The following is a 72,089-nucleotide window of genomic DNA, read 5'->3' as shown; positions in this document are numbered from 1 at the left end:
ATAAATATTTACATCAATGTGTCAAAGCATTTGCAATTTCTCCAAATAACGGGAAATTGCTTTAATGATGTGCACAAATGACGAGATGATGATGGCGATGTGGAGGCTGAACAAGTTGTTTTCGACAATTTCAATTCAGATCTGAGAAACGTACAAAACCAACTGAGAAAATCTGTAAACTCAACTTACAATTCAGAGCTGGTCCTTTAAGACTCTCCAGCACGCAGTTTGAATATTGGCCAATAAAAATCCTTCTTCCGCCTGCTTCATTTGCATGCGGTCTACTAGTAGTACTAGTAGGCGCAAAAACGTCTACTAGTACTACTAGTAGACACATTTTGACCTTACTAGTACTACTAGTAGGCGCTAAAATGTCTACTAGTAGTACTAGTAAGCGCTAAAATGTCTACTAGTACTACTAGTAAGAGCTAAAACATCTACTAGTACTACTAGTAGACATTTTGGCGCTTACTAGTAGTACTAGTAAGACCTAAAATGTCTACTAGTACTACTAGTAAGCATATTTTCATTCATTTTGCCTTTAAATATAGTGTAAAAATCTTTACTAGTACTACTAGTAGACATTTTAGGTCTTACTAGTACTACTAGTAAGCGCAAAAACGTCTACTAGTACTACTAGTAGGCGCTAAAGTGTCTACTAGTAGTACTAGTAAGAGAAAAATGTCTACTAGTAGTACTAGTAGACGTTTTTTGACCTTACTAGTACTACTAGTAGGCGCTAAAGTGTCTACTAGTAGTACTAGTAAGAGCCAAAATGGTCTACTAGTAGTACTAGTTGCACTAAATGCAAATCATGGAACCTTCCTATTGGCTGGCCAGTTTGAATTTCCTGCCGCCAAAATTTAACCCCTTAAAGCCTGATCAATTTTCTGTGTTGTTAACTGCCAGCTCTTTGCTTAATATATATGCAGAATAAAGTGTGAAAATGCATATTTTCATGAATGTTTTATCAAAAGAAATACTGGGAGAGGGAATATCCACTCTGTGATTCGAAATAAATGCCTTTTAAAGATGTAATTACTTAACAGCATTCTGAACAATGAGCAGGCCTTCAGCAGAAAAAGAAACTGTCACATTCACGTTTATCAAAGTTTATAAGACCAGATAAGACTTTATTAATCCCGTGGAGGAAATTTAGGTCGAAATAGCAGCACAAAGGAATATAAAAGAAGAGATGCAGTATTTACACACTATTTACACCATAAAATCAATAATAATTATTTACAACCATTTAAAACCAGAAAAATGTCTCAGATAAAATCAGGCACATATCTGTCAGTTTGGTGCTGTGGAGCCTGATGGCTGACGGCAGAAACGAGCCTCCAAAGCGCTTTGAGGCCTGGGGCTGCATGTGGCTGCATGTGGCTGCAGGAGCTCCTCAGCTCAGCATAGAGAGCATGAGAGGGTTGTCCCTCATGGTTTTCAGCTTCCCCCTGTTATGAAATAGCAACATGCTGATATGTATATGTTTATGCTTGAAGTTTCAACCAGCAGCCTACTCCTTCAACAAACCTGTTTTTAACGGCTCCTCATTGTGAGCATATAATGTTGTCCCAGACTCCTCTAGCTGTCTACAGAGACTAAAGGACTGACAGAAGCATGAGACAGATGTTATTTATTGTTATTTAAGTGCTTTAAGTGCTAAAACATGTAATTTACCTAAACACATGATGTTAAAAACACAAAAATTTATTATTTTCAGAAGTCAGTTCTCACACTACTACAGGTACGGTATTGGTGGCTGAGAGGCCTAAGTGGAGGAGAGTTTCTGGATTAATAAAATTGAAAATCAACAAAAGAAAGGAGCTGGCCTGGGATGTGCACGGCCCAGGCCAGTGGGTGATTTAAAGATCATTGTTGTACTGTATATTGACTGTATATTGTCTGATCTGTAGCAAAAGGGAGTTGCAAACAGGATTTTTGTTTACAGCAACAAATAAATGACTCACATTTAACTCACTGTAACTGCCCAAGATTAATTCAATTCAATCTAGCTTTATTGGCATGAATGTAAAACAACAATATTGCTAAATTTCCCCCCAAAAACTCATTTTTTACAGTTCATTAATCACTATAAAAAAATATATAAAATAAAGTAAATAAAACTGTAAAAGTGTGCGTGTGTGTTAAATATATTAAAATAAAAATAAATCAAAAAAACTGCAAACTTGTGAGAGTGTGTGTGTGTGTGCGCACTGTCTCATCCATCTTCATTAGACCTCTGTGAGTGTGTGTGTTTTAAAAATATTAACAATTAAAATGAATCAATTAAACAGTACATGTATGTGTGTGTATTGTGGTGTCCGAACAATAATGCTGCGATGATGTGTTGAGAAGAAATCCGCTTGACACTGTTCTTGATCATAAAAGTTTATTACATCAAGGAGTTCAGCATCAATTAGAAACTCTGCAGCAGCTTGGAGAGAGACCCAGCCCGATGGCCACTCTGTCTCTCTGTACATCAAACACAGCTTATATAGGACCTGTTTAGGTATCTGTTAGACACCATAGAAGGGTCAGAGTCCGCAAAATAAAGCTCCAACCCATAGAAGGGTACAGTACAAAACAAGGGGTCAGAGGTCAAATTCCATAGGAGGGTTCACTGAACCTCTTTCCACCTGCTACAGTGCTATTTTAAACTTTTATGCGTCAAATGCAAATATATTGTACACCACAGTATATTCACATCGACCATTTTGCACAGAATGGGGCCTGTGTGTCAACATGTGAGAGAGGGGAGACTGAAACTGCAGGATCCCTGACTGCAAGAGGATATTATTCATGTGTGAACTGATAGAGGCCTAAGAAGCCAACACAATGCCTAACAGTAATGTAACTGCCTAACATGGTACGCTCAGGACAATATAACGTTATTTCAGCAGTTTTTGCACCAACATTTCTTTTGTGGTTATTGTGAGTTTGCAGATTTGTTTTGTAATTACGAGACAATAGTTCTGAAAGGCCTGAATAATAATAATGTAGCCTAATTTAACTTTAAATCTAATTCAGTTTAATCAAACATAAAGTTTATATCACTGCAAGCTGCTAAAATATCTCTCTGAAGCTGTTAATGAATGCTGCAGAGTAGTTTTCCTCATTGCAATTCAGAGCTGGTCCTTTAAGGCTCTGCAGCACACAGTTTGAAAATTGACCAATCAAAGTCCTTGTCCCGCCTGCTTCATTTGCATGCAGTCTACTAGTAGTACTAGTACTACTAGTAGGCACTAAAAAGTCTACTAGTACTACTAGTAAGCGCAAAAATGTCTACTAGTACTACTAGTAGACGTTTTTCAACCTTACTAGTAGTACTAGTAGACTTTTTGGCGCCTACTAGTAGTACTAGTAAGCGCAAAAATGGCCACTAGTAGTACTAGTAGACGTTTTTTGACCTTACTAGTACTACTAGTAGGCGCTAAAAAGTCTACTAGTACTACTAGTAAGCGCAAAAAAGGCCACTAGTACTACTAGTAAGCACATTTTGACCTTACTAGTAGTACTAGTAGGCGCCAAAATGGCTTTTACTAGTAAGCCATTTTGCCTTACTAGTAAGCCAAAATTGCGCACTAGTACTACTAGTAGAGGTGTTTTTGACCGTACTAGTACTACTAGTAGGCGCCATAGCGCTTACTAGTAGTACTAGTACGCCATTTTGGCTTACTAGTAAGGCAAAATGGCTTACTAGTAAAAGCCATTTTGGCGCCTACTAGTACTACTAGTAAGGCAAAAATGTGCTTACTAGTAGTACTAGTGGCCTTTTTTGCGCTTACTAGTAGTACTAGTAGACATTTTAGCGCCTACTAGTACTACTAGTAAGGTCAAAATGTGCTTACTAGTAGTACTAGTGGCCTTTTTTGCGCTTACTAGTAGTACTAGTAGACTTTTTAGCGCCTACTAGTAGTACTAGTAAGGTCAAAAACGTCTACTAGTACTACTAGTGGCCATTTTTGCGCTTACTAGTACTACTAGTAGGCGCCAAAATGTCTACTAGTACTACTAGTAAGCGCAAAAAACGTCTACTAGTAGTACTAGTAGAAATTTTTGCGCTTACTAGTAGTACTAGTAGACTTTTTAGCGCCTACTAGTAGTACTAGTACTACTAGTAGACTGCATGCAAATGAAGCAGGCGGGACAAGGACTTTGATTGGTCAATATTCAAACTGTGTGCTGCAGAGCCTTAAAGGACCAGCTCTGAATTGCAATGAGGAAAACTACTCTGCAGCATTCATTAACAGCTTCAGAGAGATATTTTAGCAGCTTGCAGTGATATAAACTTTATGTTTGATTAACTGAATTAGATTTAAAGTTAAATTAGGCTACATTATTATTATTCAGGCCATTCAGAACTATTGTCTCGTAGTTACAAAACAAATCTGCAAACTCACAATAACCACAAATGAAATGTTGGTGCAAAAACTGCTGAATTAACGTTATATTGTCCCTGAGTGTACCATGTTAGGCAGTTACATTACTGTTAGGCATTGTGTTGGCTTCTTTGGCCTCTATCAGTTCACACATGAGTAATATCCTCTTGCAGTCAGAGATCCTGCAGTTTCAGTCTCCCCTCTCTCACGTGTTGACACACAGGCCCCATTCTGTGCAAAATGGTCGATGTGAATATACTGTGGTGTACAATATATGTGCATTTGACGCATAAAAGTTTAAAATAGCACTGTAGCAGGTGGAAAGAGGTTCAGTGAACCCTCCTATGGAATTTGACCTCTGACCCCTTGTTTTGTACTGTACCCTTCTATGGGTAGGAGCTCTATTTTGCGGACTCTGACCCTTCTATGGTGTCTAACAGATACCTAAACAGTCCTATATAAGCTGTGTACAGAGTGGCCATCGGGCTGGGTCACAGCTTGTAATTGATGCTGAACTCCTTGATGTAATAAACTTTTATGATCAACAGTGTCAAGGGGATTTCTTCTCAACACATCATCGCAGCATTATTGTTCAGACACCACAATACACACACATACATTTACTGTTTAATTGATTCATTTTAATTGTTAATATTTTTAGCACACAAACACTCACAGAGGTCTAATCTGATCTTTAAATCACCCTCTGGCCTGGGCAGTGCACATCCTAGGCCAGCTCCTTTCTTTTGTTGATTAGCAATTTCAATATTCCAAAAACTCTCCTCTGCTTAGGCCTCTTAGCCACCAATACCGTACCTGTAGTAGTGTGAGAACTGACTTCTCAATGTGCTGACTTCTGAGGGGAAAATAATAAAACATTTTGTGTTTTTAACATCATGTGTTTAGGTAAATTACATGTTTTAGCACTTAAAGCACCTAAATAACAATAAATAAAATCTGTCTCATGCTTCTGTCAGTCCTTTAGTCTCTGTAGACAGCTAGAGGAGTCTGGGACAACATTAGATGCTTCATATCATAATGAGGAGCCATTAAAAACAGTTGGTTGAAGGAGTAGGCTGCTGGTTGAAACTTCAAGCATAAACATTTACACATCAGCATGAGAGACTTTGCCCATGTTGCTATTTCATAATAGGTGGAAGCTGAAAACCATGAGGGACAACCCCTCTCATCCTGAGCTGAGGAGCTCCTGCAGCCACATGCAGCCACATGCAGCCCCAGGCCTCAAAGCGCTTTGGAGGCTCATTTGTGCTGTCAGCCATCAGGCTCCACACCACCAAACTGACAGATTAGTGCCTGTTTTTATCTGAGACATTTATCTGGTTTTAAATGGTTGTAAATAATTATTATTGATTTTATAGTGTAAATCGTGTGTTGATACTTGTATAAAACTGCATCTCTTCTTTTATATTCCTTTGTGCTGCTATTTCAACCTAAATTTCCTCCACGGGGATTAATAAAGTCTTATCTGGTCTTATAAACTTTGATAAACGTGAATGTGGCAGTTTATTTTTCTGCTGAAGGCCTGCTCATTGTTCAGAATGCTGTTAAGTAAATTCATATTTAAAAGGCTTTTATTTTGAATCACAGAGTGGATATTCCCTCTCCCAGTATTTCTTTTGATAAAACATTGATGTAAATATGCATTTTCACACTTTATTCTGCATATATATTAAGCAAAGAGCTGGCAGTTAACAACACTGAAAGTTGATCAGGCTTTAAAGGGTTAAATTTTGGCGGCAGAAAATTCAAACTGGCCAGCCAATAGGAAGGTTCCATGATTTGCATTTAGTGCTTACTAGTACTACTAGTAGACCATTTTAGGTCTTACTAGTACTACTAGTAGACACTTTAGCGCCTACTAGTACTACTAGTAAGGTCAAAATGTGTCTACTAGTAGTACTAGTAGACGTTTTGGCTCTTACTAGTACTACTAGTAGACATTTTTGCGCCTACTAGTAGTACTAGTAAGGTCAAAAAACGTCTACTAGTAGTACTAGTAAAGATTTTTACACTATATTTAAAGGCAAAATGAATGAAAATGTGCTTACTAGTATTACTAGTAGACATTTTAGGTCTTACTAGTACTACTAGTAAGCACCAAAATGTCTACTAGTACTACTAGTAAGGCAAAAGTGTGCTTACTAGTAGTACTAGTGACATTTTTTGCGCCTACTAGTAGTACTAGTAGGCATTTTGGCGCTTACTAGTAGTACTAGTAAGGCGAAAAAGTGCTTACTAGTAGTACTAGTGGCCATTTTTGCGCTTACTAGTAGTACTAGTGACCATTTTAGCGCTTACTAGTAGTACTAGTAAGGCAAAATGGCTTACTAGTAAGGCAAAATGGCTTACTAGTAAAGGCCAAAAACCGCGCACTAGTAGGATATCGAATAAATGCTCAAACGGCTTTCCATAGGCTCTTACTAGTACTACTAGTAGACATTTTTGCGCCTACTAGTAGTACTAGTAAGGTCAAAAAACGTCTACTAGTAGTACTAGTAAAGATTTTTACACTATATTTAAAGGCAAAATGAATGAAAATGTGCTTACTAGTATTACTAGTAGACATTTTAGGTCTTACTAGTACTACTAGTAAGCACCAAAATGTCTACTAGTACTACTAGTAAGGCAAAAGTGTGCTTACTAGTAGTACTAGTGACATTTTTTGCGCCTACTAGTAGTACTAGTAGGCATTTTGGCGCTTACTAGTAGTACTAGTAAGGCGAAAAAGTGCTTACTAGTAGTACTAGTGGCCATTTTTGCGCTTACTAGTAGTACTAGTGACCATTTTAGCGCTTACTAGTAGTACTAGTAAGGCAAAATGGCTTACTAGTAAGGCAAAATGGCTTACTAGTAAAGGCCAAAAACCGCGCACTAGTAGGATATCGAATAAATGCTCAAACGGCTTTCCATAGGCGCTTACTAGTACTACTAGTAGACATTTTAGCGCCTACTAGTACTACTAGTAAGGTCAAAATGTGTCTACTAGTAGTACTAGTAGACGTTTTGGCTCTTACTAGTAGTACTAGTAGACTTTTTAGCGCCTACTAGTACTACTAGTAAGGTCAAAAAACGTCTACTAGTACTACTAGTGGCCATTTTTGCGCTTACTAGTACTACTAGTAGACTTTTTAGCGCCTACTAGTACTACTAGTAAGGTCAAAAAAACGTCTACTAGTACTACTAGTGGCCATTTTTGCGCTTACTAGTACTACTAGTAGGCGCCAAAATGTCTACTAGTACTACTAGTAAGCGCAAAAAACGTCTACTAGTAGTACTAGTAGACATTTTGGCGCTTACTAGTAGTACTAGTAAGACCTAAAATGTCTACTAGTACTACTAGTAAGCACATTTTCATTCATTTTGCCTTTAAATATAGTGTAAAAATCTTTACTAGTACTACTAGTAGACATTTTTTGACCTTACTAGTACTACTAGTAAGCGCAAAAACGTCTACTAGTACTACTAGTAGGCGCTAAAGTGTCTACTAGTAGTACTAGTAAGAGCAAAAATGTCTACTAGTAGTACTAGTAGACACATTTTGACCTTACTAGTACTACTAGTAGGCGCTAAAGTGTCTACTAGTAGTACTAGTAAGAGCCAAAATGGTCTACTAGTAGTACTAGTTGCACTAAATGCAAATCATGGAACCTTCCTATTGGCTGGCCAGTTTGAATTTCCTGCCGCCAAAATTTAACCCTTTAAAGCCTGATCAACTTTCAGTGTTGTTAACTGCCAGCTCTTTGCTTAATATATATGCAGAATAAAGTGTGAAAATGCATATTTTCATCAATGTTTTATCAAAAGAAATACTGGGAGAGGAAGTATCCACTCTGTGATTCGAAATAAATGCCTTTTAAAGATGTAATTACTTAACAGCATTCTGAACAATGAGCAGGCCTTCAGCAGAAAAAGAAACTGTCACATTCACGTTTATCAAAGTTTATAAGACAACATAAGACTTTATTAATCCCCCGTGGAGGAAATTTAGGTCGAAATAGCAGCACAAAGGAATATAAAAGAAGAGATGCAGTATTTACACACTATTTACACCATAAAATCAATAATAATTATTTACAACCATTTAAAACCAGAAAAATGTCTCAGATAAAATCAGGCACATATCTGTCAGTTTGGTGCTGTGGAGCCTGATGGCTGACGGCAGAAACGAGCCTCCAAAGCGCTTTGAGGCCTGGGGCTGCATGTGGCTGCATGTGGCTGCAGGAGCTCCTCAGCTCAGCATAGAGAGCATGAGAGGGGTTGTCCCTCATGGTTTTCAGCTTCCCCCTGTTATGAAATAGCAACATGCTGATATGTATATGTTTATGCTTGAAGTTTCAACCAGCAGCCTACTCCTTCAACAAACCTGTTTTTAACGGCTCCTCATTGTGAGCATATAATGTTGTCCCAGACTCCTCTAGCTGTCTACAGAGACTAAAGGACTGACAGAAGCATGAGACAGATGTTATTTATTGTTATTTAAGTGCTTTAAGTGCTAAAACATGTAATTTACCTAAACACATGATGTTAAAAACACAAAAATTTATTATTTTCAGAAGTCAGTTCTCACACTACTACAGGTACGGTATTGGTGGCTGAGAGGCCTAAGTGGAGGAGAGTTTCTGGATTAATAAAATTGAAAATCAACAAAAGAAAGGAGCTGGCCTGGGATGTGCACGGCCCAGGCCAGTGGGTGATTTAAAGATCATTGTTGTACTGTATATTGTCTGATCTGTAGCAAAAGGGAGTTGCAAACAGGATTTATGTTTACAGCAAGAAAAAAATGACTCACATTTAACTCACTGTAACTGCCCAAGATTAATTCAATTCAATCTAGTTTTACAAGGCATGAATGTAAAACAAAAATATTGCCAAAGCTACCAATAAATTCCCCCCCAAAAAACTCACTTTATACAGTTCATTAATCACCATAGAAATATATAAAATAAAATAAACAAAACTGTAAAAGTGTCTATGTGTGTTAAATATATTAACAATAAAAATGAATCAATTAAACAGTAAATGTATGTGTGTGTATATTCACATCGACCATTTTGCACAGAATGGGGCCTGTGTGTCAACACGTGAGAGAGGGGAGACTGAAACTGCAGGATCTCTGACTGCAAGAGGATATTATTCATGTGTGAACTGATAGAGGCCTAAGAAGCCAACACAATGCCTAACAGTAATGTAACTGCCTAACATGGTACACTCAGGGACAATATAACGTTAATTCAGCAGTTTTTGCACCAACATTTCATTTGTGGTTATTGTGAGTTTGCAGATTTGTTTTGTAATTACGAGACAATAGTTCTGAATGGCCTGAATAATAATAATGTAGCCTAATTTAACTTTAAATCTAATTCAGTTTAATCAAACATAAAGTTTATATCACTGCAAGCTGCTAAAATATCTCTCTGAAGCTGTTAATGAATGCTGCAGAGTAGTTTTCCTCATTGCAGTTCAGAGCTGGTCCTTTAAGGCTCTGCAGCACACAGTTTGAAAATTGACCAATCAAAGACCTTGTCCCGCCTGCTTCATTTGCATGCAGTCTACTAGTAGTACTAGTAGTACTAGTACTACTAGTAGGCGCTAAAAAGTCTACTAGTACTACTAGTAAGCGCAAAAAATTCTACTAGTACTACTAGTAGACGTTTTTTGCGCTTACTAGTAGTACTAGTAGACATTTTGGCGCCTACTAGTAGTACTAGTAAGGTCAAAAATGGCCACTAGTAGTACTAGTAGACGTTTTTTGACCTTACTAGTAGTACTAGTAGGCGCTAAAAAGTCTACTAGTAGTACTAGTAAGCGCAAAAATGGCCACTAGTAGTACTAGTAGACGTTTTTTGACCTTACTAGTAGTACTAGTAGGCGCTAAAAAGTCTACTAGTACTACTAGTAAGCGCAAAAAAGGCCACTAGTACTACTAGTAAGCACATTTTTGCCTTACTAGTACTACTAGTAGGCGCTAAAATGTCCACTAGTAGTACTAGTAAGCGCAAAAATGTCCACTAGTACTACTAGTAAGCACATTTTTGCCTTACTAGTAGTACTAGTAGGCGCCAAAATGGCTTTTACTAGTAAGCCATTTTGCCTTACTAGTAAGCCAAAATGGCGTACTAGTACTACTAGTAAGCGCTATGGCGCTTACTAGTAGTACTAGTACGGTCAAAAACACCTCTACTAGTAGTACTAGTGCGCCATTTTGGCTTACTAGTAAGGCAAAATGGCTTACTAGTAAAAGCCATTTTGGCGCCTACTAGTACTACTAGTAACGTCAAAATGTGTCTACTAGTACTACTAGTGGCCATTTTTGCGCTTACTAGTAGTACTAGTAGACTTTTTAGCGCCTACTAGTACTACTAGTAAGGTCAAAATGTGTCTACTAGTAGTACTAGTAGACGTTTTGGCTCTTACTAGTACTACTAGTAGACATTTTTGCGCCTACTAGTAGTACTAGTAAGGTCAAAAAACGTCTACTAGTAGTACTAGTAAAGATTTTTACACTATATTTAAAGGCAAAATGAATGAAAATGTGCTTACTAGTATTACTAGTAGACATTTTAGGTCTTACTAGTACTACTAGTAAGCACCAAAATGTCTACTAGTACTACTAGTAAGGCAAAAGTGTGCTTACTAGTAGTACTAGTGACATTTTTTGCGCCTACTAGTAGTACTAGTAGGCATTTTGGCGCTTACTAGTAGTACTAGTAAGGCGAAAAAGTGCTTACTAGTAGTACTAGTGGCCATTTTTGCGCTTACTAGTAGTACTAGTGACCATTTTAGCGCTTAATAGTAGTACTAGTAAGGCAAAATGGCTTACTAGTAAGGCAAAATGGCTTACTAGTAAAGGCCAAAAACCGCGCACTAGTAGGATATCGAATAAATGCTCAAACGGCTTTCCATAAGCGCAAAAATGTCTACTAGTAGTACTAGTAAGGCGAAAATGTGCTTACTAGTAGTACTAGTGACCATTTTTGCGCTTACTAGTAGTACTAGTAGACATTTTGGCGCTTACTAGTAGTACTAGTAAGGTGAAAATGTGTCTACTAGTAGTACTAGTAGATATTTTATGTCTTACTAGTACTACTAGTAGACATTTTAGCACCTACTAGTAGTACTAGTAAGGTCAAAATGTCCTTACTAGTAGTACTAGTGACCATTTTTGCGCTTACTAGTAGTACTAGTAGACATTTTGGCGCTTACTAGTACTACTAGTAGGCCATTTTGGCTTACTAGTAAGGCAAAATGGCTTACTAGTAAGAGCCAAAAACCGCGCACTAGTAGGATATCGAATAAATGCTCAAACGGCTTTCCATAAAAGCCAAAAAACGCGCACTAGTAGGATATCGAATAAATGCTCAAACGGCTTTCCATACAAAGGGCTTTACTAGTACAGCAAAATGGCTTACTAGTACGGCAAAATGGCTTACTAGTAAGAGCAAATAAATGCGCACTAGTAGGATATCGAATAAATGCTCAAAGGGCTTTCCATAAATGCGCACTAGTAGGATATCGAATAAATGCTCAAAGGGCTTTCCATAGTTCAGAGCAGTGCTTTCTGTGGGAGATGGGAACTCCCTTTTGGCTGGACTTTGGGCTTTTTCACTTTGCAAACCTGTTACATGCACACAAAAGAGATATAACTCAATAAAGGAGAGGGGAAAAGCCAAAAAGCATAATACCACCTCTTTAACTTCATTAAAAACACAAGTTACACAATTTCATTAAAAAACAAATCAATCTTTTTTCACACGAGAACTGAACACTGGCCTCCTAGGTGAAAAGCAGCTAACTAACCTGCTTTCTAACCTCCCAACCAACCACCACTGAAATACAACTTTTTGGCTATTTACGTCACCATTTTAGTCATGTGTTTGTGTTATAGAGGTCGCTAGAGGTGTGTGTTTGTGTCACTAGAGGTCGCTGCCTATATATATATACATATATATACACAGAGTAACAGCCAGCAATGGTAATACCGCACACAAGCCTAATTATAAGTTTTAAAAAAAGAAATCAGTAACAAATGTAAAAACAAAACAATTACTAAAATATCAAGCAATCAAAATAACAATAATTAGAAAATTTGTACAATTATTTATCAGTCTGAGTTTCCACTGGTGTCCTCACTTCAAGGCACGAGGAGACATATTTAGCAGCAGTTATTTCGCAGTTTCTGTGGGTCTGATATGAATTCGGGGTATATTTGGGAAATGTTTGCAAAGTTTTTTTGTCCTAGTGTTTTATATTTAGGGCATGAGGTTAGAAAGTGCAGCTCTGTCTCTACCTGTCCTCTGTCACACTGGGGAGTCTCTCCCCTTGTGGTAGCCAGCTCTGTCTGTGGCGACCCTTTTCTATGGCCAGGCTGTGTTCACTCAGTCTGTATGTTGTCAACATTTTTCTTAGTTTAGGACATTTTATTGTGCTCAGGTAGTTTGCCAGTGTGAATTCTCTTTTTAGGGTCAGATAACATTGTAATTTACTTTGTGTTTTAGTCGCTTCTTTCCACTATTCAATATATTTTTCTTTCTACTTGTTGATAATTTGGTTTGGTCTGCTTGAGTTGGTATTGCTGTCCTGAGGCTGTTGGGGACTTGTTACCGCAGAGAGCCTCAGGACCAGCTGGCTGAGGGGACTCTTCTCTGGTTTCAGCTCCTGGAATGTTAGGGCTTTGTGATGGTATGTCTGAGGGCTAACTGATTTTAAGTGATAAGTAAGTAGTAGTAAGAGGGGGTATTGGCCGAGTTCTGCTCTGCACAGGCTATTTGGTGTTTTTCTCTGCACCTGTGGGATGCTCTTACAGAACTCAGTATGGAAATATTCTATGGTTGTTTTGTCCCATTTCTCAAATTCATTATTACATTTTGGCCCCCAAATTTCGCTACCTTATAGAATTATTGGTTCTAGTACAAATTGGAAAATTTTAAGCCAGGTTTCAGTTAGAATAAAGATTTTCATGTTTCGTTTTATTGCATAGAAAGCTCTCCTTGCTTTATCCCTCAGATCTTTCACAGCCATGTTGAAGTTCCCTGTGTATATAATGTTGAGGCCAAGGTAAGTCGTAGTAGTTTTTTGTATGTTGTGATTTAGTGGTGTCTAAATAGAAATTGTGTGTATTGTTAAGATCATTATCTTAGTCTTTGCTGTGTTTACTGTCAGGGCCCAGGTCTGACAGAATCTTTGCAGGAGATTAAGGTGCTGCTGCAAACCTTCTTTAGTAGGTGAGAGCAACACTAAGTCATCTGCATACAGCAGACCTCTGATCTCTGTGTCGTTCAGGAGGAGGCCAGGTGCCGTGGAAAGCTCTAATTGGTATGTTAATTAATTGATATATAGATTGAATTTCAGTTTCAATTCAATTTTATTTAAATAGCGCCAAATCACAACAACAGTTATCTTACAGCGCGGAGAGAGAGAGAGAGGGAGAGGGCAGGAACACGGGGGCAGCAGGTGACCCGCAGCCAGAGATCCAGACTCCACAGCTCCAGAGCCAGAAAACCTGCAGGAAGTGATAGGAGGAGAGAGGAGACGGACGAGAAAGCACAAGACTACCCGAAAGGGGAGAAGTTGTGTTAGTAATATGCAATAATGGGATGAGGTTGCATACAGAGGGAGAGAAAGTAGAGTAGAGAGGAGCTCAGTGCATCATAGGAAATCCCCCGGCTGTCTAGGCCTAAAGCAGCATAACTAAGGGATTTTTCAGGAGTCACCTGAGCCAGCCCTAACTATAAGCTTTATCAAAGAGGAAAGTCTTAAGCCTACTATTAAATGTGGAGATGGTGTCTGCCTCCTGAACCCAAACTGGAACCTGGTTCCACAGGACAGGAGCTTGGTAGCTGAACGCTCTGGCTCCTAGTCTACTTTTGGAGACTCTAGGAACCACAAGTAACCCTACATTCTGGGAGCGCAGTGCTCTGGTGGGGTAGTAAGGTACTATGAGCTCTTTAAGATAAGATGGTGCCTGACCATTGAGAGCTTTGTAGGTAAGAAGAATGATTTTAAATTCTGTTCTGGATTTTACTGGAAGCCAATGCAAAGAAGCTAAAACAGGAGAAATATGATCTCTTTTCCTGGTTCCTGTCAGAACACGTGCTGCAGCATTCTGAATCAGCTGAAGAGTCTTAATGGACTTTTTTGAGCAGCCTGATAATAAGGAATTGCAGTAATCCAGCCTAGAAGTAACAAATGCATGGACTAGTTTTTCTGCATCATTTCTAGACAGGATGTTCCTGATTTTCGCAATATTACGTAGGTGAAAAAAGGCGGTCCTTGAAATTTGCTTAATGTGAGACTTAAATGACATATCTTGATTACAGATAACTCCAAGATTCCTCACAGTGGTGCTGGAGGCCAGGGCGATGCCATCAAGGGAAACTATATCTTGCGTCACGGAGGTGCTTAGGCCCCAGAACATTAACTTCAGTTTTATCTGAGTTTAACATTAGAAAATTACAGGTCATTCAGGTTTTAACATCCTGAAGGCACATTTGAAGTTTAGCTAACTGATGAGTTTCATCTGGTTTGATCGATAGATATAACTGAGTATCATCTGCATAACAATGAAAGCTTATGGAATATTTCCTGATAATATTGCCTAAAGGAAGCATATATAAAGTGAAGAGGATTGGTCCGAGGACAGATCCTTGTGGAACTCCATGACTAACTTGGCATGCATGGAGGACTCATCGTTAACATGTACAAACTGAAATCGATCTTATTGCGGCGTATACCACTAAAACAAACAAACCAGACCCACCAAAACAACTAAAACGCCGCAGCAGGCTGAAACATGAGGATTTTCACTGAAGACGCGTCACGCTGAACCATTGTACATATTGAGTCTCTTTATTACGCTATTTCACATACATAGAAAACCAATCACTTACTTTGAGTGATGCATGTTGTAAGCAGTGCAAAGGTACCTCAGAGACATCAGTGAAAGATGTTAGTAATGATGACAACGATGGTAACGGTCAACAGAAAATTTTTCCCCATGCTCACCCTGCAGCCATGATCAAAACCCAAGCTTCCCCACAGGTGAGCACACACACATTAATACAGACACCACGCCCCCGATCACACCCACAGTAACCGATGACGTCACGATGCGTGTGCATGTACACTACAGTGCAAATAAGAGAGGAAACCTAATAAAAACCCAAACAAACCCAGTGTATGGCTCCTACAGATCTGATAAATAGGACTTAAACCAGCTTAGAGCGGTTCCTTTAATGCCAATGAAATGTTCCAGTCTCTGCAATAGGATCTGATGGTCAATGGTATCAAATGCAGCACTAAGATCTAATAAAACCAGTACAGAGACAAGTCCTTTTGTCTGATGCAATAAGCAGGTCGTTAGTAATTTTCACCAGTGCTGTCTCTGTGCTATGATGAGCTCTAAATCCTGACTGAAAATCCTCAAATAAACTAGAAAGTCACACAGCTGTTTAGCAATTGCTTTCTCCAGAACCTTAGAGAGAAATGGAAGGTTAGATACAGGTCTATAGTTGGCTAAAACATCCGGATCAAGTTTGGGCTTTTTCAGAAGAGGTTAAATTACAGTTACTTTAAAGTACTGTGGTACATAGCCTGTTGATAAAGATAGATTGATCATATCTAGTATAGAAGTGCTGACTAAGGGTAAAACATCTTTAAGCAACCTAGTCGGGATGGGGTCTAAGAGGCAGATTGATGGTTTAGATGAAGAAATTATTGAAGTTAGTTGGTAAAGATTGAGGGAAGCAAAACAGTCTAAACATATATCTGGTTCTACAGCTGTTTCTAAGGTTCCTGAGTTTAGAGATAAGTTGGTGCCAGTTGAGGGCAGGTTTTGGTGAATTTTGTTTCTAACAGTTAGAATTTTATCATTAAAGAAGCTCATGAAGTCGTAACTACTGAGAGCTATGGGAATACTTGGCTCAATAGAGCTATGACTCTCTGTCAGCCTGGCTACAGTGCTGAAAAGAAACCTAGGGTTGTTTCTATTTTCCTCTATTAATGACGAGTAGTACGCTGCTCTGGCATTACGGAGGGCCTTCCTATAAGTTTTAAGACTATCTTGCCAAATTAAACGAATTTCCCAGTTTGGTGGAAAGCCAAGTTTCCGCGATATTTGCTTTAATTTGTGAGTTTCAGTATTATACCATGGAGCTAACCGTCTTTGTTTTATTATTTTCTTTTTTAGAGGGGCTACAGAGTCGAGTGTCATTCGCAGCGAGCCTGCAGCTTTATCAACAAGATGATCGATTTGGGAGGGACTGAAATAAGCATAGGAGTCCTCTGTTACTTTGTGACTTGATAATGAATTTAGAGCTGATGGAATCGCATCCTTAAATTTAGCTACAGCACTATCAGACAGACATCTTGTATAGAAATTTTTGCCCAATGGCGTGTAGTTCAGCAATACAAACTCAAAAGTTATCAAACAGTGGTCGAACAAAGAGGGATTCTGTGGGAACACCACTAAATGTTCAATTTCAATACCATACACCAAAACAAGGTCGAGGGTGTGGTTAAAACAGTGAGTCGGTTCATGAACACTCTGAGAGAAGCCAATGGAATCTAACAGAGAGATAAACGCAGTTCTGAAGCTGTCATTCTCAACGTCCACATGAATATTAAAATCCCCTACAATAATAGCTTTGTCCATTTTAAGGACTAAAGTTGACAAAAACTCTGCAACTTCAGATAAGAATTCAGAATACGGGCCAGGTGCAAGAGAATTGGTTGCAGTGATTTCCAACTTGGGTGTGAAAGACCAAGAACAAGGCTTTCAAATGAGTTATAGTTTAGTTTAGGTTTAGAGCTGATTAGTAGGCTAGAGTCGAAGATAGCTGCAACTCCACCTACTCGGCCTGTGCCTCGAGGAATGTGAGTATTAATATGACTGGGAGGGGTGGATTCATTTAGGCTAACATATTCTCCATCACCCAGCCAGGTTTCAGTTAGACAAAATAAATCAATATCATAATCTGATATTAGTTCATTTACTAGTACACCTTTAGAAGAGAGAGATCTGATGTTTAAGAGTCCACATTTAACTCTCCTATTAGTTTGCACTATTGCTCTTGTGGTTTTAATTTTTATGAGGTTTTTATGTACAGCTCCTCTTCTGTTTACCTTTGATTTAAATAATTTCGAGCAGACACCGTCACTATAGGATTTTCACTAAGTAACTCCTGAAATGGAGGAGCAGAGAAGTGTGTTAGACTGCGACTCTGCGTAGGGTTTTGGGTGGGTAACTGCTGAATTAGAAGGGCAGAGAAGTGTGTTAGACTGCGACTCTGCCTCCTGGTCTCAACTCTGGGTTGTCATGGATTTGGTCCACTAATAAACTTGGCCAGATTTCTAGAAATGAGAGCTGCTTCTTTCCAAGTGGGATGGATGCCGTCTCTCCGAATCAGACCAGGTCTTCCCCAGAAAGCCTGCCAATGATCTACAAAGCCCACATCGTTTGCTGGACACCACCTCGACAACCAGCGGCAGAATGACGACATGCGGCTATACATGTCATCACTGGTCAGATTTGGCAGCGGTCCAGAGAAAACTACGGTGTCCGACATTGTTTTTGCATATGTACACACCGACTCAACATTAATCTTAGTGACCTCCAATTGGCGTTACCGGGAGTCATTATCGCTGACGTGAATAACAATCTTACTGTATTTATGTTTATCCTTAGCCAGCAGTTTCAAATAAGACTCAATGTCACCCGCTCTGGCCCCAGGGATGCACTTAACTATGGCCGCTGGCTTCGCTAACTTCACGTTTCTCAAAATGGAGCTGCCAATGATCAGAGTTGGTTTCTCAGCGGGTGTGTCACTGAGTGGGGAAAATCTGTTAGAAACACAAACAGGTTGATGGTGCCCCGTGGACTTACGACTATTCCTCCTTCGGACAGTCACCCAGCCCCCCCTTCCTGGCTGCACAGGGGATGCCGGGGGACGGCTACCACAGGCTAACTCAGGCCGTTCCGCACCAACTACCGGCGACTGGCTAGCTACAGTAGCTAAAGACTGATCTACCAAGTTGCGGAGCCGGACTTCTAAATCACTGAGCCTCGCCTCCATGTCTATAAATAAACTACACTTATTACACTTACTATTATCGCTAAAGGAGGCAGAGGAGTAACTGAACATCTGACACACCAAGCAGGAGAATGTAGGAGAGAGAGAGTTAGAAGGAGAAGCCATCGCTAGCTGCTAAGCTAAAGTACTGTAGCGTCAGCTACCAAAACTTTTGAACAACTATGAGATTGAACAGAAGTCACTAAAAAGATGGAAACGGAAATGAGTCAACACACTTACCGCAGTACGTCAGCAACCAGTCATGGTCAATGTGTAATCACACATCACTCAGAAATCACTCAGAAAGCAAAGAGAATTCAAATGAATGATTAAGCAAATAACTGAGATTGAAGAGAAGTGGACTGAGATTGCATCCCTGCTTTACTCCCCGGCCCTGGGAGAAGAACGCTGTTTGTTTGTTTCCAATCTTTAAGGCACATTCACTTTTTGTATACATGTTGTTAATCAAATCATATGTTTTTCCTCCAATGCCACTTTCAAGTAGCCTATAGAAGAGGCCCTCGTGCCAGATGGAATCAAAGGCTTTTTGGAAGTCAACAAAACAGGCATATACCTTTCTTTTGTTAATGTTTAATTCTTGATCTATTGAAGTCAATATATGGTCCGCTGCGCGGCAGTTTGGTAAAAAAAAAAAACTATTTGGCATTTATGCAGAATATTGTGGTCATCAAGAAAGTTGCCAAGTCATTTATTAATGATGTTGCAAAATATTTTTCCCAGGTTACTGGATACACATATTCCTCTGTAGTTATTTGGGTCATATTTACTCCGGCTTTATGAATTGGGGTTATTAAACCCATGTTCCGGATGTCTGGAAAAGTTCCAGTTGATAGAATAGTAATGAATAATTTTAGTATAGCCAATCTGACTTTTTTCTTTCAGGGACTAGATGACTACTGTTAATTCTTGTTCTGTTACCGGGTAATCTAGAGGGTTTTGGTTGTTTTTATCACCGCCTCCAGAGTTTTCCATTTTGTGAATATCTTGTACTGATCAGCATTTTTTGTAATATTACTGTATAATTCACTGAAGTTATTAAGTATATCAATCTTGGATCGCCAATTCATCCTGCTGGGTTTTGTTTAGGTTGTTCCATTTCTCCCAGAACTGGTTGGACTCTAAGGATTCCTCAATTTCACAGAGCTGGTTCTTGCTGTGTTGTTCTTTCTTAGTTTTTAGGGTGTACTTGTATTGTTTCAGAGTGGCCTCATATTGACAACGTATGTTATCTTGGTCCCTATGCATTTCATTTGATCATTTCCTCAGTTTTCCTTAGGTTTTTGCATTCTCTCTCTCTCTCTCTCTCTGTGTCACGGCTGTCACTGTCACCTTTGTGTTTCCCCTTTTTCCTTTTGTTGAGGAGACACAGGGTCACAGCCTACTTGGTAGAGGTGAGCCTCTACCAAGTAGGCTGTGTCCCTGGGGAATGAAGACCCGCCTACTTCCTGGTTTCTGGGGTGCTGACATCAGTCCCGCCCATTGGTTCCCTCTGTTTCCACTCAACCAATGGCTCGTCACCACATTAATTACCTCCGGCTCATAAGGAGAGTCCACCTGTTGCTCCAGGCAGCTTGTCACCGCCTATTGACTTGTGTGCTGCTGGTATTGACTGCATACCCTGCCTGTTAGTTGTACTCTGTGTTTAGTTGAACTATCCACCTTCCTTGCTTATTAGCTGTACGTTGTGTTTAGTGAAACCATTTGCATACCTTTGTTTGTTAGTTCCACATTGGGTGCAGTGGAGAAATTCACTTTGTGTTTTGTTTACTATTGTGTTAGTTTTCACCAGGTGGAGTGGGTGCTGTGCTCTTTGTGTTCGAGAAGAAGAACCAACTCTGCTTAAATTGATAGATAGGTACAGGCCTCCTTTTGAGGACCTTTTTATTTTAACTTGGTTTGTTATTTTCGCAGCACCCTCGTCCACCCTCCTTTTGTTTATTGTTACCTGTCTACATCTCTGTTACCAATAAAAGTTACCTTGTTAAGATCTATACCAGTTGTGCCTATATGTTTATGGCCCCCACTCCCCTAGACCAACAGGGGGTCGTAACACTCTGCCCATCATTGTCACTCCAGTGTATTTATTATGAGTGATGTTTGAAAAGCAGAGCTGCATGGTATGCTGGTAACCTCACAGGGAAGTGTAGTGAATTAATACAAAGACACAGTCTATCAGGACGAAGCTGTACAGATAAGAATCTGTCGATCATCAAAGGCTCACAGGTTTGATCACAGCAATATCTGTCACCTGATATGAGAACACTGTGGTGAATGCAAACATGAAAACCTGCTTGATCACTTCTTTCTTTGAGGTTTAGCCAACCATGCTGCAATTACATGTTGTATGCATGATAAATACAATAGGTACCAAGTTCCTCTGTGCTTTGGTTTCGGACTTGCATTCATTCCTTCTTCCATGTGTTCAGTAAATTTTAACAATATATACTTTATTTTATCTTCACACAGTAAAGAATGTATTTCAATTATATTGGCATGCTATTTCAAGTAAACTAATATTTTCATTAAAATGCATTCAGCAACAATGTTGTTACTGGTAACAATGTTACTGGGGATAGTTGTAACACGCATCAGTTATAACACATCCAGTTTCTTTAACCAGGAATAAGCTGCGAATATAATTAAAAGTGTTGAAAAGAACCTTCAATATTATTTATTTCTCATTTACCTTATTACATAATGTTACATTTCACCCCCAGGGTATGTTACAACTAAGGCTGAGCCCAAATATTTGAAGATTCGATGCATCGCTGGGCGGAGCCAGAGAGAATTTAGAGGAGACATGCCACTCAATCACATTCTCAATACAACTCTATGGGGAAAGCCAGTAACGGTAAAGATGGCGGTTATCCCGCCCCTGCAAGAAAGCCAATTGTCTGCTTTTAACAGACAAGCAGGCAATCATGTGATGACGTAAGGGTCTGTTTTACTTCTACTGCGCATATGCAGAAGTGGTGACGCACGCGTAGTAGAAGTAGAACCGGCATGCATGTTTTTCCTGTTAAAACACAAAGCTAGGGAGAGACTTGTCGCATTGAATTGAATATTGATTGACATTTGCAGTAAAGTGCTGAATGTTCATTACGCCCACACCCTGTCATGCAGGCTCTGTACGGACTGGTTCTAGAGTGAATACGGCAGCCGGGACCGAACACATCCTCCGACACCGACAGAGGCCAGTTTGACGAGAGGGAATACAGTTCCGAGGAGGACCCATAGCTGAATGGCTAACCCAGCTAACTAGCTACAGATGCAGACAGATAGAGTTAGCAGCATTTAATGGTTTAGAAAAAAGTAAATCTATCTGTCCATCCTGAACCTCTGTAAATCACCTCAGTACTGGATTCCCTGTTGGTTTTTTAAGGCTGTGTTTGTCCTGTTTAGGCTGTCTTCACTGAGAGGCTGCTGAGTGTGGTTTGGTTGTCTGCTTGCCTGGCTCTGGTTCTGGCACCCATTCCGGGACCGCTACCTGCCACCGCTCCCTGCTGTTCCCCCACCCCTGGCCATAGACTTTACAAGCCCTGAAAGGCCTGAAAACCTCCATGGCTTGAGTAATATTAGAAGTGGAACATTAAAAACTAACACTCCCCCAGTGCCCCGCCTATAGGAAAGCAAAATCCAAGCTAACTGGTTTCTGGACATTTATTATGTCAACTGTTAAAAGCCCTTCTAGGGACAGGTGTTGCGAATTAGCCACGGCTATAAACACTGTGATACAGGCATCGGATTGTTTTTTATGTAATATTCTATGTTTTTTTGTATCTGTCCCTATTCAAATAAACAACAAACAAACTAAATTTTAAAATAGTTTTCCAGGAAATTACAAGATATAAAATACCATCAAGAATACACAATGTTTTTTATCATTGTTGAGCCAGATGCTGGTGTATTGGTGACATGGCATATGCAATTAAAATAAACATCGATTTTGATTTAATGGGAACTTTAAGGTTTGGTTGGGTTGGTAATCCAGCCTCAACATTATCAAGCAGGCCATGTACTGGCCAACCAGTCAATCAAAATGCTGAAACATTTCAGTTTTATTTACCTCTATTCAAGTCTTCTACCCAACATGTGGGACTGTCTCTTTTATCTTATTTTTCTCGTTTTTGTTTTTTTTGGAACGATCTCCCTGTAATTAGAGCATCTGTTTCTTTAGAATTCAATGTACACGGGTGTTTTTCCTCCTTCGTTTTAAAAAAATTGCAAAACACGCTATCAAGCACTGTCAAGAGCATGCCAAACCACCAGGCGGCGATATGACCCTCACCATTAAGCCATGTTGGCCGATCAGAGCCTAACAAAATTGTAAACAAAGCAGGCAGTGGCCCACAATCTGACATCAAACACAGCAGATAACTGTGAAACCAGAGTTTCTTAAAATCTTCACCCTGGCAGGAGTTTTCAAAAATTTTCGGTTTCAGTGATCTGATGCTTTCCATGTGGACAAACAGTCAAACCGTACAGAAAAGTCATGGTTTTGAAAATACCCGTGTTCGTGAGATAACAATCTGCCCTTTGCACAGAGACAAAACCAAACCACAACAGAAAGAGAGAGAGAACCCATCCTTAACACAAACACAAACAAATACCCAGGCTTATTCACTGATCCATCAGGTCCTTCAGGCGTAAATAACACTGTGGTTAACATGTTTCTTTTTTCACTGCCGCTGTTCTTTCCTACGTTGTATGAAGGTCTTCTATCTGTTCCATCTCTTGTGGCATTGTTGTAAGGTATTTAAACCAGTTTCTTTTAAGATACTGGCTTCCTCAGAATTTTTATTTATCTTCCCAGCTTCATCTGATTAATTTATCTCACAAGCTCAGCCAGTTACATTGGCCTTATGTAAAACTCTCATTCAACAGGCACTTTTTGTGAATCAATTGCAAGAGTAAATTTGATATTTGTATATATCCAGCAGATTGTTCAGCATTTTCCACATTGAATATGTAATTTTCTGAACAATTGATTGGTACACTTATTCTAAGTGTGTGGAGCAGGGAGGTAGGGCCATAGATGTCATTTACTCTGGGTATGCTGGGGACATGTACCCACCACTTTCTGAAGCATTTGCAACAAGAAATGTTAAATAACACAGAATGGAATGGATATTCTCTGAGAAAGGTTTATTTGCACAATTAGAAAACATGCACTGCAATGGAAAGATAGAAGAAACAGATCTGCCTTGTCCAAAAAAGTAACTTAGGCTAAAAAAACTAAATTATATTCTCTATAATATTTTTATATTCTGATGTGTCACTGGCCAACTGAATTTTTTTCCCCTTTATATAAATAGAGACATTTCCACCATAAATTGGTGCAGAAAATGTCTCCAGAATGCACGAAATTAAGTGTTGGATGCTCAAAATCTTCTGGGGGAGGGCTCCCAGACCCCCCTATCGAATATTTCATCAGTGAGTTCTCTGTTAAATACTATTAAGAGTATCTTCTTGTCTTGTTCTTGTGACCACAATATTGTGCATCATCTGTGTTTAGTCACACCCCTAATCTGAGCCCTTAAATGTCCCCACCACTTTTCAACACAAAATGATGCCATGTGTGTGCCTTGCCATAATGCCAATTATGTCAAGGTCAACGATAATAATATAATCGTAACATCATAAAGTCTGTCACCTCCTGCTACTCCTACTCACTGCCAAACAGCGCAGCATAAGCTATTTGACATTGTTTATGTAGCATAGTTCCTTAATGCAGTCTTTTTTAAACCTGTCCTGCCCAACAGCCCGGTATAGAGTATGAGGAGCTGGATACCATATTGTGCCAGACAGATTTTAATTTAACAAGAAAGTATTAATATACTCCTTTGTCTGTTTTATCTTTTATTTAAACTGATTTGTCACCGGGCCGGACAGGGGGGCAGACATGGGGATAGGGGCACAAACACCGGACAAACTGACAGCACATAGAATGGACAACACCTCCAAGAGAACAGGTATGGGGGGTGCGTACAACAGGAAATACCAGAGGGAAAAACCCATGGCAGAAAGCAACAAAACCTTTGGGCGTAGAAAAACAACAAACAAACAAACAAACAACAACAACAAACAAAAAACAAAGAGACAACCAGCCAAACAACAGCAATAAACAGCTGACATAGGAAGACAACTGAGAGAGAAATGAAAATGAGAAACAGTCAGGCAAAATAAATAAACAACACAGCACAGCCATGAGAGATGGAATAATAATTATATATAATATATAATAATTAAAAATAATGCATTCTGGGATATCTGGCGATCCGAAGTCCACACAAGTCACCACCGATGTAAAACAGGCGGAGCGAGAACACATCCGGGTATATGACTGTACTTGGCTAGATGCGGACTTTTGAATTGGAACAGTAGTTTGGCTGCGACTGATGACGTTTCACAACTCCACAAGAACGCAAATACAGAAAAGAACGCAGATTGAGAAACAGCTCCTGTCAAGTCTCAAGTCTCTCGTGGTTATTACGAATGTTGTATCACCTGCTGCGTTCAATCCAGGTTGCTAATAAAACTGCATAACTATAAGGAATACTATAACTGTAACCTGTCTTTCATTTACAGAGCACAACCATGTAATGTGCAATGCATTTATTGACGGCTTATTAAATACTGTAAGTCAACACACTCCCCAGACTCTTAAACCCAGTGTAACGTTAACTAAATAAAACTGTGACGTTGCATAATCAACAATAAACTGTCTGTTTTTAACTTACAGAATAAAGTCAAGTTCATCAGAAGTTTCCTAAAAAATAAACATTGTTTTAATTAACTCCTCCAAAGCAGCAAGACTGATCTGCACCAAACCCCTAACCCTAACCCTAACCCATAGACACGCATTCATTTTATCTCTTCATAACCGCAAGCCCCTTTAATTTTAACTCTAGTTGTTTATTTGCAGCGGGCTCCCGAAGCCACGGCAGGGCGAGGGGCGCGGCTGGGGTTTGGACCCTGCTTACAACTGCTTGAAGTTCTAGTTTTTTAATGAAGTTTTGCTTAAGTTCAATATTCACTGCCAGTCTATTTTGACTGAAGCCACGTCAAGCAGCACAGAGCAGATTAACCAGGCAGGAAGTCAGACACAGAACAGCATAGAGAATCCAGTCAGTTTTCTAAATAAAACACCTTTTGCACATTCCCGATCGTACATCAACAATAAACACAGTTAAAGAAACAATTTAACTACGTAGGCTACTTAACCATGGTAGAAGCACAATATTGAGGACAACTGAACAAATAAGCTAAATCTGAACAAGTCACCAAAATCAAACAGGCAACAACGTAGGGCTGCCGCTGCCTGTGTCAGTTCGGCTGGCACCATTAACATGTTTTCCTCTAGTTTTGTTTGTTGTAAAATGTACACGCCCTGTGCCCGCTCTGATTGGTGAGTAGGACCATAGGCCCCATGTCCACCAAAGCGTTTTTTGCCAGCTGAAAACGCCACCTGCTCTTCTGCGCTGGGAGCGCTAGGGTGCGTTTTGGAGGCACAGTGTTTTTTTTCGAGACGCTGTGGTTGCTATGATATATAATTTCCGTGGAGACAATGTGTGTAAATGTAATGTGTAAATTTTAGTGAATATAAAATGTCACCACAAAGTATGTAGGCCTACTCGCTCTGGCCCTTGCTCTGCATAAAGAGAAGGCTGAAACAAGAGTGGACAGACTCTCCGTACGTGGATTCATGAGATTTTGCGTGCGAGGAAACACCTTGTTTCGTTTAAGATCGGATGTGCTCGGTGTGGTGTTTGTCCCGCCCCTCCTGCACTGTGATTGGACGGCTGGGTAAAAAGTGACAGTGACGAGCGCAGCGTTTTTCCCAAAGTTGAACATTTTTCAACTCTGGACCGACCGGAAAAGAACGCTCAGCGCGGAAAAGACACTCAGCTCCTCGTCATGATCCTGGTGTTTTTACCAGCTTGTAAAAACACGGCGCTCCCATTGGAATGAATTTGTTAAAGACGCTAGCATCAGAAAAAACACTTTTGTGGACACGGGCCCTGACAGGAGGCGCTTGTGATTGGCGAGCACATCTGTTACACAAGGATGACAATGTAATGAATTTGTAACTGCATGAATGTTTAAAAGGGGTCAAATGCGCTGTATAATTTACCTACATTTTAATCACTGTCTTCATGATTAGCTAATCGTGTTCTTTCAAATCGCAATTGAAAACAATTAATTGTTCAGCCCTAGTTTGGGGGAATATTATAGCATATTTAAGAGGATTGCAGTGATGGTGTATTGGAGGGTCTGATTTTTGTGGGCCGCCTGGACCAAAAAAAGGATTTTTTTCCCCAGTTCAGCCCTGCCTCAGAATTGGACTCTTCACTTCAGAGTTCTGCAAAAGTGCTAATTTATTTAAAAATGTGCTCAAAGGGACTTATGTCACCCTACTACTCAGGGACCTCCACTGGCTTCCCATGGACTGCCAAATCAATTTCAAAGCACTAATGCTTGTATACAGAGTGACTACATTGTCTGCACCCTCCTTAACTCTATACTACAGGTTTACGTTCCTTCATTCTTTCACCCATTTGTTAATTTTTATTGCTTCCCTTAGGTATTTATCCCATTGATGCCGTATGAGTTAATAACTCTTACTTGTGTCCATTGAATTCAGTTCATTTTGTGTTTTAGTGCACATTACAAAATAAAGCAATTCTCCCTTGGTTTATCAGATCTTACCACAATCAGCACAGTTAATCATGAAGTCACTATCAAACTTTAAATTTGTTCTCTCCTCTGTGCCAGCTGTTATCCAGTACGTACCGCTGTGGCCCTCCTCCATCCCATTCACCTCCTGCTCATCAGATCCAGGCCCAGTTCAAGTCTTCCTTATCACATCCAGATCCTCAGCATTCTCTTCATCCATCATCACCATCACCAGTGTCTGCATTCTATGCCTCTGTGGGTTCACCGCCATTAAATACCACATCTTCACGATGGGATCTAATCGCCAAATTACTTTTCACATTCTCAAATCAACGCATCACATGTCATGAATTATTGTTGTTCACTCATTCAAGTCTGTCCTGACTGAAATGCTCTAAACAATTTCAGTTAATTTTGTGTTTTAGTGCACATTACAAAATAAAGTAATTAAATAACCACAAACTACTCATGCACAAGTAATTTGGGCCTTGGGGCACTCAAGGTTTGGTTGGGTTGGTAATCCAGCCTCAGCATGATCAAGCAGGCCATGTGATATGTTGATATGACATGATGATACATTTCAGTTTTATTTACCTCTATTCAAGTCTTGTCATGACTTGTCTCTTTTATTCTATTCTTTTTGTTGATTATGTTTTTCTTGGAACAATCTCCCTTTAATTAGAACATTTGTCTCTTTAGAATTCAACGCATCTACATTCACTATCATTTTGCTTTTTATTCACTAATCCATCAGCTCCTTTAGACGAAAATAACAAGGTATTTAACATGAGTATCAGTTCTCACTGCTGTTGTTCTTTCCTTGTGAACCTCTCTTCTCATACTGGTTATTGGTCAGCTACATGCAGGTGTATCTGTTCCATCTCTAGTGGTCTTTTTGTAATGTACTTAAACCAGTTTCTTTTAAGATACTATCTGACTTCCTCAGAATTTTCTCAGCAAGTTTCTTCCCAGCTTATTCTGATTTATCTCTCAAGCTCAGCCAGTTACATTGGCCTTATGTGAAACTTTCATTCAACAGACAATTTTTTGAATCATTTGTGAAAGTAAATTTGATATTTGTATATATCCAGCAGGTTGATCAGCATAAAGCCACAGATATGATGCTGTTTCTACACTGAATATTTCATTTTGAGGATCACAGCACAAAACTTGGTGGCACACTTATTGTAAGTGTATATGGATACATTTTGTTATAAAACTACTACTTCTATTCTTCTAAGTTAATTCAATATAAATAAGCCTATACTGCGTGTGAGTGTGTGCATATATGTTAGTGGCGGGCCGTTATCGGCGTTAACGTGCTGCGTCACACTTTCACAGAGTTATATGAAAGAAGCTGTTTTCAATCACAGAAAGTAAATTCACTCAAGCAATTTTTTGCGCCATGGTCGTGATCACATAAAAGATTAGTTAGTACTTTAACACATCCTGAAGTTTTAAATGTCAAAGTTTTACAGTTTAGAAGCTAGTGAAGTTTAAACGTCAAGAGTCACTCTAGGGACGATTGGTGTTTCATTCAGGATGCCACCAGGATGCTCACAGCCAAATAACAGGGTCTTCACAGTAGAGCAGGAAAACAGGCTGCAGATGTAGGCCTACTACGCAAGCTATGATGACTTTCACCTTGATATTTTAGCGCAGATGTATACCTAGCCGAATTGCATTGTAGGGGCGAGAATGAGTCATAGAACCTGTGTGTATGCCTACTGTGAAATTACCACATCAAACGTGAGGTGCTAACATGGATGCAGCTATGAAGCCGCCAGGTTTGCTTCAAGGAAAATTTATTTTTTAAGAAGCTTCCCAATGGTTTTATCAAGTAGTTTGTAATGCATTTTGGAAACAGGAGATGAGCCCTGGTCTAATGTGCCACCTGGCTTGAAAAACCCGTTCTCAAAGACTTACTTTTAGTCATTATTTGGGTAGCACACATATTCTGAATGCCTTCGGCAGAATTCAAATGAGCCATTAATTTTAAAAATCTAGATTAATCTAGATTAATCTAGATTTAAAAAATTATATATATAGCTTAGCTTGCTACATTTCACTGGGGGGTAGCTTCTGTGTAGTGAAGCTTCATTTAATGTAGAATAGCTAGTAGATTAGCTCACTACATTTTCCAATTAGCCTGCCCAACACTGGTTATTGCGTGCAGGTGTGTCTTCTACAGTATTTGTTATCATATGGGGCCCTGCTGTGATACTGTATGTTTACACAGACAGTTTCTAGGAAGATACTATGCTATCTGACTTCCTCAGAACTTTCACAGCATCCTAACCTGATTATTCTATCTATCAAGCTCAGCCAGTTACATTGGCCTTCTGTGAAACTTTCATTCAACAGACAATTTTTTGAATCATTTGTGAGAGTAAATTTGATATTTGTATATATCCAGCAGATTGATCAGCATAAAGCCCAGCTTTATGATGCAGTTTCTTCATTGAATATTTCATTTTCAGGACATTTTCACAGCACAACACTTATTGTAAATGTATATGGATACATTTTGTTGCAAAATCAGCAACCACTTTCATGGGCCTGTCAATCAATATGACGATACATTTATTCTTTTCAAGTCTTGTACCCAACAAGTGGGAATGTCTCTTTTATTTTATTTCTCTCGTTTATGTTTTTCTTGGAACGATCTCTCTGCAATCTGTCTCTTTAGAATTCAAAGTATCTACATTCACTATCATTTTGCTTTTTCTTCACTGATCCATCAGCTCCTTCAGCGAAAAATGACACTGTAATTAACATTTCTGTTCTCACTTCCTTGTGCACCTCTCTTCTCATACTGGTTTTTGGTCAGCTACGTGTAGGTGTGTCTTCTACAGTATTAGTTTTCATCTGGGGCCCTGTTGTAATGTGATACTGTATGTTTACACAGCCAGTTTCTAGGAAGTTTCTCCCCAGATTTTTCACAGCATCCTAACCTGATTATTCTATCTATCCAGCTCCGCCAGTTACATTGGGCTAATGTGTTTGTGACTTTGATTTGATTTATTTATTTTCCATATTTTGTGGTCTGCGGTAGTCAGTTTTTTTCCCATTCAACCTCATTGGGAAAAACTACTCATCTACCTCACAAATAGAAACGTTTCTTCTTTGAGTGCTGTGACTATGTGTACATAGAATGTACAATGTACTGTCTTTGACAGAAGTGGAATACATAGGAGCGCAGTGACGAATGTCATGAAAATTGTATATTTCCCGGTGCAGAAGGCATAAGACATAACAATTTCAAAGATGTTCACACACACACATATAAAAAAACCTGGCATAATATATATTATCAGCATGAATATAAAATAGATGAATTCTCTGCCACCACAGCAAGGATGGATTTTCAATGCCATGTTAGAGGATGGAAACTTTAAATAAAAGCCAATAGGGACACAATTGGAAAGGACCGTTGCTGCTGGAGCTCAATGTACTGCTTTGGCTAACAGCCTGTCAAATCTACAGAGCTATATAGCCTCTATGCCTAATTGTTTTTGTATACCACCCACAAATTGACTGCCTTGGTTCAGTCTTACTGCTCTCATCAACAGCATTTTCTGTGAGAAAGCTCTGATAAACCCACTGTACGCAACCTGCAGCACAAAACAGCAGGCAGACAATGTTAGCGACTAGCTGGTGAACATGGAGCATTTAACAGCTAAAGCACCTACAGACCCCAACTAATTTACGGGGGTCTGCAGTAAGTCATACAAACATCTTTGTTGTGCAGTATAATACAACGGCGGAACATGGCCCCCCATGTTCATGTTCCATGTTCAACTCTGTTTATGTGATGGCTCTTCTAGAGTGGTTGAGGTGTAGCTAAAATTTCTGCAGTGTGGAAATATTTGAAATTGGAAAACAAAAGAAGTCCAACAGCCACTTGCAATGCAAGAATTTCGCAAGGCGGTAGTAATTTCAAAAATATTCGCCTTAAGTGAAAAATCCGCCTGTATCTCACAGTGTAGCGGAGCAGGCAGAGCTGAGGGACAGAGCCGCTGCCAGCAGGAGTAGCTCAGTTCATATCTTTCATTAAATTTACTTTTTAGGTAAAATCGTTGGGATTAAAAGGTGGAATTATCTTCCCTCACGCTTTTCAGTTCATATGTTAAACTAATAGGCATCATTATGTAGTTATTTCAGCAAAATGTTTATTTTGCATTCATACCTCTGTAGTAAACCAGATTATTAGGGTTGTGTTTACCACGTAAAAGAGCTGCGTTCAATACTACCAATTTGATACACCCAACGGAATATAGTGCGTTCATTCAGGTAAGTCAGGCAAAGGCTGCACACCAAAGCAACACACATTGGAAGTTACTTTACTCAATAGTAAAACTGCCTATGGCAGCATCTAATCCAGGAGGCAGAGGCAGCAAAGCCAACGCAGTCCTGTGTTATGTCCCAAGGTCTAGGGGTGTCCTGGACGCAACAAAAGTGTAGCTTCCCACTGTTCCCATTCCCAAACAAGGCCAGAACACAGGAAATACAATTTAGCAGTATTATTGGCTTCAGAGATGAGCAGTGCCCAAAACAACCACCAAAACAAATAAACCTAAACTTTCCTAAACCAAAAACAGAAAGTAAATAAAAGACAAAGCTCTAAACTAGGCTTCTAATCTCAAAAACAGGAGAAAATAGGGTGCAAACAAAAAGGGCTTATAACAAAATATATACAACATAATGGCTAAAGCCAACAACAAAAAAGGTTGTCAACAACAATCAGAATTACGAAGCTAAGCTACACAGATTCATTTACAAGGTCTTCTCTAATCACAGCAGTTTCCTACTCACAACTAACAGGTATAACACACAGTACACAGGCTCAGGTTGGGAATGGCAGAGAGAGAGAGGAGTTCCTGTCTGTGGGGCTTAAGATGGCTGCTGTCATCCAGGTGACCAATCAGGAGACTCCAATCAGCTCAGCAGGACCAATCCAGTGTGTCCACCTGTTCTCCATTACCTGCATACACAAACACACACACTCTAAGGGAGGAGAGACAGCTGACATTGCAGGGGGAGATAAAAACAAACAAAATATGACCCCAGGGTCATAACACCTGGAATTAATAAGCAGCCATGTTGAGTTAGAAGGTCAGATCGTATCTCCCCAGGCTACATCCACTATGCTTTCGTTTTAAAACGTAGACCTTTTGCTGTTTTGACCTGCCTCCAGACTAAAATGGTGAATCCCAACACCTAAAACAGAGAAGTCTGAAAACACTGCTAACCCCGTATTTTTTTTGGGTGGGGGGGGGGGGGGGGGTTGTTTTTTTTTTAAACGGGGTAGCGAGGAAAAATGGAGGACTTTAAAAACAGGACTGATAAAAACGAAGACACTCACGTTTGGCTTCCTGATTGGGTCTTATAAGTCATGCAAAGCTTATCACAATGCTATTGACTTTAATAACTTTAATACTTATAAAAGTACTGCTCAAATTTAATTTTAAATTTAAATCTCTTCATGGCTAAGTGAGAAGATATATAATTTTGTAATTTGGGGGAACAGACCTTTTAAAATAATCAGGTTAGGCTGGAAAGAAACTTTGTGTGAAAATTCCGAGGAATTCAGATAAAAACTGGCTTAGAAAACATCAAAGTGTGTTCATTAAGCCAGTTTCTATCTGACTTCCTCACATTACAATAAGGGGTATGACTTGTAAACTTCCTGGACATTTTCTGTTTGAACAGTTGTGTAATGTAATCATTTATCAAGCAGATTAGACTGATAACGTATTGCCAGAGACAAAAAGCAGTTTCATACTGTGTGTTGCTCTCTACTTGCCCCAATAATGATAAACAGGGTAAAGGCAATTAAATACAGTGTGGGTATATGAATTTGAAAGGTAACCTAATACAACTCTTGATCCTTCACCTATATTTTTTAGTGTGCCAAATATTTAAAATGATATGAATATTAAAGAAGAAGATAGGAAAATGTGTGTTCATGCAAATATGCCATGGGTCTTATTGCTACAATTCAAACCTAAAAATTACATTTATACACTACTAAACAGCAAATACATTTAGTAAGAAAGGAATGCTGGCCAGATTATGCTTTTAGCAATGACTTTATTCTCATGGCAGAGGCTGTGAAGAGAACGAAGACAACGTTGTAGGATTGGTTGCGTGATTTGCCTGTGTTAGCAAAGTTGTCGAACTTGAGCAAAAGAGGTTTCAAGGACAGAGATTCAGCAGCTTGTTCTAAATCTTGAGTTGATGTTAGCAAACTTAATGTTAGTAGATAACATATTCAGACATTGGTAATGTTATCGTAAGTGCTCTTGTGTTGGTTGCTGTCTAGCTTTGTTTGAGCAACATTATGCAGGTGCTGGTGGAGAGCAGGCAACATAACCAGATTTAGTAGCCTCTATGGTAGAGGTGAAGAGACCGAAAAGAGGATGTTGACGGAGGAAGAAGATAAAATAGAGAGTTTTGTAAAATAAAAGGCTGCGAGACAGACAACATGCTGTCTCTTTCTGTGTGCACAGTCCGACTAGTCAGTAATATTGCTAGGTCTGGTGTTGTTGCACTTGCTTGATGTTTGGCTCCGTTAGCAACATTTGCAGCTTGCTACTTTTTGATTGTATTGTAATCTTGACAAATGCAGTGTGGATCCATTTCTATTTATGACAGTGGTGAATTACAATCTGAAATGATAGGGGCCCCAAATTGCACCAAACCTTATATAATGTTGCCTTACACATGATGAACGATTTCCAGTCTCATCCTCACAGTGAGGAACGCAGCTTAGTCATATTACATTGGTATCAGATTGTACTCGGTATCAGCAAGTACCCAAAGCCCAGGAATCAGTATTGGTATCTGACATGAAAAAGTGGTAGCCATCCCCATACATAACTGCTTTACTTCTTGTGAGCTGAAACACAGTCCAAAGTAAAGCTTTAGGGTGAACAACTTATCAGCTAATAAGTCTTATGTTTGTGTTTGATTTAGACCTCAACTTGCTGAAAACCATCAGCAACTGTAGACGATCGCTGTAGGATGGTTGGAAGGAATCTGTCGTTTACTGGAGAAGTGTTTACCTGAACCTGTTTGACTTCACCTCAACATGTCTTCACTCATTTGTTTAGTGTGGTTATATGAGCATACAAAAAGGAACTTCCAAGGAACCAGGAAAACATTTACAAATTATCACATGCTTTATGACGTAATAGATGAAAAGAAACCATTTTTTTCCTGCCGCATATACCCTAATGTATCTGGAGAATCACTGATTAGAGAAACTAAAATGTCAAAAACTCATACTAATCACTGAATTTAAATCTGCACGTGGAGAATGTGGCATATCTTGCAAACAGCAACACTGTAAACTATGATCAATTTTCAAAAAGGATAAGTGCAGTGAAATAATTACAGACAAGAGCTGGGTGTCTGTCTCCTCCTACATATGGATGAGGAGGGAGAGGTCTGGCTCATGGATATAAATACTAGCTTCAGACAGCAACAGGAACTGTCTCTTTACAGGACATTCCTCCAGACCTTAGGAAAGCAGCCTGAACCAGGTAAGTGCTGGAGATTACTGCAGTCACAGGAGGGAATTTGTGTTTACTGCTGCTAGATAAGCTCTCAACTGTATGACATGACTCCTTTCATCAGCACCACTAAGCTTGAGCACCTTGCTAATGCTTAATGCTCTAAGTGTTTTTATTTTTAGCTGATTTTATACTGTAGCACTTTGGGATTTGTTTAATATAAGTACATTACAAATAAAATGTATTATTTTTTAACAGAATATTTAATCATTTATTGTTTTTTTCCAATTTGTTTGAGTATGTTTTTTTTATTATTCAATCCTGTTCTTATCTGTTTTCAGCCTTCATAACCACAGACACAATGGCAGGTTAGTGTGTTGTCTGCTCAGGGATTCTTTTGCACAGCAAGAACACAAAAGGCATCATCATTCAGAGGATTGGTATTATCACAGGGCATGATTTATTCTGTCTACATCCACATTGTTTGAACATGTCAGCTCCAGTATTTGCTGTAATGTTTCCTCTAAGCACTGAAAGTTCATCAATTGATAATGTCTTTTTATCTACAGATGCAAGCTTTCAGCAGAAGTTCCTGGAAGCCCATAATGCCTACAGAGCGAAGCACAACACACCACCGTTGACTCTTAGCAGTGAGTTGACAGCTTCAGCTCAGAAATGGGCCGATCACCTGCTGTCAATCAAAACCCTGCAGCACAGTGACACTAAGGACGGAGAGAACGTCTACGCTAAGTCCAGCTCAGCAACCATTAACCCAACAGGTGGATTGCTGCTATCCCCTTTCAATTCCATCCTTTTATCAAATTCTTCTTTTTATCATCTGCCTCGTCATTTTATCATCTGCCTCGTCATTCAATCAGACTTTGCATTCGGTTCTTTATTTCATTCTAATTTCTGCTAAACCTTTACCATCACGTCATCCTTTTAATCGATCATGAACATGATCGATAAATATGAGACTGTGTCGTTTTTAAAAGAAGAAATGCTACTGTTCTTTGTTTATAGATTAAAAGTTCAATTACTAAGCAATAAGATTTGTTCTGGTGTGACCAATAGCTTAAATGGTGGCTAAAGTTAGCTAACTGGGTGGTGATGGAGCAGTGGATAAGACATATGCTTTTGGTGAGAGAGACCCAGCAAAGTGTGACCTGTCATTGATTAATCTGTTCCGCCACAGTTTCATAGGCTAATGAAATGAAACATTCTCAAAACTTCTCAATATAACATAAAAGGTCTCTAGCGTTGTTTTGCACCATTGCTTTGGCAAAGTACCTTATCAAATCGCAAAACACTGTGATTTACTATAACAAGTAGGCCTGTAATAAATAATAAATAAGATATTTAATCAATATAAATATGTTATTTGTGGATGTTAAAAAAGCAACTAAGTTATTTGAGTTTACTTACTCAACACTTTTACTTGAAAAAGACTTAAATGAGAAACTTTTTAAATGTAAATGTCTGTATTTGTATAGTGCCGTTCTAGTCTTTTTTGCATTCACCATTCACTCACATTTATACACTGGCGGAACAGCCGCCAGGGGCAATTCGGGGTTCAGTATCTTGCCCAAGGACACTTTGACATGTAGCTTGGGGGATCTGGGATTGAACCACCAACCTTCCAATTAACAACCAACCCACTCCACCTCCTGAGCCACAGCCGTCCCGTTTTATGTTGAGTTGTTTTTTATACCGGTAATTTTACTTGTACTTACGTAAAAGTTCTTCAAAGTAACACTACTTTTACTTAAGAAGAATATTTTTGTACTCTTTCCACCTCTTGACATATTTACCATTGTACATCGCTTTGGGTAAAAGTGTCAGCTAAATTAGTAAATGTAAATGTAACATAGCAAACTGAAAGATATTCCTGACTCAGTTCTTGGAATTTTTCTGATTCTTCTGGCACTACACAATGTTATCCTCATTGTTGTTGGGGTTTTTTTATTATAAGACTCCCTTCTTTGCTACTATCAATTCAAATGTCAATATCATGTTATTTTAATGCATTTTTTTTTCTATTTCATGTTTTAGGGGCAGAAGCTGTAGATTCATGGTACAGTGAGATCAAGGATTACAACTTTGAGAAACCTGGATTCCTCAGTGGGACTGGTAAAACACAATCCACATGATAACCAAATAGCCATAGATTTGAAATGTGAAGATGAGTAAGAAGGTTTATAAGAATGAAAAAGTTACAAATTTATGTTGCTCTGTAAAAATGTATTTTTGGGGGAAGATAAAAATCAAAGATAAACTTTGATCAACCTTATGTTGCTGTTTATTTGAATTTAGTTTCATAAAGTTTTAGATTTAGGTATAAAATATTATGCATTTAAGGCAAGTTAGAAAATCAGGATCAGACTTTAACCTCACTACAGTGCTTTGTTTCTTCCTGCAGGTCATTTTACTCAGGTGGTTTGGAAAGACAGCACTGAACTGGGTGTGGGTATGGCCACTAATGGCAACATGATCTTTGTGGTTGGGCAGTACCGGCCAGCTGGCAACATGAACATGCCGGGATACTTTGAGAAAAACGTCCTCCCCCTAGGTAACATTTTTGTACCACAATTTTGGATATTTTTTGTCTGAGAAGGTGATTGAGTACATTACCTCAAAAGGCTGCAGAAGTTAATTTTACGAGTTTGCAGATGCAAAGGAAAATTGTATTTTATTTAAATTTTGTGAATTTCATTGCCCAGACATGTAAATGTAGCATAATTGTGCATTCAAGTGATGTCAAGTTATGATTTTGTCAAATATTTTGCCAAATTTGGACTATGTCACACCAAAGAGTGGTGGAAGTATTAAAGTAAATTCACTCACACAAGTAAAGTTTTAATGAACTTGTAGATTACAGTCTTAAAAAACTTTTTATGTTGTTCAGTTAGCAAAACCATTTACCTAAATAACCAGTTTGTGTTAGTACTGACTTCACCCTCTGGGGTGCATGCAGTGACCGCTGGGGAGAAACCTTTATGTCTTTTTTATTAAACCTGATTCTACAACAGTAAGCTAAATGTCTTCTGCAGATGCTGAATTCTCAGTAATCAGATTTTTCTTCTCATGCAACCACTTCAGTCAGCTAGCTGGTGCAGGTTTTCAAATGTTTCCCGCAGCAACAGATTCTCTTGTTTTAGGTTTGTTATTTTAACACTTGCATGCCTCACCAGTATCTACTTTCACTTTCCAGCGTAAAGGCTGTGCATTTTACATGTGGCAGAGAGCTGGGTGGAGTGAGAAGAGGAATTCCTGCACACTGCTGTAAATAACCTGGACCATCCCTGCAACCCTCAACACACGACTGATTAATAGTCCATGTTGAGTCAGAATAATTTTAATTGTACTGAGGTTCAATATGAAGATTGTAAATCAATGTGGTTCTGGCTTTTTCAGTTTATATATGTGTTACTGAATATAAAAGAAAATCTAACCCATAACATAAAGGACTCAATTGAAAATAATGATGAAATGTTGCTCTTAGAATTAAGAATAAATGCCTTGCATAAAAGATGTGGTCTCAGCTCACAAATAATTTCCTGATGTTGTAGGAGGAAGTGAATATAGCTTTCTTCAGAAGGCTGTGTTGAGTATGTGGTGCAGGTAAAGATGGAGGTGGTTCAGGGATGGTGGAACCCACTGACTCAACAAAACACCAGTTATTGAGAGGGAGCCCACCTGACGACCCTGTAGACGTGCCTGCACTCTTACACTCACATTCATATTCTAACTATGGTCTTTTGTCTTTGGTAAGGCAGGTCAAGGGTCATGCATAGAATAGTTTTCATACCAGAGAGGTTGCTCACATGAGATGTCCCAGCTGACATCGGTCGAAATCCTCGGGATCTCAGGAAAATCATCCCGTTATCACAGGAAAACAACATTTGTTTCTTTACCACAGGACAAATGTAGCAATGCAATGCTGATGATTTGAGGACATCACAACCTTCAGCCGAATTGTCATGGATGCAATTATGGCACTGACAGCTTCACACACTGTGACGTATTTCACTGACTTCCCAACAACACCCCCCGTAATCCAACAGAAACAAACACAATTCTTGAAAATAGACGGCTTCCCAGGTGTAGGCCTAATAGGCGCAATTATTGGCAATCATATGACAATCAACTTTTTTTAATCTTTCATTTACAATGTGTATATCATAATGTATTGCCAAAATCCCCGTTGCAAGTGTCATGAGTCAGCTGTCAGCCTGACACGTAAGATTTAGTCCTACACTTCACTTAAATTAGGACTGGGATGCTTGATTACTAACTTTTAAGTGCAGCTTTAAGTCAAGAATGTTTTACTCTTAAGTCAATTCTTAGCAGGGTTCTTGTGAGTAATTCTGAGAAGCTTGATAAATACGGACCCATATCTTCTTATAACCCCCCTCCCACAGTCTTTGCATTCCCACATGCAACATAACACTGGAAAAACAAAGTGATGGGTTTTACTAGATATATCTTGGTAGTTGAAAATAATTTTGGCCAGTCCTTTAAACACACAGAGCACCATGTGTAATTTTTTTTATATACACCAAATTCTACAATTCTTCCACATTAAATATACCATGCTTTCGCCAGTTTTGGTGTAAATACATCCATGAAAATTTTTTTTACATTAAGTAATTTATATATAAATTATAAACAATTTATATATAAATTATTTATGATTTTACTTCAGGTACAGCCATATATTTCAGAAGTGGCAGGTAAACAAAACAGGTTCATGCATGGTGACAAGATAATTATCTTGTAGGAACAAGTTAGCACACAAGATAATTATGATCTTATGCGCACAAGTTCTCATCTTATTCCCACAAGATTATAAGTGCGCACAAGATAAAAAATATAATCTTATGGGACTTCAGGGTAGAGAACTGCTCAGGACTGTTTTCTTGATCCCGCTCCTGCTGATTTTGTGACCATTACCGTCCGCTCCCGCAACATGTGCATCCACTCCCACCCACACCTACAGCGAGACTGTGCAGTGAGCAAACCTCACTCTCGACACCTTAGGAGACGTACTGGTGACTTAGCTCCCTTGTCAGCGTGTTCGCCTCCTGTACGCGAGGTCGCCTGTTTGAGTCAGGCCCGTGCAGTACGTTCTAGTGAGCAGTCGCATGGGCTCTTTTTAATCTTCTTTTCAACTTCATTTGTTGACTCCATGTTATCAGCACTACTGCAGGACCCGCAGTCGATTTTTTAACCGTCCGCTCCCGCCCGCAGCACAGTTAAAACTGCTCGCTCCCACACGATTTGTGTTCCCAACCCCAATGCAGCTCTCTGCAGCAGGGGGATATCATCCACTTGATTTTTCAAACTGAGGCCCTGTTTTTATAACCGTGACTTTTTTTACGTGGTTCGGACAAGCAAAGGACAGCAGACTTTGTCCTCCGTCTTTTACGTTCAGATTAGTTCAGAAGGTGATCAGTGTGGGCAGGAAAACTAATTATGGTAGAACAAAGGTTTTAAAATACATCTGGGAAAAAGTAAGCCTATCCTGTAAGTACAGGAAGAATGCTAAAAAAAAAAATAAAGGTTTGCATTTGCTCTATTAAAGCCTGATTTTCAAGTATTTTTACATTTCAGGGCCTTAATGGACTTTTTAAAACTGATTTGACAAACTTAAAGGCAGTTTAAGCTTGCATAGCAGCGTTTCCCATAGGTTGTGAATTTACTTATAGTGGTATTAACAGGTGCCGCGGCACGTGATGGTGTGTTGTGAGACAGAATTTCAAAAATAAGTAGTCCTAAAAAAGTTTGACTCTGACTGTGTGTATTATGAACTGAGAAGTGCATGTCTTGTTAGGAAAAGTTTTATTTCTACTTGTATCTACCTGGGTGTAGCATCCATGTACCACCACTAAAGCACAAAACTGAATGCAAATCACTCAAAACATTACGTTACATCAATTACTGGCTGAAATACCCCTTTTATGTGGTCATAAAGACCTGTCATTCACATCATTCCCTGTCCTTGAATGTCATTACCCTCAACCTTTAACCAGCATTGACCATAACCAGATAATAAACATTTAAAGAGGTGAAGGCCAATAAATATCCTTGCTGTTACTCTTTTTTCACCTTTCTATCCTTCTGAGATCATGAACACACACACACACACACCTCACATGCGCATGCTTCAGTCTCTGTCATCACCTTTCCTAAGGTCATCTCTCAAAAACACAGGTGCATCAATGCACAAGTTCTTTATGCAGAGGTGTGAACTAACATTTCAGATTTAGTTAGATGGAAACATAGGCCCACGCGCACAGGGTGGCTTTGTTTTTGTCACTGTTTCTTTCTTAATCCTTGAAGTGTATATTTTAAGATTCTGCCAGGAACAGGCTGAAATAATGTCCCATGCAGTGGCGGATACAGAACGTCATTAATAGGTGGGCCTGGTGAATATATGGAGGAGCTAAATCCTTGTACTCATCCGCAAGTATGGCAAAATATTGCCCGTGCAGTTCAGTCTTTATTTTATGGAGTAGGATCGATGCTGCAGCTTCAAGCAGCTCATCCTGGATGTGGTGGCTCATGAAGGTGGCATTTCGGGGCAGCTTGTTCAGTCTATTTTCAATTTCTGGAGCATATTTTTACATGAACTTGAAGAGCTCTAAGAAATTACCTTTATTAAGTGCATCCTCGGTTTCTCTGTGGCCTCGGAGTGGTATTTCCAGCTTGGCACATAACATGGCCATGTCCAACACAAGTTTAACATGCTCCCTGTTTCGCTCCACAAATGACAGGGTGTCACCGTGCAGCTGGTTCACAACTGTCCCGCGGCTTTGCGGTGCATGACTGACCATGTATGATTTTTGCTTAGTTAGCGCCACAGCATGGGGCTTGCTTGCTTCATGTTTGTCGCAGGCTTCTCTGAGACGTTTCCAGTTCTTGTAGCCATCTTTAATAAAAGTAAACTCTGTGTGTATCTGCGGAAAATGTTTACACGCCTTGCGAAACACTGCATCCCGTTCTTTGCTGTATTCCATCCATTTGAATTTCTCATACCAGTTGCTGTTGAATGAGCATGGTTTTCCACTTATGACAGTAGCCGGAAATGTTGACAGCTTTGGCTGAGTGGCAGGTTCCTCCAATGCCGATAGATCCGATGGCGTTGTTTCTTTGGATGCTGGTGGCGGTCTGTGGCGGTGGAGTGCAGCGTCAGCCTTCATGCTAACATTAATGCTAGCATGACATGATGAAAATGCGGCAGTTTCACCGGCATTCCCAGAGCCACTAAGTGTCTCACAACCATCCTCCTCCTCAGGTATGACATGGTCCAAAAGTATGTCATCATCTAGACGTGTTTTTTTTTTAAAGTGTGTCAATGATAGCTTTTTAGCAAAAGCTTAGGTAGGTTGCCTCTGCTTCCTAAAGGTGCACTAAACTGCCACCAACTGTCGGTGCTAACAGGGTGTTGCATGGACTGACACATGATATGCTGACATAATATTTTTCTTTTGTAGCTATTTTTCAAAGCTTCTGTACATATTTTAAATTTTAAATTTCCTCAAGAAACTATTCAATTGAAATTATAATTAATTATTATTATTGTTAAAATTTAAAAAATAAATTAAATTTTTTATTGTTTTTATTAATCTGATTGGGTGAGTCACCTGTCAATCTGGGTGGGCACATGCCCATTTTTTTTTTGTTTTTTGTTTATTTTTAACCCTTTATTATACCTATTGTCAACCTGAAACCAAAATGGAAAAAAACAGAAACATCCGGAGAACAATTAGTACATTTTCCCATACAAATCTGACACAAGGAATTCAGTGAAATTGTTATTCTTAGGATTCAACTCAACTCAACTTTAGACCAAAATCAACAAAACAAACCCCAAAACAGTGAGAAATCTGATCGTCTTTTAAAGCATTGTCAGGGATACAGCAAGTGACTGAGGCAGAACAGAGGGGCCGGGAGGACGACCCGGAGGTTGGTCCAGGAAACCGACAGCATAGACGGAGCATATCAGGAGGCCAGACGGGGATCTAGCGGCGAAGGTGGATCCCCTTAGAAGGCCGGACAGGAAGCCAACGATGAAGATGGAGACCCTCTGGGGGCTAGGCAGGTGGCCAATGATGAGGATGGGAATCCTCTGGAAGCTGAGCAGGAGGCCGGTGGCGAAGGCAGAAACCCTCTGAATGCCGGTCAGGAGGGTGACGAAAAGGATGGAGACTAGACACGTATGACAGGGCAACTGGGCTGGAGACCAGCAAAGGAAAGATTAGATGGGGTTCACCACTCTGTGAAAGACTATGCTGCCAAATATTGCAATCATTTCAGAATAATGTTTCTCAATGTAAAATTGCAAAGTATCTGGAGATTTCATTGTCTGTAGTACATCATATCATAATGATTCAGAGAAACAGAAGAATCTCTGTACTCAAGGGACAAGGCTGAAAACCAATGTGCTATTAGATGGCTGTGGGCTTTGGGCCCTAAGACAGCACTGCATCAAAACCAGACAGGGTTCTTTAGTGGACATCTCTGCACAGGCTGAGGAACACGTCCAAAAACCATTGTCTGTGAACACTGTTTGTCGCTGCATCCACAAATGCAAGCTGGAACTCTACCATTCAAAGAGTAACCCATATATTGTACATGTTAACGATGAATCCTCCATGCACGCCAAAGTTAGTCATGGAGTTCCACAAGGATCTGTGCTCGGACCAATCCTATTCACTTTATATATGCTTCTTTTAGGCAATATTATCAGGAAACATTCCATAAACCTTCATTGTTATGCAGATGATACTCGGTTACATCTATCGATCAAGCCAGATGAAACTCATCAGTTAGCTAAACTTCAAATGTGCCTTCAGGATGTTAAAACCTGGATGACCTGTAATTTATCTATGTATTTAATTATTATTATTTATTTAATTATCTAAAGATTTAGTTTCCCTTGATGGCATCGCCCTGGCCTCCAGCACGACTGTGAGGAATCTTGGAGTTATCTTTGATCAGGACATGTCGTTTAACTCTCACATTAAGCAAATTTCAAGGATCGCCTACATAATATTGCGAAAATCAGGAACATCCTGTCTAAAAATGATGCAGAAAAACTAGTCCATGCATTTGTTACTGCAATTCCTTATTATCAGGCTGCTCAAAAAAGTCCATTAAGACTCTTCAGCTGATCCAGAATGCTGCAGCACGTGTTCTGACAGGAACCAGGAAAAGAGATCATATTTCTCCTGTTTTAGCTTCTCTGCATTGGCTTCCACTAAAATTCAGAACAGAATTTAAAATCATTCTTCTCACCTACAAAGCTCTTAATGGTCAGGCACCCTCTTATCTTAAAGAGCTCATAGTACCTTACTACCCCACCAGACCACTGCGCTCCCAGAATGTAGGGTTACTTGTGGTTCCTAGAGTCTCCAAAAGTAGACTAGGAGCCAGAGCGTTCAACTATCAAGCTCCTCTCCTGTGGAACCAGGTTCCAGTTTGGGTGAGTCCTGAACCATCCCTTATATATGCTGCTATAGGTCTAGACTGCCGGGGGATTTCCCATGATGCACTGAGCTCTTCTCCTCTTCTTCCTCTCCCTCTGTATGCAACCTCATCCCATTAATGCATGTTACTAACACAACTTCTCCCCTTTCCCGTAGTCTTGTGCTTTCTCGTCTCTCTCCTATCACTTCCTGCAGGTTTTCTGGCTCTGGAGCTGTGGAGTCTGGATCTGTGGTTGCGGGTCACCTGCTGCCCCCTGTGTTCCTGCTCGACACCCTCTGCTACAACAACTATTGTTACTAGTCCTATTGTTATTAACATTACGATTATTATTAACACTACTATAAATATCTGTACCATTTTTCATTTAGTCTATAGAAACATTACCTTTACTGTCTGTACCCGTGTGTGTGTGTGTGTATTGTGTTCTCCCCCCCTTCACCCCCAACCGGTCGAGGCAGATGGCCACCCTGAGCCATGGTTCTGCTCGAGGTTTCTGCCTTTTAAAAGGAAGTTTTTCCTTGCCTCTGTCGCCTACTGCATCACAGAGTACAGTCTAGACCTGCTCTTTTATGAAAAGCGCTGTGAGATAACTGTTGTTGTGATTTGGCGCTACATAATAAAATTTAATTGAATATATAAACCAGGACCAGAAATGCTGCTGCCTTCTGTGCGCCCAAGCTCATTTAAGATGGACTGAGGCGAAGTGGAAAACTGGCCTGTGGTCTGACAAGTCCAATTATGAAATCATGGACCTCGCATACTCTGGATTAAAGAGGAGAGGGCTGTCAAGTTTGTTATCAGTGCCCAGTGTAAAAGGCATAATCTGTGACGGTATGGGGGTGCATTTGTGCACCTTGCGCTAAAGAGACTCTTTTTAAATTTCCTTACCCTAGTCTTGATGACTTTCCAGGCTTGTTCTTCATGTTTCCAACACTTGTTTCTTGTTTGATGTTCAGTTTTGCCCTTGACCTTTTTTCCTATCTTGTCACAGAAAATACACTGATTAGGAAACAAGAAGGTATAGTACCTTCTGTCACGACCTTGGATTTCTGTGTGGTGTTTTTCTGTTATTTTGTAAAACGTCCATTTCTGTTTTTCCTATTGCCTCTGTGTTCTTGTTTAGGTTTTATTAGCTGATATTTAGTTACTTATATCCTTATGCATTGTCGGTAGCTTTACTTCCTGTTTTGTTTTGGTGTTTTTGTCTAGCTTTGTTTCCTGTCTACCTTGATTCCTAATGTGTCTCACCTGTGATTAATTGCCCTGCCTGCTTGTGTGTGTATGGTGTGCCCTTGTATATATTTGCCTCAGTTGTGTTCAGTCCTTGTGGTGTTATCTTCATATGTTGAGTGTTCTGCCTCGTACTGTTTCCCTGGGTTTTTGGATCTTCCCTGTGTTTGGATTGCCTTAAACTTTCGTTGGATTTACCCTGTGTTTGGACTTTGTTCTTTACTTTTGTTGTATTAAACCCATGTTTGTCTACCTATGAATCTTTTATAACAGTTTTCATGAACCCAGTTGTCTCCATAGCCAAGCCCTCCAATGTCTACCGTATGAAGGGTATTTGTGGGTGAAGTTGCTGCTTCAGGGTCTCTTATTGCAAGAGTGTGTGTGTGTGTGTGTGTGTGTGTGTGTGTGTGTGTGTGTGTGTGTGTGTGTGTGTGTGTGTTATAGTCCCCTCTCCCTTTGCTCCCCCTACACTGAAGGCAGTAAAATTACCATGGGGAAAGTTTTTACAAAGGTTGTCCCCTCTGAGGTTAATAAAAGAAAAATATAGCTGTGATCTAAACATTGTTTTGCTTTTCTTTTTTTTTTTGCAATGTTTTTTAATCCTAAAAACCATTTAACAGAATTTCTTGGGTCAGATTTGTATGGAAAATGTACTTATTGGTCTCTGTGTGTTGTTTACTTCAAAAGTTTTCTGTTTTGTTCAGTTTCGGGTTCAGGTTGACAGTTGGTATAATAAAGGGTTTAAAATAAACCCCATGGGACATTATTTCAGCCTGTTACCTGGCAGAATCCTCAAGTATAAAGAAAAAAACAATGGCGAATCAAAAGCCACACTAAGCACGTGGATCTATGCTGCCATCTAAACTAATTAGCCTCTCTCATGTTAAACATGTGTCTCTCTCTCGTTCTGTCCCTTTACTTGTCTTCCGGTCTATCACATTTCTGAGTCAATCTTTCTATGTTGCATTTTCTCACTTTCACAGAATATTTATTTCTTCTATTATCTTTGTCCAAATCTGTCAAAAGAAATATGTCTTTGGGAATTTTTGATTTATTTATTGTGTGTGTGTGTGTGTGTGTGAGAGAGAGAGAGAGAGAGAAAGAGGAGAGCGAGAGTGTATGTGCATGTGTACATGACATGTGAAATAGCAGTTTACAATTATAATTAGCAGAATGACTGGCAGCATAAATATGAGTTTGTGCGCATGTGTGTAAGTGTGAAAGTAACATGTTGTGAGTGTCAGATTTGGGAGGTTTATATTTGTATTAATAGGTACTCAGTCTGAGAAAGGTCACTTACATGACTATAAATCCAAAAGGCAGTTAGGTTTTATAAAGGGAATATGAAAAATTTAGATAGATAAGATGAGAAAAAAGGGCACCTATCCAACCGATATTATTGATAGCACCATATAAAACATAGTACGTTTTTAATTAGAACATTTTAAGACATAATTCTTATAATTAACTTCAGTTTTTCAATATTATATATGATTTTGTTTTTGAGCAACAGACCTCTTTGTCAATCTCAGATTTATTTACTTCCAATGATGCATTAAACTCCTCTCTCCTCTACCTCTCCATCTGTGTGCATTGTTATCCCATTAATGCATGTTAACTCAACTTCTTCTGTGTTTTCTTGTCCCTCTCCACTCTCCTTCTGTCACTTTCAGCAGGTATTTCTGCCTCTGGAGCTGTAGAGTCTGATTCTATAATCGCAAACCACCTACTCTTCCTGCTCGACACCCTCGTCCTGTTATCATTGCTACTATTGATATGTGTATTTTTGCCATTACCATCTCTACTTGCATTGTGCTACTGTGTGTTGTCTTTCCTCTTGGTGTAGAAAAGTGCAATAAGATATCTTCAAGTAAAACTGTCTTTCTCCCCTTTGCCACAAGTCACTCTTCTAGTGTCTCAGAGCAATATAGAATAAAACAGGAAGGCAATAAGTATGGTCATGCATTTAAGAATTACAAATTATTTTATGAGCACAGTCAAATTAGGGCATACTGTGTCCTCAACACCACCTTTCAACTTTCAATTAATCCCTTGACCTTTTCTCTCCATCCACATCCCACCATCTCTACCCCACTTCTCTTTCCCTGTCTCATCTTCCTTTCTCCATCCCTTTGATCTCAGTATTTATCATAGCAATCCCCTTAAGGGGAAACACCATAAAATGAACATCAAATTTAATTTCTATGGTCGAACATTTGAATATGAGACAGAACACTTGTAGTGGAAGGAGAGCTATTAGAGCGGGGCGGTCACTTCATACTAAGGTCATAAGTTATCACAGGTCAGCTATAAAAGAGCAAACAATGTATAGAACCTTCCCTGTGATTGGCATGTTTTAACCTCTTTACTGTGCAACAATACCTGTGTACTTTGTAACTGAAAACCGTGTAGCTTGTACATATTTGTGTATTTCTACCAATTCTGACATCTGAAATTTGACAGTTGTTCTAACAACAAACAGTACTTTCAAATGTGGTCTATTTATTTAAATATAAATGTAAAACAAATACATTGATAATAGTAAATTATATACATTATGTATATATTGTACAGAAAAATTTAGACTGAGGAGAGTCCAGTGGTCCAGCAGAAGCAGAAGTTGTTGTCTCCTACCCTGGGTACTGCAATGGGTATTCTTATAACTCATGAGAGGCAATGTCGGTACTGCCACCTGCTGGTGTAGCTAATAAACTGCTCTCACATATACAGATCTCTGTAGTACAGAGTGGACAAAATTCCACAAATGTGTTAAAAGGAAGTCACAAAGGTAACGTGACCCGCAAATTGACAGGAAATGTGCAACAACAGTTTTGTGTGTAAAAATAGATCCACAAATGCATAAATAATACTTTTGCTGTGAATTTAAAATATGTGTGTACAGAGTTAATTGTACATATTTGCTAATTGGATATGATTTTACACTACACAAATGTAAAAATACATGTTTTGGGTAGTGAGATATTTGTGTATATTTTTTCTTTACAGATCTCCACAGTAGAAAATTCCACAAATATGTAAAAAGGAAGTTACAAATGTAACATGACCCACACATTTACAGAAAGCAATCTGCAAATGTGCAAAAACTGTTTTGTGTGTAGAAGTCACTCTGTATTTTTTTGCATATGATTCTACACATCGCAAATGTAAAAATACAAATTTGTAGATAGTGAAATATTTGCTCATCATAGTACACATTTGTGGATTGTATTCTGTGGGTTACAAATATTAAAGTCCAATAAAATCTTCCATAGTTTTAATATTGTGTTGATATTAACTGAAATCAGAGGCTGAAAATGCACATCAATAAAACTTTACTCCATGTTTTAAAAAATCAGCAGGTTACGGTAGTAATCTTTACTCATTACCATTGACGGCAACATTGCCCAAAAACATTGCCCAAAAAGTTGCCCCGTGTATCACCAGCTTTAGCAGTATTAAGTGATTGGTCTTTGGCGACATTGTCATCCAAAAATCCTGTTTGTGGCACAGCAAAGTGTTGTGAATCAGCACTAAGACTGACACTTGATGACTTTGATTTAGTCCTACATTTCACTCAAATTAGGACTATGATGCTTGATAACTAACTTTTAAGCACAGCTTTGATCCAAGAATTTTTTTACTCTTAAGTCAGTTCTTAGCAGTGTTCTTATGAGTAATTCTGAGAAGCTTGAATACGGGTCCTGGTGTTTAAGTAGGCCTACTGACTTTAACAACTTTCTATAGTGCAGACTGTGAAACTGCTGCCCATCACTGCCGCTACCTCTCCAGTCTATTTATTATGAGGAATGTTTAAAAAGCAGAGCTACATTGTATGCTGGTAACCACACATAGAAGTATAATGAATTAATATCAAGATGCAGTGTATCAGAAGGAAGCTGTACAAATAAGAATCTGTCCATCATCAAAGAGTCACAGGTTTGATCACAGCAACATGTGTCCTGTTAAATGTATACATGAGAGGATTGCTGAATGACACTGAACATTCCACCTTGTTTCGAGATCATATCTGGATGTGACCATAACCTTAATCTTAAATATATAAAGGTCAATATGAAACACCCTACAAGCATTACACAATAATTGCCTGATCTCCCATCAGCTATGTCTTTGACTGATGTAAAGCACCCTCTTGTGGCTGTAGGAAATATGGCTTACATTTACTTGTTGGCTCCATTTCACTGGCAACATTGTGGTGAATGCAAACATGAAAACCTGATTGAAATTTCTTTGTTTGACGTTTTTACAACCACACTGCAGTCATTTGTTGCTGAATATAGCACAAATCCAGTATACACAATGTATAGGTAGCCTAGTTCCTCTGTGCTTTGGTTTGGATTTTGGTATCTGCTCCTGCTCAGGATTTTGGATGCATCCATTCCTTCCCCCATGTGTTCATCAAATCTTAAAAATATTCTGTTCATTTTATCTTCACACAGTGAAGAAAGTATTTCAATTATATTGGCATGCTTTTACAAGTAAACTGAATCAGCTTTACATTAAAATACATTCATGAACAATGTTACTTGTTACTGTTTCTAATATTTAATAGAATACAAGAAACATGCATACATTACATAAGAAATGAAGTAAAAGTATTAAAAATCAAGGGTATGTGTCTACAGTCATGTTAGCAGCTCTGTGAGGCTGCACTTTGGCTGTGCTTTGAGCTAAATGCTAACTTCAACATGCAAACATGATCAAAAAATTAATGCTAACATGCTGATATTTAGCAGCAATAACGTAAACCATGTTCACCATATTCGTTTAGTATGTTCGTATGAACATTAGCACTAAACACAGCACAGTACAGAGGAGGGAATTCCATTGATTTTGTAGGTATTTGTAATGTGGAATTTTGGCCAGACGATGGCACTAGATGACAAGTTGAGGGATTACAATTCATCCTGAGGTGAATATGAATGTCTGAATCAAATTTCAGACTGCTGGACAGACCGACCGACGTCGCCACATTGACGAACCCCACATCTATCTTACAGACACAAACATGAGTAGTAATAAGTGATATATATACTGGAGTAGTATGTTCAGCTTGCATGTATGTGGTCCTCTGGCCTCTGAATGAACTGCTGCTGCAGTCTTCCAAAGGATAATAGCAAAGAGCGCAGTAAAGTAGTTCAAGATGGCTGAGATGAAGGCTTTTTTATAATTAGCTTGAGAAATGAAACTTATAATTTTGCATGTTTTCCAAGTGACAAAAAGCTGACCTACTTATGTTGCTGTGACTTAAGTCAATATCACATCATTTCCCTGTCAACTATAAATAGATGATTTTTCAATCATGTTTCCCGGTCAACTATAATTCAATGACTTTTCAATCCTACTTCCCGGTCAACTACAATTCAGTGATTTCTCAATCATATTTTCCGGTCAACTATAAATCCATTGCTTTTCAATATCTTGTCATTTCCCGGTCAACTATAAATAGATGACTTTTCAATCATATTTCCCTGTCAACTATAATTCAGTGACTTTTCAATCATATTTCCCTGTCAACTATAATTCAATGACTTTTCAATCCTACTTCCCGGTCAACTACAATTCAATGATTTCTCAATCATGTTTTCCGGTCAACCATAAATCCATGGCTTTTCAATATCATGTCATTTCCCGGTCAACTATAAATAGATGACTTTTCAATCATATTTCCCTGTCAACTATAATTCAGTGACTTTTCAATCATATCAACTATAAATCAATGGCTTTTCAATATCATGTAATTTCTGGTCAACTATAAATAGATGATTTTTCAACATTGTTGTTGTTACCCAGTCAACTACAAATCAATGCTTAATCAAGTATAATCGGGACAACTATAAATCAATATTATTCCAATGTCACGCTCATAAATGGTCGTTTTTCATTGGTATTGCAATACTGATTCAACATTTATTTAGGGTTGATATTTCAATCTCAACCATTCTGATGATTCAGATGGAAAATCAATATTTATTCAATGTAGTCTTGCTATCTGGGTTGTTAACTCAAAGTGTGAGTTTCTTTTATCTTTTATTAAAACCACAATTCTCATAAATCCTGTTGCTTCCGGATCACTCTCATTTTCTGGCACCTTAACATGATGAAAGTGATTTTTCTGTCAGCCTGCAGCTGCCAGGAACTCTGCCATTTAGTCCCAAGTCTATCAGAAGCAGACAGTCTTTTTGCTGATAAAATGTTGGCCATGAATCTGATATGATTTATAGATGTATCTAAGCTCATCACTAAAACATATTATGCCAATACACTCAGTAAGTACACAGAAGTTCACAGAATCCTGAAGACACACAAACAATCATGTCACAGAGATGTAGACATCACATTCGATGGTACGGTAGAATTAGACCCTCCCCTTGGTGCAGCCGGCTGGGCCTGCGGCAACGCCCCAACATTATGGTGCTGTTGTATTACTGTAACATGATATCCTGTATTAGCTGGTTGGGCGGATTCATCTTGAACTTCCCCTGGACCACGCTGACTATGCGCAGTACACTGTGGGGCTGGGGCTGTGCATAGCCTGCTGGTGACTGTCTGGCTGCGTTAGCATCAAATGGACTTCCTGACTCAACTCTCTGGAGAGCAGCCACACAGACACAGCACTCTTAAAGACACATAACACAGCATAGTAAATGATGGGATGAAAATTGGAGGGATGCTTTTTTCTCTGTGTATTATTCAAAAGTAGGGCAAATAGGCACTGTTCAGAAATGTATGTAAATGTCTAATGTGGCCTTATAGAAACATGGTAAATGCTTACCATTTTGTTCCACCTCTGTAATGCAGTCTGACTACAGGTTTGTTATATTCATCTAGCCTACATTTCCAGCTCTCATTTCTTATTTATATATTCTGCCCTACAAAGGCGTACAACTACAGAAGCACTACAATAACAAAATATGGGTTTAAAGTTTTGTGTAACAGATAGAATGGCTGTGATGCCTTTGAAGTCTTTCAGGCTGATCATTTCACCCCTAAATCCCACATAATGTGTATGCACTCTGGATGCCTTTGGATTATATTTAGAGAATAGGGAAATGCAGTATCTACAAATCCAATTATTTTATGCTTTGCTTTGTATTGTTAATTTTCAGTCTTGAGTTACGTAATTGTTTTGTTGTGTCATTTAATATACTATATATACTATATAATATATTATTAATATTTAGTATTTAAGTTGACCAAATGCTGATGTTTTTTGGCCGTAGGCAGCATAATGGAATGTTTAAGTATTTTGTGTATGTATGCTTTAAAAAATCAGCTATCAGTGGTCTGAATCCAAGTATCAGAATCAAGTTTCAATTATACTTTATAATAGGTCTATTCATTCTGCTTCTTTCCCAGCTGAGCCATTGTATTTTCAAGCATCTTTTACAAAGCTAGGTCAGGGTGTAACCTGCAGTCAAACAATTTGTCCTGACGCTCTTTGATCATGTCTAATGCATGCCCATGGCCTGAATGTGTTGTGGTTTGCAGCAGAATGTGAGACTGGCTCAATGCTGCTGCAGTGGAGAGTCAGTAACTTGATATGAGAGTGAATCAGTGGTTCTCTCAGCAGACATACTGTACATGAGCCCAGCTGCTCCTGTCTAACACCTGTCCACCCCTATAACCCATTCCCCACAATATCTGAATAACAGGACCGGTTGGAACATTGTTGTCCTCAAATGCATTTAAGTGTTTGTCTGTGATGTTTTATGTCTAATTATTTTGCAGCTTCTACAGGACATACTATTGTTCATTCTGTATATGTCATAATCATGACATATACAGAATTAATTAATTAGATAAACATTCTTTCACCTCTGCACTTTCTAATTTCTGTTGAGCTGGTACCAATTCTATGCAATGACACAGAACGACAGTAATAATTCAGTCTAATCTAATTATCTGAAGTGTGGTAGCTTTAGCTAAATACAGAGAAAAAATATCTGTCTCAGTTCATTTGTTCATGCACACAGCATTGGAAAATTAACTTTAGGAAATCAACAGAAACAATGTCCCACAAACAATTCACTGGAGAATCTACAAAACACACTATCTAAAGTTTCCTTTGGATACACTTTACATTTAAAAAAACATCCCTAAATTATGAAATATTAAATATTTTGGGATTGAAGGTAACGTTCAACATCCTTACATTCAATTCATTCCAAAGATTAAATTCTCTACCAGATGTCCTTCCTGTTAGACAGACATGACTATGGTTTTACTACGTGGACATATTCTATGTTCAAATTACATCAGTGACATCACAAGTAATCCTGTTAAAGCATTATAACCTCTGAGCAGGATTGATGCAGGCCTGGGTGTGCCCCTGCCAGCAGCATATGTTCCCTTTTAGTAATATTGATCTAGCTGCTGGAGGCTGAGTGCTGAATGCTGCAGTGTCCTGAGAGATGCTGAGTCATGGGAAGCAGAACTGGTTCAGCAGGCCTTCACTGAGACAAACTGCATGGTACTGGTCTGTAAGCGCGCCGTGAGAAGTCTTTCATCATGAGGTACTGTACTCATAAAAAAATTAAACAAAAAAATCTCCTCCCAGTCTACTGAAAGGTTTTTCATGCATTAAGCTCCAGCTGACCTGCTCAAACTGTCACCACAAACCACTCTATGTACACACTTCATCCTCCCAAAGAAAGAGATCAATGAATAATTGATCAGTTATAGCACAAAGGCAACAGACTGAGGAGGAACAAAACCGATTGAGATCAAATCCACAAATATCCACAAAGGCTGTCTGTAACAAACACATACTCTGACTCAAGAGTTATCACTGGAATCTTCTTACATGTTACACAGCAGGCTGTAGTCAAGTATCTACTCAATGTTTGCAGTGCTTTAAGAATACTAAGTTAATGGGTCTAAATTTCCCCAGCGTCTGGGCTAAATGCTAAAGTCCGCATGCTAACCTGGCCACAATGGCCATGTTCCCAGTCTTACTTTATCTTTTTAGCTTGCACACATTTGCTCAAAGCTAGAGTGCGGCACACTGTGTGCATATAACAGAATGTCCGTTACATTTAAGCCCTCGCCAAACAAGTTCACACAGTCCTGAATAAGCCTATGACCCCCAGGTAAATCTCTCTGTATTTGCAGTATACCTGAGTTTTTAAATATGGTGTCTGTGGCAACATTCACCCGCTGGCTAACCGGTAGTGATGTGTTTTATGCCAACCAGCAATGATTGGTTTGCCAGAGCAGAAGGTGACAGCAACAGTAGCAAAAGGAGCTACTCAGTATGGCAGAGCCTATACGTCATAAGCCTGTGTCGACAGCATTGACATGACTGACATTATCATGACTGACATTATCATTCTAACAACCACACTCTTTAAAAGACCACCAATGAAAACATTTTTTTATGCTACAGAATAAAAGGATATTTTTAACAGTGGTTGCTTCCAGCTTTGTAGCGATGATTTGGGGGCCAGGTCCATCTAGAAATGGTTTTCCCACTTTGAGATGGAAGAACATGACTGGCCTGCACAGAGCCCTGATCTCAACGCTATCCACCACTGAGATGAATTGAAACAGAGTATAAGCAACATATTAATGTCCAGTGAAATGATGTGTTCACAATGACATACAGGTGTAATATTTGGGTGTCCACATGCTATGTTCAGGTTGGCCATCTAGTGTAATTCATAAGTAGAAAACTCAATCAGTGGTCAATTTATTAAATTACTAAAATTATCCAAAATTGAGCAGAGCTCTGATTACCAAGAAAGGTCTAAATTAAAGGCTTCAGCAGCTGCACTTTCAGTAGCAGTATCATTTTCACAGAACAAATGTAAACAGTGATAGCTTTAACTAGCTGCAAACCTGTAATGTTTGATAGACAATATAAATATTCAGTGTAGCATATAGAAGCTATGTTTTTAGAGCCGGTAGATATAAAGTAGCCCGCTGCTAACATTAGGTAAGATTATTTGTTAATGTTGGAAGTGAATGTTCCCCTTCAATCCAGCTTTTTTAGCCCTTGTTTTAGACTTTTCATGGCATAGGCAACTCTGCTCCTCTCTCATTATAATACCAGCAAATGAATGTAGTGTATATTTTCAAATATTTGTTGACACAATAAATATTTTAATAGAAAAATTAAGTGCTAATTTGTTCGTGATTAAAATTAATTAAACCAAGAAGAAGATATACTTTATTTAAACTCAATGTTTTCATTCTGAAAGACACACACATGCACATGTACAAACACGACCCATAGCAACACACAGAGAGATGTCAGAGTGTGGAGGCTGCCAGTCAGTACTGCACCCCGAGCAGTTACGGGTTCAAGAGCTCAAGGCATCCTTCGGCAGTGCCCAGGAGGTGAACTGGCACCTCTCCAGCTACCAGTCCACAAATCTGGTCCAAGCTGGATTCGAACCGGCAACCCTCCGGTTCCCAGCCTAATCCTTACGGACTGGGCTACTGCCGCCCCAAACCAAATATTTATTGACAATATATTGAACATTTATTATATTGTTATTGAGGAAAATTATATTGCTATAATTATCATTATTGTTTTACTGCCCGGCCCTACTGCTACGTCTGAAAATTAAACATCAGCTGTTGCAGGGTTTAACCAGAGACTGTTAACAAACAACTTGTCAGCTTCCAGTTTTGCTAAATAGTCCAGAGGCATGAGATTACTGATCACCCTGGATACAGTGGATCAGTTTGCCCAAATATCTGCATGTCAAATTTTGCACTACAATTTCACCATGTACACCTGAAAACAAAGCCCAATGAAGAGATGATTCATCCTCTCTGTGACAGAGGAGGCCTTTGTGTGTCAGATTATAATGCACACACAGTAGAGACTATGAGTGTGACCTACATACTGTATGTGATAAGGATAGCAGTGGTGTTCCTGTAAAAACACTGTTTGGATTTAATGAGACACACTACTATTCATACACCCTCAGAAAGCCTTTAGTAGTCTGCACAAGTACTAATCTACATAAACATGTATGGTATGCATAGATGCTGTGCTGAAGGCTGGGTATGTCCATGGAAAGCTTAACGCCCTGTACTAATGCACAGAAGTCCACAACGCCCAGTGGGAAAGCCTAATCGCCATGGCGACAACCACCTGGGAATGATGCCCCCCAACCCCCTCAGTCGTTAGAGACATGGCCGTGGCAACTGCAGGAGCACTGTCGTCATAGTCACATTCTCGCCTGGCATTCAGATTAACTATTAATAAACTCATTTGCACTCATTCCACAACTCTGCTTTCCAGCATACAATACAGCATATACACGTGTACAGACGATTCTTTTCTCCAGACATCCTGTGTCTGAGCCAGCTTCTTTACATTATGTTTAAACCTTACACTGATGCAGAAATCTAGTATTTTTATTCATACATTATCCTCAGAATCAACCATGAATCTGCCAGATGCTCTGAGTGGGATGAATAAATGCTGAGTCCGACATTCAGACAGGAGGAAAACACTACCAGAAATGGACTCGGTGTAATGTACATCTTATACAGAATTTCCATACTGATTCTTTATTCTTCACTGCATTGGCACCATCACACATGATCATTACCATTAGGCCTATGTCATGGCACAGCAGGGCTGTTGTTAGTTCACTCCCTCCTTGATAATCTTACAGGCCTCCGCCTACTGTTCACTGCATTCACACTTACATTATAAATGTTTCCCGGTGTGACTATTATTTTCTTTACTTTGATTAAACTCTACACAGATTTGTATATATTAAGACAGTTTCTGTAAATGTGGTGTTATTACCTAATTGTTTCAATCATGCACAATCAATGGCACAAATGCTGCTTTTCATTATCAAACAAAATGTAGCTCAGTTATTGCCACAAACTGAACCAAAGGGGAACTAATGGCTGCTGTTGTGCTTAACGTTAGCTGGAATGAAAAGCTGTACACTCCCTGACCTGAGAGGCACATGACAGAAAATCACTGTTGTAGCTACACGATAGTCATGCCCAGTACTGTTGCGACAGTTTCCGCTAGTGAAACTGCGGCTAAACTGGACCATTGTGTTATTCAGCCACGTGGACTGTGGCTAAGTAGCACTCAAATAGGATTCCTGTCTTACAATTGATCCAAGTCAAAATATTTTACTTTGATCGACGAAATAAAACGTGGCACTGTCTTTAGGGGACGCTAACGTGAGGCTGTGAAAAGCAGAACATCTTCTGTTGTCAGTGTCGCATTTCTATTCCGCCATGATGAGGGAAGTAGGCCAACGTCTACAGATTACACGTTAGTCACACGTTTGAGATGAACGTGATTGGCAGGCAGATTAGACCAATGGTGGAGAAGCATTTCAACATTTGATTGGAGTAAATGTGTGCCCGTAAAGAATGCTTGTGCGAATCAGCCAATAGGCATTTGAGCTGTGGCGTAGAGGGCGGTTCCAAGTGGACTATAAAGAACGGAGTTGAGCCGTTGCACACGCACATATAGAAAGGCAAAGTCATTCATCGAAAGGTCTAGTCTACCTCCAGATAGAAAATGAGGGAAATTGTGCATCTTCAAGCCGGCCAGTGCGGAAACCAGATTGGTGCCAAGGTTAGTAGAACTCTTTGCTTTTCTGAGTAATAAATCGAGTAATTTCATTCAGAAATACAGTGTTATCTGCTGTAGGAGCCGGTGCTTTGTGCCTCTGCGCGTCCCAGAAGCCACACCCTGGGAGTATCAATGGGTCTTATTTATAAAAACTGTCGTTTAACGGTTATTATAAACTGAATCATTCTTAAGGAACGTGTTTAGTATCGTAATGCGTCGAAGTTAAAACGAATAAAAACACTTTTGGCATGTTAATCCATCGAAATCATTCTAGCTGTTTATTGTGGTAACCATCTTAAAAGCCGTTAGATATCTGTTCAAACGACACAGACTGGATATACGTTTAGGAACTAGCTGAACATCACCATTAGTTCCGTAAACGTTAACATACTGCAATGCGAAAAAGGGAGGTGGCGATTAAAACGGGAGGCTAGAAGGTACAATTAACTCTTAAACGTGGGATGACGGATAAAAAAATGCGTGTAACGTTAGCTGCGCCATTTTTTCCCCTCTCGATTAATATAACGTTATCATTTTGGAACGCTTCTCCTCTCATGAGGCCTACTTGGCACGACTACTTGAACGTCGCTGCGGCCGGCTTTTGCCTGAAGTAGGCGGTATTGGCGGTTAGTGACGTAGCTAGGATTTTTCAAATTCATAAACCATGAGGCAGCCAATAGGGGGTCAGGGCGCGCGCGCCGAAAAGGGCACGGCGGGAAGTTTAAACAGGTAATACACAGGCTTGTTAAATAAAATTTTATTAAACTATTCAATAAATGGTAAAGAAAACTGACTTATTAATGGATGCATGTTTTGTCATAAAGTTTATTTGTCACATTTGTTAAGAGTTAACAAGGATTGCACATTTAAAATTTCTTACAGTTTTGGGAGGTGATCAGTGATGAGCATGGCATTGACCCAACCGGTACATACCATGGTGACAGTGACCTGCAGCTGGACAGGATCAATGTCTACTATAATGAAGCTTCAGGTAAGTCTAAAAGACTCATTCAAATTGCACAATCCACTAAGACAGTTTAGATTTTCCTCACCTAATTTCTCCTCTGTAGGTGGTAAATATGTACCCCGTGCTGTGCTGGTTGACCTGGAGCCAGGCACCATGGACTCTGTGAGGTCCGGACCTTTCGGCCAGATCTTCAGACCAGACAACTTTGTTTTTGGTATATATGAAAACATTTATATTTAAAAATGTCAGTCCTCTGAGTAGCTGGTACTTTGCATGAACTGAGTGCTTTGAGATAAATCTTGATTCTTGTCTTACAGGCCAGAGTGGTGCTGGCAACAACTGGGCCAAGGGTCACTACACAGAGGGTGCAGAGCTGGTGGACTCTGTCCTTGATGTGGTGAGGAAGGAGGCAGAGAGCTGTGACTGTCTGCAGGGCTTCCAGCTCACACACTCCCTGGGTGGTGGCACAGGCTCTGGTATGGGCACCCTGCTCATCAGCAAGATCCGTGAAGAGTACCCCGACCGCATCATGAACACATTCAGCGTGGTGCCTTCCCCAAAAGTATCTGACACAGTTGTTGAGCCCTACAATGCCACACTATCGGTCCACCAGCTTGTAGAAAACACAGACGAGACATATTGCATCGACAATGAGGCACTGTATGATATCTGTTTCCGCACCCTCAAACTCACAACCCCCTCATACGGTGACCTCAACCACTTGGTCTCAGCCACCATGAGCGGTGTCACCACCTGCCTCAGGTTCCCTGGACAGCTCAACGCTGACCTGCGGAAGCTGGCTGTAAACATGGTGCCATTCCCCCGTCTGCACTTCTTCATGCCAGGCTTTGCTCCCCTGACGAGCAGAGGTAGCCAGCAGTACAGATCACTCACTGTGCCAGAGCTCACTCAGCAGATGTTCGACGCCAAGAACATGATGGCTGCCTGTGACCCACGTCACGGCCGTTACCTGACAGTGGCTGCCATCTTCCGTGGCCGCATGTCCATGAAGGAGGTGGATGAACAGATGCTAAATGTACAGAACAAGAACAGCAGCTACTTTGTTGAATGGATCCCCAACAACGTCAAGACAGCCGTCTGCGACATTCCTCCCCGTGGCCTCAAGATGGCTGCCACCTTCATTGGCAACAGCACTGCCATTCAGGAGCTGTTCAAGCGCATCTCTGAGCAGTTCACAGCTATGTTCAGGCGCAAAGCTTTCCTCCATTGGTACACCGGAGAGGGTATGGATGAGATGGAGTTCACCGAGGCAGAGAGCAACATGAATGACCTGGTGTCTGAGTACCAGCAGTACCAGGACGCCACTGCTGAGGAGGAGGGAGAGTTTGAGGAGGAGGGTGAGGAGGAGCTGGCCTAAACATACATTCTTTTTACTAAGCTCTACTGTCAAAATCTTTGCCGTGAAATGTAACGTTCAAAGTCTCTTCCAGTTTTCAGTGTTCTGTCTGCTGTTCATGTTAATAAAAGTTCTTGTGCATATTTGCCTCCCTGGTTTAATCAATATATTCTACCTGACGTAATTGTGTTTTGCCGATGCACTACACTGTACATAAAGTGTAAGCTGCTTAACTAGAAGTTTGCCACAGATGATGGAATTTTTAAAGGCTGTTATTATACTGTGAATAAAACACTTGGCCAAAATACAATAACGCTTGCAAGATCTTGAGGGCCTTTAATTGCAGCATCAATAAACCACACGGGGCATTTTAGTCTAATCAGTTGGTTCTGTAATTGTCAATTCATGCACACCCAACATGGAACTCAGAGCAGACTAATTTACAATGCCTGCTCAAAGTTCGCATCCTGCTACACCAACATTGCTAGCTCAGTTTTTCCAGCATGTGCCTATGGGAATGGCTTAAATTCTCCATACAACACCTGATACCAGAACTCTGAACATCTGTTCTCTCCAGAACATTATATAAACACTGAATGATGTGAATTACTGTGTACGGGTTATTTACTGACTGAGGTTTCTACAGGATTAAAACATTGACTAGAATCCCTCTGCCGACATTTTCATGTGGTAGCTCACTCTGGAGGACCTTCTGGTTGTGGTCACTAGGTGGCAGTGTTGGCTAAGTCATTCTTTTCCAGAGGAAGTAGGTGAGGCTGCTGATGGCCAATGCCAGCAGTGTCCAACAGCACACTCTCTTCACCTGGACCTCCAAGCCCTGCTTCTCTCCAAAGCGTGCCACAAAACCACACTGTCAGAAACAAATAAGTAGACATTTCAAATTCAATTACACATTTCATTTCAATAGGGAGCTCTATACAGGATACATCACACAATTACACAGTATTTGGGGATCCTCAATGCAGTAAGAGAGTGTATTTCATTTAGAAAAGACAGACAGTAGGCTATTTTGTTCTCAAAGTGGGTTCCAGGGCACCCCTAGCGAGTTAGAGGGGGTCCCAGGCAAAAAGATGAAATTGTAATTCAAAAGAAAGCATGGTATATTTATTTATATTTATTTATTCTTTAAGAATTTAATTCCACCCATAATGTGTCAGAATGTCTGACTATTTTGGTCATGGGTTTCATACATTTTCTTGTAATAAAACATCTAAAAGCAAACATCCTATAAGGTGGGGGACCCTGGGACAAAATCTTATCAAATGGAGGTCCACGGTTTAATTTGTCAGTTTAGGGGTCCTTGACGTGAAAAAGTTAGAGAACCACTGGGGTAGTGGAGTTTGAATTGTTATTTCTAAATAGTGTTTGGGTTTTTTCCCTTGAAATCACAGGAGGGAATTTTAGTATCCTATGAAAATACAGTTCAATGTGGACACAACTTGGGTTCTTAGTCACATTTTTTTTATGGCGTATTGTTTGAAAACCGATGTTGATGTAATCTAAGTACTATACAGCCTGTAATTGTAAGCAGTTGTATCATGTCCTCTGAGACTCTGGTGGTCCATTCTGAGAAAATGACCAAAGCGAAATTACTTTAGTATTATCTGTGTGGGCATGCAGAAAGCTAATCTTTAACTAGTTTGTGTTAAAACTAGGGCCACGTTGGAAAGAAGTGGGTTTTTAACAGGCTCTATGAAAGACAGTGTCGAGCTGCATCAAGGGTAAGCATAGGATCAAGTGTATTTGGAGCTTTTCAGTCAAAATGATTATTTTTTAAATCTGTCTCTTATGTGTCCCTGATGTTTATGGAAGTGTAATACTAAATCACTGCAGTCCCCAAAGGGAAGTGGCACATGATCGAGCAGGGGTTTAAGTTAGTTACTTAAAAATCTATGATGTATTTGTAATGAACAAACTGCACAAATTTGCACTTTTCTGTACAAAAACTATATTGTGGGTATCAGGTACTAACTGTAGTGATGTGATGTGTGGAGATGTGCCACACTGACATCTATATGTCTATGTATGTTTATTTAATGATGTTTTTATAGTTCTGGTGAGACCAAAGATGATTTTGCAGCCTCGGCTGGACAATAAAGTTCTATTCTATTCTATTTTGCTTGCACATGACGTCCACCTTCTTCTGATTCTGCCTTACCATCCACCTACTTTGTGGGTAGGTGGATGGTAAGGCAGAATCAGCTTGTTTTCTCTTCTCTGTTGATCTTCATGTGTGAACATTTACCCATCCTCCCTTGTCTCGTATCTCAGGGCAGATGACCCTCTCCACGTAGGCCCCCACACACTCCTTCAGCTGTGGCAGGACCACCACCATACCCCTCTCATGGCAATGCAGGGCCATCTGGCCAGCCAGCACGTACACTGACAGCACCGCACTCCAGGCCAGGTCCCTGCGCCGCCCCCCAGGGGCAGGGGGAAAGAAGTGCTCATCCAGGATGCTTGTGAGCATGGAGCAGGCCGTGTTCTCCGTCACATCCTGGAAGACGCGAGGCCAGCGCCTAAAGAATATGGGGAAGCGGGTGAGGAGTTCGTCTCCCGCGTGGCGCAGGGCTGCAGTGCAGGCTGTAGTGGCAGGACCCATGGTGCCATCTGCCCCCCCTGTGGTTATATAGTCTATGTAGTCATGGGCCATAAGAAAAGCCTCTCTCACCAGCGGGTCAGGACTGTTAAGGCCTATTCTGACCTTTGGCACCTCCGACTGGCACATAGTCGCCTATGCCACTTCACTAATCACCAAGCTGTATTCTCAGTTGGCCACAGATGACAGCTCCCTTGCCGAGCAGCATAGTCATACTCTACGTCACATCAGTCAGTCATGGTGGTGTGAGGATGCTGTTAATGTGGAATTTCAAAAAAACAACAACATACAATTAGAGGGGAATAAACACGCACACTGCCAAAAGTAAAGTATTTCTAACTCACCGCCTCTTTAATGATAAACACAAGTGGTACCAAGGCACACCATTCACCGTTAAAAAAGAAACAACCAGCAGGTGAAAGAGTGTTGGGGTCCAGAGGAGTGTGTACACTATGAGTTGCAGTCAGACTGGGTCACCCCGTGCACTTGTCAGCTAAATATAGAGCCCTTGCTGGAAACTGACACTGATCTCCAACCTCACTTGCACAATCATGGCCGTCCTGACACACATCCCCATTCCAACACAATAAACTGCACAGAGGGCCTGCAGGCTGATTGAGAAACAGCTAAACCTACAAGAGCAAACATCAACGGCAATATATGATGTTGATGGGTTATAGCTTTCAGTGAGGTATTAACATCATGCACATAATAAGAATGTTTTTTTTATGTATAAGAAATGCACAGGAATATGGTGACCCACATTAAAAGCTTTTCTGTTTTATTTAATTCATTGTGTTTGTGTTTTGAGTATTTAGCTGATAGCATATTTCTAATATTATCTTGCATTTCTGAGCTTTAAACATAAGGATTGTTTAGCTTTTTGTCATAATACCAAATAAGCTGATCTTCTGTAATAATAAAAAGGCAATTAATTCTGAGATTTCTACCTCCACCACAATACAATGGGCGTGAATGGAATAGCATAAATGTAAAATAAAACAACTTCAAGTGTCCGCATCTCTGGTTAATTCACAGCCCCTCCTGAGAACAGTTTTTGTTAGAACTACTTTCTTAAATTAAAGTAGTTTACAGTGTGGTCGTGTGTGTTTGTGCCTTTAAACTGAACTTTCTTCATCTTCGAACGTCTTCTTTTTTACTAGTGAAAAAATAAGCAAACCAGAAAACAACATAGTACAGCATAACAGGAAATTGTAATTTTAGGTTGCCATAGCTGAAGTCAACAGAGGAATTGCTTAATAATGCTCAAAAGACAGCTAACGTTAGCTTACTTTCAGTGTTAATGAAGTTTTGGGGTAGACCAACCAGAGAGGGCAAAAATAAACACTGGTAATGAAATCAAGAAAAAACACATTATTTATCTATTTTTTATTTCACTTGTGTGAGATCAACGACATGATTTGGGTTGTTCCTTACTGTTAGCTACACACAGAAATGGCATGTTAGCTACTAAGGCTAGTTGCTAACAAAAATAAAGACATTTTCCACAGAACAAATTTTGACATGTCACAGTAGGAAAAACACTTGTGTAAATAATAAAATGAATTATGGCTGAATTCCATTTAGCTGCTTCACTTTCAGTTTTCTGGCATTGTACATTCTGGCTCACTGTCACACTGCAGTGTCGTACTGGGACACTTGAAACAGAGCCATCATTAATGTTATTAATAACACCTGCGCTTTTCCTCCTATGACAAGTGAAAATGTCTGCTGTGAAAAAGGCCGATTCCAGAATACAACCTGTCACCACATGGGAGCAGTAATGTATTACTAGAGAAACACTACCTCTCATTTACCATTGTGTGTGCTTGTTTATATATAAGTAAATGAGTGTGTGTGTGTGTTTGTGATTGTGATTGAAGCTGTGGCAGGCTCACGTGGAATTTGAACTCATAACCACTTGTTTACAATGAACTTCAAAATAAAAGCTGTTTGAGCACTGAGTCATACATGCAGGCCAATTAACTCTTCCCACATGTTCGTCAGTAATCTCACCCCTCTATGAACTAAAATATATGTAAATGCAAACATGAAGAGCCAGTCTAATTAGATTCAAGTAAATGTATTTAAATTGTGGATAATGCCTGTAAGATCTCTCCCATGGACTAACACTGGCACGCATGGCTAAATCTACATCGTCCTTTAAGTGTTTCCTCTCCTTTTATGAAATGGCTTTATGTGTCACATGGGGATCAAACAAATGCTCTGTGTATGGCATTTATGCACGTTGTTAATATACTGATTTATAGTGGAGCAAAGACATGATCAAGTGGTACCATTAGCTGCTCTGTGTTCTCAGGCCATCTGGTGCAGCATACATTGTGAATGTGCATGGGAGGGAAGATATGGCTAACCATCCAGAAAGAATCCTAACCCACCCCCTACACACACACACACACACACACACACACACACACACACACACCTTCAATCGCTGTCAGAGTGAGTGTGTAGTAAAATGGCTACCTAGCTGTTCCTCATTGCTGAGCCAGGGAACAGGGGAAATGACATGGTTGATAGAGGCTCCTATCAGGTCTCATATGTTCATGTTGCAACATCTGCAAACTGGGGAAACTTCCTTTCTCCTGTAGAGGCATTTCTGATGTGTAGACAGTCACGCTGCAAAAGAAAGTGCAAGATTAACAGGAAGCATGCTGTAACTCGCATTTTTCCTACAAGACCAAGAGTCTACAGCTAAGCTAGCAGGTCTGTGAGGCTGTAGCTAAATGCTAAACATCAGCATGCTAATATGCTCCCAATGGCAATGCTAGCATGCTGATGTTTAGAAGGTATAGCCTAATGTTACCACTGTGAGCAGTAAACACTAAGTCCCGATGAGGCTGATGGGAATGTCATTAGTTTTGCATCAATGTAGACGTGGACAAATTAAAAGTTTGACCTGATGACGTACCAAATTTCATGGGAATACATCTAACAGTTGTTAAGACATTTCATTCAAAACAACAAATATCAACCTCATGGTGCTAGAGGAACATTCAGGGGCTCACTAAAGTACTTAGGATTATTCGTCTTATTCGTCTTTTGGACTGTTGGTTGGATAAAACAAGCTGTTTGAATATGTTACCTTGGGCTTTGTGGAAGTTTGATAGGCACACATTTTGTGTACTAAATGATTAATCTATAAACAAAGAAAATAACTGACAGATCAATAATTGCACCCTTACTGTCCTCTTGTTCTGGAATAAAACTAGCATGTCCCTGCAAATTCCTAAACAAAGGTACAATTAATCATATTACAACTAACTCAAGTGAACCTGGGGCTTTTGGGATCCCAAAGCAGTTGTCTGGTTGTTCATCCAGTCTTGCCTGTCATGTGTTCTAAGCTGATTTATATATTGTCCTGCTTTATTTTATTCTTAGCTTTTAATCCTCTCTTCCTGTTGAATTTTACTATTTTTGTCCTCCTTAAGGTTGATTTAGATGTACCTGAGAAATGGTAAATTAATTAGCATTATGAAAAAAGAATTAACAGCATAGCTAAACTTGTGTCAGAGTTTTGTTTCTTCTCAAAGAATGAGTTGATGAGGGCCAAACGGGCCTGTATTTGTGGATGCTATTATCATGGTTGACACCCTCCCTCCTTCTAATGAACACAATGGTGCCATTTCTGTCATTATCATCCCCACTGAGGTGTTTTTGTCAATACATATCTGCTCTAGGACACCACACATACAAAGTGTTTCTTATAATTTAATCCAAAACATGACAAACCTGCCCTCTCTGCTGATAGAGGAACACAAGTTGACAAGAGTTGCAGAGGAGTTTTTAACTAAAGACGACAATGATCAGTGAGGCGTGCATCACCACAGAGCAAATTTAACCACTTTGCAAAAAAGCAGAAACAGCGCATGGTCTTGTTGTTCTGCTGAATGGAACAATGCAGTGTGTGCATGCGTATCTCTTGCTCTCAGGAAGTGGCTTATCAACATCTACACAGAAGTTAAAATGCACTTTGAAGTTCCTGGCCATTGCAAAAAAAAAGAAGGCTCCAATAAAAGCTGCAAGGTGACAGAGAAAGGTTGAACAAGGCAGATGGATGAAAACTGACCTCCCCCTGCTCCTCCCCACCAACCCGCAGTCAAACAATTGCGATCTCTATGCCTCTTTGTTCAGGACTCCCATCAGCCTCGCAGTGGGAGGTGTGGTCAGAAAGAGGAGGAAATTGCTCTGAATTTGTGGGTAATTGAAAACACCTATATCCCCCTGTGTCTCCAACTCTACCTGCTTTAAAAACCTCCACACCCCTTCTTCCTCCCTGGCGTCCACCTTCTATACCAATGCACTCCTAATGGCAACCCTTCCCCATCCTGTCCTCCATCTCCCACTGGACTGAATTGATGCAAATGATTGCTCGCCTATTTGCTGTCTGGAGGAGAGGTGACCCACTTGTATGGTTTGCTTGTTGTCTCCTGCCCCACCTTCTCCCAATTGCAGGTATTGATGCCCTGCCATTGTTTCCCCCCTGCCCAGGGGGTGGAGTGGTTTGTGGGAAAATTGGGGGACCCCTCAGGTGTTTGATGGCTTTTATCGATTTGTACCAGACTCTCCAGTTCCCATTTACCCTCTGCAACGCTGTACAAGCTTTTTAGATAGCCACTGTATCTGCGGCCATTGTTATTGGTATTATTCTGTTCTACTGGTGCACACATGTATGGCTGATAGATGCAGGCAGGAGGAAATGCTGGGGTGTTTCTGCACCAATTAAAGCTGTTCTACTTTGAAATTCTCTCATTAATTGCAGCGTCTGTTGTAATAAGGAATAAACAACTGCTATCTTTCTCACACATTTTTTCAAGGATCTTAAAACTTACACATCCATCTAGCAGTAACAGGAATATTTACCAAAACCTTTACCTTTGACTTCCTGAATTTTGGTTGCGTTTAATGTAATCTAGAAAATTACACTGAAGCTGCAGTTACATTCATTGTGGTTGTCTGTCTGGAAAAGTCAGCTACAAATTGGAAAATTAAGATTTTTTTATTTTTTATTTTCTGTATATCAGAGCCAACAAATGCTACTAAATTGTTTATATGTGTAGTTTGAGTCTTAAAATATAGAAGAAAAAAGCTGTCACTGATAATTAAATGCTAATTCCAGAGTATCCAAAGACACGGTTGCCACTAAAAATTGATCATAATATATATCAGCACAGTAAGGCACTTCTCTTATATCTCATAGGCAGCTGAGACAGCATCATACCTACAGGATCTTATGATCTTGTTTAATTACATTTTGCTAGGTGGAGTTTACCTTTATTGAGGAAATATTTATCATCTTCTCTACGTGGAATTCTGACTTGATGCTCCTTTACACTTTTTGCAGAAAGTCAGATGTTCCAACTTTCTGCCATGTCTGAATCACATATTAGCATGAGCAGCAATAGCCACAAAGCTGAAGACACAAAAGTGTGCCACTGACAGAAACTCGAACTTCAAAAATCCAAGGAAAAAGATGTTGTGTACCAGACACGCTGACTGATCTCTGGGACGTGCAGAAAAAACTGCAGTAATGAATGCTTATCACCAAACCTTGGAGACAAAGTAAAAAAGGAAAAGAATAAGGGAATTTGCAAGTTACCACTTTAAAAGCCTATTGAGATAAAGAAAAATCAGCAGCAGCATGATACAACTGGAGCGTACAGAAATAGAGCTTTAGAGGCTTATGTGTTCATTGTTGTGAAGGAGAGGCGAGGTGAGAATTGACTCTCCGGTGCAGAGAGCAGGCTCTCCATGCCCATAACCACCTCTTCATCTGTACCCCTTTGACACCAGCGTTCACCCACTGGAATATGTATCACTTTCAAAACCACACCGCCTTCTCTCCAAATATTTAATTTTCAACTTGAGGCATACCTCTTGTTTATATAACAAAAGCCTCTTCTCAATTAGAGCACCTGGGGGAGGGAGGAAGTGAGGGTGCATATCTGTTCACCCATACCCCCTCCTGCTCTCTCCTCTCAAATGCACACATTTTTGAACAGTCACATGCAAGGTGCCCATGCACAAACACACACACACACACACACACACACACACACACACACACACACTGCCTCCAGCTCGGTTTCTCATACACTCTTTCTCTCTCTATTCCTGCATATCTGTTTGGAGATAATGAGATTAAAAATCAATTTTTTAAGTTACCTGCAAGTGATGCATTAGTGGAAACATTCCACAACACTACGGCTATTCCTAAAATGAATTGGAATAAAATTACTTTCCCCATATTCCCACTTGAACGCCTGTCACACTCACAAAGTTTTTAGCAGAGGCTTATCTCGCTCACCTGGCCTTATTTGTTTTTACCTTACTCCAGCATGAGCCTCAATCTTAGGGACTTGGTGTGTAGTGGTGTGTCACTCCTGGGTAAGATTATATAAATTAGAAACATTGCAACACTATAATATTGCAACTTTCATATAAGTATGTATTTAGACATAAAGAGGGTGGAGTGGGTGGTTAAAAAACATTATTATGGGATACTCTCATCCGATGCTTGTAGAATCTTGTCACTAGCCATCAAACACAACATCAGCTGGACTGAAAAGCTGAAAATTTGTATAAATAACCACAACAGGCAGTATTACAGTATATCGTTGTTAAGAACAGAATATTTCTTAGTTGCATAATTATTTGTTGTGTCATAGGCATATTCATAAATGCATCCAAAGAAACATTTTACATATAGCATTACAGTAAAAACAAAAAACTTCTCTCTCTTTCTTTTTCATAATCATCCAACTACAACAACTCCTCAGAAATTAAAAACAAGTACAGCCCTCAATTATCATATGCTGTAAACATAAAATGTCTCCATCTTCAGTCTAAAAAATCACATACAGTAAAAAGTTTTTCCTCTTTAGGGAGATAATTAAACCTGCATGTTTCTATGGCTGATGGTAGCATACCTGGATGTAAATGCACACAGGTTATATTAAACGTAAGGCTTTACCTACTGAAGTTTTTTGTTCAAAAATAAGGTTTGTACCAAACATCAACTGACCACAGAGCAGTGCTGAGCATCATGAATATGACACTGTAATCTGGTCACAGTAGAGATAAGGACAGGAAAGGATTAGGTAAAGTCCAGCTGGAATCGGGGTCGGCGATATTACAATCACAGCGTATGGTGGTATACGTGCCCTATAGATAATACACTGCGACAGTGTTGATAGTGCACTGTTATAATGCAAATATGAAGCAAAGTGCACAATGCTGTACATTTGAAAGCATCATAAATAACTTTAACATTTGGTCAGTAGCCTACAACTACAGCTAGTGAATATGTCATTGACATATCGCTCACATGTCATTGTAGTATGATGTAGGAGGATTTACTCAAGAGTTTGAAAGTCTCAATAAATTGCTAATTAAGGGGATTTATTATAAATTATGGGTTGGGATGTGGGTGGGGTATATGGCCCTAATTAATATCCCAATACCTAAAAGGTATTTAGGTGATAATAATATTTTTGACGATATACTGTATTACCACTACTACATTTGTTTATTAAAAAAATATTATATATATAATATTTGAAAAATACATTACCCAATTTCTGCTAGGTTATTTCTTATGTCACCAATTTAATTCTACTAAATTATCCACTTTATCTGTGTGTGTTTACTCACAAACTGCTTTAATCTGTTCACCTTGCTTTTTCATTCAGTTTTCTTTTCCCCACACGCACACACGTTTACACCTCTGTCCCTCGCTGCACACACATCAGCTTCTTTCTGTTTATCCAACCCCTTCTCACTCCCCGACTCGTCACATATGGACACATGGTAAAGACCCATTAGCGTCAGTTTGTAATGTCCTAGGCATCCCTATAGCGTCAAAGTTCAACACAGTGGGGGAAGGCCTGTAGCATCAGTTTTTGACGGTATAGGTACATGATATTTAACAGAAAAATGTAACAGAAAAGACTGAGTAAGGAGAAAGTGTAACCGGACGTTGCATATGTATTGTTGCTTACTTTACCAGACGTTGTATATATGTTGTTGCTAAGTGTTGCTAAGTTGACCGTGGAGCCCTAAACGTCTAAAAACAATACTAAAGGGATACCCACGTGACAAAGCGAGGCCAAAGGGTCTTGACCAAGCTTCAATATGTGACGAGTCTGGAGTGAGAATGTGTTATGATTATCTCTTCCTGTGTGTGTTTGCTCTGTTAACTTTCTTCGTCAGCAGTAGGGGAGACCAGGGATGGTTGTAACATGGGCCAGTTGTAACATGTCCAATTTCTCCAATCAGGAACAAGTTATGAACCACCTGATTCATTCAAATTTTAGAAGGAAAAAATTATTTTGTGGTAAGAAAGTGTTTTTAATTTATTCATTGATTTTTGTTATAGCAATTCCTGCCCTCTGCTAAGTTAGGTTAGATTAGATACGTTAGTGTAGTAGGTTGGAAATGCTACATGTTTAGTTTTATGTAAACAGACACCCCCCATTTTTTCGTTATTATTGATCTATCCTAATACACTAAGTCATAACATAAAGGTAATGCACTTACTCGTCAGTAGATGGTGCTCTGGTACTGCTGTGGATCAAGTAGGGAGACCGCAGCTACATGCTCCGCTAATGCTCAGCTCAGAAATAAACAAGCTCTGGGTTGAGCAAGACGCTAACTTCTAGACGTTGTTAAGAGTTTTAGCCAGCCAGTAGTGAGTAAATGCTCAGGGGAAAGATACCATATTCAAACTAGTTCACCTCGCTGATCACACACGAGCGTGTCGTGGTACCGCCATATTGTTACGCGCTGCGGTTAAGTGCAAGTGTAGGAGAGAGTGTGACATTCAAGAAATGTGTAGAAAGATGTATGTGTATTTCATGTTAGTGTTACTATTAATGTTAGCAGAAATATAATGTAATGTGTTAATAGGTGAGTGAGTGTATCAGAGGAATCAGACTAAAGTGAATGTGTGTTTTGAGTTATATTATTTTGTTACATATTAGTATTTTGAGTTAAGTCAATTTTGATTATTGTATTGATGTATTGATTGTATGTCATGTGTACTTATTTTCCGTAAGGTAGAATGCTTTATGTATTGTATATTGTCAGTTTGGTTATGTTATTTGTTGTTTATTTGTGAAATGTTTAGTATTAG

General features: G+C 39.6%; 3 protein-coding genes across 3 annotated transcripts; 2 read left to right on the top strand and 1 right to left on the bottom strand.

Annotated features, from left to right (window-relative positions):
• The first annotated feature begins 34,644 nt into the window (after window positions 1-34,644).
• On the top strand, window positions 34,645-38,212 carry LOC119892048 (Golgi-associated plant pathogenesis-related protein 1-like). Its single transcript, XM_038704132.1, has 6 exons — window positions 34,645-34,713; window positions 35,025-35,051; window positions 35,253-35,462; window positions 36,736-36,813; window positions 37,103-37,252; window positions 37,895-38,212. The coding sequence occupies exons 2-6, from the start codon at window positions 35,045-35,047 to the stop codon at window positions 37,897-37,899; spliced, it is 450 nt and encodes a 149-aa protein (XP_038560060.1). The 5' UTR covers window positions 34,645-34,713; window positions 35,025-35,044; the 3' UTR covers window positions 37,900-38,212.
• A 19,629-nt stretch (window positions 38,213-57,841) lies between these two features.
• Window positions 57,842-60,458, top strand: tubb2b (tubulin, beta 2b). Its single transcript, XM_038703622.1, has 4 exons — window positions 57,842-57,994; window positions 58,874-58,982; window positions 59,062-59,172; window positions 59,276-60,458. Exons 1-4 carry the CDS (start codon window positions 57,938-57,940, stop codon window positions 60,334-60,336), a joined length of 1,338 nt encoding a protein of 445 aa, XP_038559550.1. The 5' UTR covers window positions 57,842-57,937; the 3' UTR covers window positions 60,337-60,458.
• Window positions 60,459-60,635: 177 nt separating this feature from the next.
• On the bottom strand, window positions 60,636-63,618 carry bcl2l16 (BCL2 like 16). The gene is made up of 3 exons (XM_038703623.1): window positions 63,280-63,618; window positions 62,582-63,189; window positions 60,636-61,186 (listed from the first exon to the last, which is right to left on the bottom strand). Exons 2-3 carry the CDS (start codon window positions 63,062-63,064, stop codon window positions 61,058-61,060), a joined length of 612 nt encoding a protein of 203 aa, XP_038559551.1. The 5' UTR covers window positions 63,065-63,189; window positions 63,280-63,618; the 3' UTR covers window positions 60,636-61,057.
• Between the last annotated feature and the right edge of the window lie 8,471 nt (window positions 63,619-72,089).

The sequence above is a fragment of the Micropterus salmoides genome, unplaced genomic scaffold (genome assembly GCF_014851395.1).
Source record: "Micropterus salmoides isolate LMB-PRFRI ecotype aquatic unplaced genomic scaffold, ASM1485139v1 Ms_hic_scaffold_7, whole genome shotgun sequence".
Lineage (NCBI taxonomy): Eukaryota > Metazoa > Chordata > Actinopteri > Centrarchiformes > Centrarchidae > Micropterus > Micropterus salmoides.
Note: the sequence above shows the minus strand (reverse complement) of the source record. Positions and strands in the feature narration are given on the sequence as shown.

Coding starts and splice junctions, on each gene's coding strand:
- LOC119892048 (XM_038704132.1), top strand. Junction 35,463..36,735: donor AGCAACCATTAACCCAACAG/GTGGATTGCTGC, acceptor TTCATGTTTTAG/GGGCAGAAGCTGTAGATTCA. Junction 36,814..37,102: donor TGGATTCCTCAGTGGGACTG/GTAAAACACAAT, acceptor TTCTTCCTGCAG/GTCATTTTACTCAGGTGGTT.
- bcl2l16 (XM_038703623.1), bottom strand. CDS start 63,064: ATGTGCCAGTCGGAGGTGCCAAAGGTCAGAATAGGCCTTAACAGTCCT. Junction 61,187..62,581: donor TACGAGACAAGGGAGGATGG/GTAAATGTTCAC, acceptor TGTTTCTGACAG/TGTGGTTTTGTGGCACGCTT.
- tubb2b (XM_038703622.1), top strand. CDS start 57,938: ATGAGGGAAATTGTGCATCTTCAAGCCGGCCAGTGCGGAAACCAGATT. Junction 57,995..58,873: donor GAAACCAGATTGGTGCCAAG/GTTAGTAGAACT, acceptor AATTTCTTACAG/TTTTGGGAGGTGATCAGTGA. Junction 58,983..59,061: donor CTACTATAATGAAGCTTCAG/GTAAGTCTAAAA, acceptor TCTCCTCTGTAG/GTGGTAAATATGTACCCCGT.